The sequence below is a fragment of the Metopolophium dirhodum genome, chromosome 3 (assembly GCF_019925205.1).
Source record: "Metopolophium dirhodum isolate CAU chromosome 3, ASM1992520v1, whole genome shotgun sequence".
Taxonomy (NCBI): Eukaryota; Metazoa; Arthropoda; class Insecta; order Hemiptera; family Aphididae; genus Metopolophium; species Metopolophium dirhodum.
The window spans coordinates 25,400,454-25,472,542 of record NC_083562.1 but is presented as its reverse complement, the minus strand read 5'-3'; the positions used below and the strand labels follow the sequence as shown (position 1 = coordinate 25,472,542).

General features: G+C 31.8%; 1 protein-coding gene across 1 annotated transcript; it reads right to left on the bottom strand.

Moving 5' to 3' along the window:
* Window positions 1-45,868: 45,868 nt before the first annotated feature.
* LOC132940727 (uncharacterized) lies at window positions 45,869-47,524 on the bottom strand. Its single transcript, XM_061008441.1, has 5 exons — window positions 47,450-47,524; window positions 47,040-47,114; window positions 46,495-46,583; window positions 46,300-46,349; window positions 45,869-46,005 (listed from the first exon to the last, which is right to left on the bottom strand). The coding sequence occupies exons 1-5, from the start codon at window positions 47,522-47,524 to the stop codon at window positions 45,869-45,871; spliced, it is 426 nt and encodes a 141-aa protein (XP_060864424.1).
* Between the last annotated feature and the right edge of the window lie 24,565 nt (window positions 47,525-72,089).

The following is a 72,089-nucleotide window of genomic DNA, read 5'->3' as shown; positions in this document are numbered from 1 at the left end:
GCGGAGATGATCATCATCGGCAGTCGCGACGATGATTTCAGACACTACGACGACGACAGTTATTCCTTCCAGCCGTGACGCGACCACCAAACAAAATTAGAATAATAATTATTGTTAGTGTTGTTATTATTATTTTCGACACGTCGCCATCAACGAGTGTTTGGACAGCAGAGCATATTATTGCATTTTTAATCGATTTGAGCGCGTGAAAAACGACAACTGTTACGTAAACCGAAAGCAGAATAATAATATATAAAAATATTATAACGCAAAGGATAAAACTCTATTAAAATAAATAGATAATAAATAATATCTATGCATTAACTATCGATAAGGCATAATTATTACGCTGTTTTATACACAAATTATGTTTGTTCACACAGCGTGCACTGTGGACGTCTGAAAATCTCTCTGTAAAAATAAAATTTTGTTATACCATACCAAGAATTAAACAGTTAACCTTTAAATTACGTAGGTGATCATTTTTTTAATCATATTTGTTCTTCTGAGTATAAGGTCAAATTGCAATTATTTTTGTATAATTACACAAGGGACAGTCGACAGAAAAAGGTAATGTTCGAATTGCACTCGTCCCGATTATTAAATAAAACCTATTTACGAATGAATATCTGCAGTCAATAATCGGAAGAATAATTTGTATTTTAATATTTAAAGTTTATTGTGTTTATTTTAATAATTACATATAAGTTGGGCTACAATTTAAAATAATAAAATAAATGTATACGTTAATTAATTAAATTAGCTAAATTAGCTACGCCACGTCGTTGTAAAATCAAACACATTATACATTGTCAACAAAAATTAATTTATAGAAGATCTATCGAACTACCAGATTGAGTGTAATTCAAACATTATCTGTTTTAAATCCTAATGCAATTATTCGAACATTATCTGTTTTTAATCCTAATGCAATTATTCGAACATTATCTGTTTTTAATCCGAATGCAATTATTCGAACATTATCTTTTTGTTTAACCCTTGTGAAATTCTAACATTTTTGTTTAGTTATAATGAGTGCAGTTAGACAATCCCCGTTCCACTAGGATTTCATTGATTCCACCACAACTTTTTTTTAGGCGTTTGTAATGTGCGCAAATAAAAAGAAAAAATATTATTTGATTCACATTTAGAAATTAATTTTGAAAATTCATGCTACTTTCTAAGGTTGTAATTTTGCAACCACATAAAACTGCTCGTAGATAAAAGTCAATGAAATGAATTATGTGAACAGTACCTAACTATGAACCTAATCTAACCTAACCTTGTACCTACAAAAATTGTAATTTTCGCAGCTTTCAAATAATTAATAATCATTTTTTATTTTAACTTCTTCATCAATCAAGTTAATTTTTATAGATACGTTCCAAGAAAAATATTAAAACTTACATAAATTAAAATAAAAAATGTATGCTAATATTGTAATTGTATGTACCTTATGTATGAATGAGTAATATTTCAGTTAATAATAAAATATGTAAAAATCGGGAATATTAAAATAATGAATTGTTTAATGTTTCGTGTTATTAATAGTCCATATTATTTATTTACGTTTTATGTGCTACTACTGAAGTGAATTCGGTAAATTTATCAGGTAAATTGATGTATGCAATTAAAATTCCGTCGTGGCGAAGATTACCAAAATTAACTTTTTAGAGGACATAGTGTTTTTTATATTTTTTGCGCAGGTTACATACGCACTTAATTGTACCAAATACCAATATTGATAGTGTAAATACTAAATAACAAGTACTAAAATTCGCATAAAATACCGGATCTCCTTTTTTACTATGGGAAAAGTACATTTTACATCGATTCTACCAGTATCTATGGATAGGTTTAAAACAACCTATAGAATTCACCAATTTAAGTTTATCGAAACTAAGAAAGTATGGAAAATATAAACTTCTCGCGAAGAAAAATGTATTACAAGCCGTAAATTCATCAACCGTTTTTAAATTAAAGAGATTCTTCAACCAGGATGACTTGACGATTGAGAACGTTATACCTTTTTGGCCGATTGAGATATGTGTAACGTTGCCATATAATTTATTTGGCTATTGAAAGATTCAGTAATATGTAACTATACATAAAATTATTTTCTTGAAAAAAGCCATAAATTAATAATAATTATTATACAAAGGGGACGGAGTGGCCGAGTGGACTAAGGCGTCGGTTGTGACACACACCGGCGCTGGTTCAAACCTCGGTTCACGGGCGGCATTTTTCTTTGGGCAAGTCGAGGATGTCCGAAGAGAAGTGCCGCCATCCCTCACCCGGGCATGGCAGATGCCCACGGGTGCCCACTTAAAAATCTGCCAAAACTACACACATGTGTTACACCTACAGTTCCCTCCCCTATAAACAAAAACAAACAGCTAATGGCCATAGTTCCCGGGCTTCACGATCAATAAAAATATATATATATATATATTTGAATAAAACATGTAAAATAATATGTTTAAAATATTTAATATACAGAATGATTTTTTAAACATGCTCAATTCAATTTTATTTACCCCAAATTCTGATTTTTTAGAATTTTTACGTATACCTGAAGACCATAATATTTTCAAATCCCTAATATTTTTGTACAATTCAAGGAGCGTTCTGTGGCGATACAAACTTCAATTTTTCAAACGAAAATCCCCCCTTTTTACTGTCAATTATTTAGTGGGCGATTCTCATGAAAATGTTGATACTAAGGATAATAATCCTTAAATATGGTTTTACAAAAATATAAGCTATATATTATGTAATATTAGATGTAGTATTCATTATACTTAAATTATTTTTACAAATTATTTATAATGATAGATCAATAGGAATTACTAACATTTTCAAATCAACTAAGCCCCAAATCTACTTAACCTATTACCACAGGGCATAGACATATTATCCTTAGTACATTAACCCTGTTCTATGGTAGCTATACTTTCAATATTGATTTTGCTTGTGTTTCAATTAAAATTGTAATAACAACATAATGCTGGATGATTTCAATATCAATAGATTATCGTGCTCAAATTATCGTTCGATTGAATTTGGCAACGTTGGAAAAAAATAAAATTTCGAGCGTTCTTAAATAATATTTTAGAACAGTCTTGGTCACATATATTATATTTTCCTGAGTGAGCTTCGATGTCTTATATTATTTGTCTAAATAACAATAAGCAAATTATCAACAACATGTTGGATACTTGGATCTGATCCAAAACTTTTATCGATCGATGGCAGCCACGAGTTCACCATACATTCAACTGTTGTAGTACCAGTTGAATACCACCTACTGTAGAACTGCAGTGTGAATAGGTTCATGGTACAAAGTATAATCGGTAGCTTAAAATTTAAAATTAATCTAAATATTTTTAAAATTTCATTTTATAATATACCTAGTAAAGTTTTTAATTTTATAGGTCTCCACGAATAATATTCTTGAATTACAATGAAATAATATTAACAACGTTATTCTTCGTTTAAATATCTAATTTCATCCAAATTTGAACTTAAAATGTCTTTAATAAAAACAGTGTTAATATATTTTATAGACTTTTGGTTAGAATATTAGCTACTTATAAGGAACGTTGTATGACATTTTCAATTATTACTTATTAGTTAAAAAATTTAGCATTTTATACATTTTTAACTAGGTATAAAATAATTTTAAAATATTTAAGATTTTGATGAATTGTTGTCAAAAATTTACTTTAAACGCTAAAAAAAAATAATGCTTGCTTGGGTATACAGGTATGCATAATAATTTTAAATTTATATTAAAATAACTTATCACGAACCTTTTTTTACATTTTTAAGCTGTTTGACACGAGGAAACATTTATATTGATATTTAAAGATTTGATCAATTGATTTCAAAATTTCAAATGTCTATAAATAGCTCAATAAAAAAGTACAAATATTTGTAAGATCCCGTTAACTATCTAGCTTAGTTTTAAAGTTCACTCGAAAATCCTTCCACCACCAAATTAAAAAAAAAGGTGGACTCTGCCACTCTGCCGTACAGTGGGTCACTGTAAATTGTAATGGGTTGTGTTAAATTTGAATTCAATGATATAATATCTTTATATAAGAAAAACGATTCTGAGCGAAGATGGTCAGTCAGCCTATATTATATTACTTAGTATATTTGATGATATTATTGTGAATAAAGTAATGTATATATAACCTATTTAGTATTTACGTGGAACTTTGTTTTAAATTTTAAATCTTTAGCTATAAAAGTTGAAAATTTTATAAATCTTTAACTACTAAATAGTTTGTACATTTTCAATTTGATAAATTTGGTCAAAATTTGAACTTAAAAATGATTATAAAATTTAATTTTCACGCTTTTTTGCCAAAGAAATAAAATTTTATTGATGTTTATAGAAAAAAAAACTAAAAATTTGAAATTTTCCGTAAACATCGCAAAACGAGTCAAAATATTTTCAAAACTATATGGTGTATAGAAAATGAGAATATAAACATTCAGTGAAATTTGCATGTATCTACAGTTATTTGTTCGTGAATATTATAACAAAATAAGAAAATCACTACCTGAAAAATTGAGTGAATCCAATCTTGAAAAATTATGAACTTCAAATGCTCATAAAAATCTATAGACAAACCTATGAGGAATCTTATATTACATTTTCAAATTTTAGATTTAAAAAGAAAAAAATGTATGAATATCTAACTCAAAATAATATTCACTTTTTCGTGATTTTTACGTGTTTTGTCAAGATTTTAACTTTAAATGCTTATGAAAAAAAATTGTGACTATGGATTTTTAATATTTTTAAAATGTCATTGTAACAATATATTAAGAGCCTTGTATTCAATTTTCAAGATTTTTTACCCAACAAATAAAATTTTATTGACTGCCTAAGTTCGAAAAAAGGTTATATTTTCCAAATTTTTTTTATCAACGTATAGATTACCATTTCAATAAATTATAAAGCCCAACTTGAGGCGTCAGAATTTTTATCGATATTAATAGAAAAACTACAACATTTCAAAATTTTAAATATCTATATAAATAGCTCAATAAGAGTGGAGTATTGTTTTAATTTTTCCACTGTACGATATAATAATCGATTTTTTTTTTGAATCTTAACATAATATTTATAACAGGCAATTTTCAATTTTAGCTTTTGAATTTTGGAGGTTCCCCAGAGCTGGAGGACCGCGTGCATCGCACACCCAAATGTTGCGGCACTGTCTGGCTGTATACCGTATACGCAATAACATGATAATATTATATGTCTACGTATCGTCACGTGGTGTCCACATTACGTGCATAAGTCATTTTCAAAAAGAACAAAACGCAAACGTATTAGGTATGATAAATTATTGTATTTCGTTGACGTATGCCGTGTTGGTATTGCCATAATAATAATATTATGACCGTGTCAATAGTATGGCGAATACACATGGCTATTGTGCGTTTGTTTCGAATGCGCGCGTCACTGCAGTCGGCGTATCAAAACTCACTGGCGATTTATGCACCATACGGATTATGCATTTTCATGTATTGTACACACACATGATAATACGATAATATTTTACGTTTTAATCGTATATTGTCACGCGACGTTCGAATGGGACAGTGCCTACCGATATGTATTTGGTTCGCGGGTAACTATACTATATATTAGTATTCTTATGTGCATCCATCTCGTAGTCGTTGGCCAAACCGTCGTAGCGGTACGCGAATTCAAAGTCGAGAGTATTACTGCACTCAGTGGCGTAGCCAGGTTTATGCAATGGTTAGGGGGGGGGGGATTAAGTTTAAATTAAACCAAGTATTTTACAGTTTTCGTATACAAATAATACATTTTTTAGTGGACAAATATCAATGAGGGGGGGGGGGCAGTTAACACCCAAAAACCCTAAAGGCTACGCCACTGATTGTACTCATCATATTATTATAAATAGTAATATGCGTATACTGCCCTCCTGGTGCAGATGATCGCAACCAGAGACTGGAACCATACTGAAAACAACCGTAAGTCCGGAAGCCTATAGAAATATTAAAATTGGAACCCTTAATTAGATATATCTCAATATCTCAGAAACGAGCACTGATATTTCGATAATACCTACCTAAAGGGATTTTTTCATGTTTGATTGTTTTGTTTTTGTTTTTGAGTCATGTACTCATGTATAAATAATTATAATATTGAAATATATACTGGACATTATTGTCGCTATTAAGTTGTTGAATAATGGAATATATTTTTAATTTATTGGTTGAAATCGGTATTAACCGGTTCCGACATTATTGTTTTTTTTTTTTTTAAGAACATTGTCGAAACCGAAACAGAAAAAAAATCATACAAATATAACTAGTTCTTGATTGCAGTAGCTATATTAATTATTACATGAATGCACATTTCACATGCACATATCTATGATTATACCCTTAAATATGCAAATTGAGGAACAAACTTAGTTACCCCAAGATCACGTATTGACTAATGACAATATGATGCGGTTGGTATACTTAAAATTGAATGGTCTCTGACTAGTCTGACTACGAGTAAAATGTCATAGACAATTTGTCTGCTGTTATTTGTTAATGGGTATGTATGGACGATGTTGACTATATTCAAAGTTAGACACTATAGGAAATTATATTGGCTATTAGCACTCATATAATATGTTAGTATGTTACTATAGTTATTACCAAAACTACATCATTGTAGCAAGCACAATAATAATATAATGTACAATTACGGAAATTACGCGATTATCGATAAATATAAGATATAGCTGGTAATATGCATTGAATAGATTTCACCCGGTCGCGCGTAAATCCTGTGCATACATTTTCTATGCGCACTCTTATATTACCTACTATAATCGTTTAATAGCCGTTGCGAGGATCGCGAAAGTCGTGTTCGTTAGCGGCGGTGGAATTCGATTTTTCGAATTACGAGAAAACAAACGAATAAAATATAATACAAACGCCAACGGAATCACGATAACGGCGTGCGGCTTGCGTATACACAACAATATAAATAGGTATACATACGCATCCGCGTACACCTGCCGACGACGACGACGGTACAATATAATAATGTATAGACACTGTTTTATTATTACCGTTCGCACGGTCGTAACCACACGCGGGACGCGGTTAAGACCACAAATCCCGTGGCGCGCACAGAAGTCACATAATAATACTGTGTGATTATGCGCGCGAGGTTGGCGGTGGGCCAGCCATAAAGGCATCGGCGGTGGACGGATGGTTGCGGGGGAGGGTGGTAAAGGGGTAAAGCGCGCAGTGTTATATTATGTACCTGTAGATCTTACCTCAATCGATAAATTAGGCGTCGGATCTACACTCGCGCGTGCGTGTGTGCGTATGTGTGTATGTACTTGAAAACGTTTTACTGCCGTTTTAATTACGTTTGCCCCTACTCGCCCCGTCCCGTATACACGTGTATGTACAATAATATTATCTGCGTCGTCTTTTTCTCGGTTCTCGGTTTCCTCTCTTTTTCACATAGGTATAGGAGGCATACTATCTCATTCTGACCAGTCCGTCCGTATTCCTGTATACACATACTGCGTCCATAATATACACGTCCTGTACACACATTATTTTATAGGAATGCTTAACCATACGTTGGCCGCGGCCGAAAGTCTCTCGGAACTGGTTTATGAGCTCACTCACGGAGACTTTTTAATTTACCCGTATTAATAGAATATAATATTATAATGTAAAAGATTTCGATTCTTATCGCGTGCTCTCGCGCGCGCGCCGTTACGATTCCTACCCCGGGGCGGGTTAGGTGTCGACGTTTATTAATGGACCCGGAATTCAAATGAGACGTATGTATAATACTATTACGGTGCGGGCGGCGGGAGACACGTCCAGCTCCGTAGGTACGTACATTATAGGTCCCATAGAGCGACTGGACGGTGTCGAAGAGGACAGCGCGCGGCGTGTATTTCGTGGGAGCGGACGAGTCGTCCCGAATTGAATATGCTTATCCGACAAATTTCTCTGTAACATTTTCTAGCGTAATAATATCGTCGCACCCGCTTATACTTACTACAAAAATCAAAACAGGAAAAATACCACATCAAAATCTATATGGTGTTGTTCTTCATCCGATCTGTACTCACATGAACACGCGCACATATATATATATATTATATTATATAGATGCAACCCGTTCTTCAAAAGACTGTTAACTATGGCATATTTACTCTGTCAGACGACATAAATATACAGCAAACGACCTCGGAATACTTTAAAATCATATTTGCGAAACACATGGGTACCTTTCATAGGCATATCAACTACTATTTTATACCTATTGTATATGATGTCTATGGTAAATACAGAGAAAAAAAAATAGGGTTAATCAAAGCTTAAATCGTAAACTCAAGCAAATATATTATGTCATATTCATAATATTATAAGCGAGTAAGCGACGACTATGATACAATATCGCATATTTTCACGATGAACAAGAGGACTATTTCTTCAACAGCAACCGTATTGTTTAGTTTTATAATAATGATGTTATAATAATATTATATAGTTGTTTAGGTATGCATTTGCGAAACACACCGTTCGCAAATTCGTGATAGTTATATCATATTTAAATATTTTGCATGAAACGAATTGTTTGTCAGTAGTCGATCAACATTTTCTTACATTAAGCATCATTATTTCACGATGTAGAATTTGTTATATCATATATATATATAATTAATATTATATAGTTATTATAATAAAATGTGCAAGAATAACAAAAAAATATATATACATAATATGTTTATCGTGAATCTAAGACAAACGGTTTTAATAGACTCGTTTCGTCGGTCAAGACAACACGATGATATAATATACATATACCTAGGTAATTAAAGAAATGCCATAAATTGACATAGTGGTGGTGTGTGTGTGTGTGTGTGTGTGTGTGTGTGTGTGTGTGTGTATAGGTATATGTGACCGGAGGCCGTGCCGCCGAAGATATAGAAGAGATTAATGTTTACATTGTGATGAAGTTTTTCTGGTGCGTTTAAAAACACATTTATCGCTAATGCTTACGAATCGATTTTCGTATATATATTATAACTTTTAAAAATTAATTCCACACAACAACACTATTATAATACAGGTATTGCATATAAGTATTAATAGTATAGGTATGTATAATAATACGAGGAGAGGTCGGCCGTAATATACAAGTCCGAATGTGAAACACTGTCTGTTTGCGGTCGTATTCCACTGTATATCATATTATACATATATATATATATAATACATTGACGTACGCGTTTACAATAACATAGCCGGGCCGTATTTAATTTTGCCTGAGGCCCCTCCGGCACATAATATTTCCGCCGTATACGTATGAACCGAGCCGGTATATTCGCCGGGGCCCTGGCTAGAAGTCGACGACGAGGAGGCATAAAAACAAGTTTTTTCGGGGGGGATCGAGTATTATATTATATTTTTCGAGTCGGCATTTATATAATGTGCTCACGGCCGGCCCCGCCGACTGACACTTAAGCAATACGACCGTGTTGCTTTAGGCAACATATTTACCTCTCGTGTGTTATTTTATTATGGGTACACACTGATGTGTGTGTGTGTGTATAAAACGAAACGAATAAAATAAAATACGAAAACGAAACAGAAAAAAAAACGTTGTTCCAATAATTTCCGAAACGTTTGACAGCCGGACACCGTTTTCTCCGTCGACGATATATATATATATATATATATTATTATATATATTATATTTGTACACACACGTATGCGTTATACAAACGCGTAGAAAAAATATAAAAATCTCCGGCGCTCGAGAACGACCATCTGGATTTTTCAACACAATTTTACGGTCCGCGTCTATATCCTTCTGCGGGAGGCTAGCGCGCGCGTGCTTGAATAATAAAATGCAAATTCCATCGCCATTGTTCCATTATTGTATCGGTGTGCGACGACGACGACGGTGTGCGTAAAAAGTGTTGTTATAATATATATGTGTGTGTGTGTGTGTGCTTACGTCCAGCTGAGCGCGGTCGTAGTATGGTCGCCGAGGTATACCTATATAAGTATAATATGTATGCGTACATAATATAATATAGCTGGTACCTATCTGATACTCATATTTTTCCGACCATATTGTTCCTACCGGCTCAGTCCGGGCACTTCATCACGTGGCGCGCACGCCAGTCGTATACGTGTAATTTTGCATAAATATCGTTTTATTATCATATATATATATATGTATATTATATACATACCCGAGCCATTTGCACACACAAACGGGCGACGGAAACATTATTTACGAGACATATACGACGCAGATCGAGGGGACACGGGGACGACCGGTAAACCTATGTAGTGTGTGTGTGTGTGTGTGTGTGTGTGTGTGTGTGTGTGTGTGTGTGTTCGATCGCTGCTGATGCTGGTCCATCGATTATTCGACGATGATGTATATACCATACTGTGCCACGTTTATTACGCGCAGAGAAAGTGTACAGAATCGTATATAGGTATAATATGTGACATATAATATAACATCAAGTAGGTATAGGTACCTAGAAGCCGCAGTTGCGCGTGTATGTCGGTGGAAAATCGACTACCTGTCGATGGATAATGTATAGATTGATACAGGTTCGATGATATCGTGGAAAAATACGAACCCGAACGGTTGTAATACGGTAAAGTGGGGCCCCTTCATCTTTACAACGCCAGGAATTTGAAAATGTTCGAACGGAACTGCTTTAAAATGAAATGAGATGAAACGCACTCAATAGTAATAATATTGTTTGTAAGTAATTTGTAACCTATTTGAATCTTATCCTCTAAATCAATATGTTTTATATATTCAGGGTACAAAAAGAACTATTAATTTTTTTTGAAGAGGGGTGGTGGAAATACTACTGAAAATAGTTGAAATTATTTTTACTAATCCAAAACATGTATAGCAACATGCGGGCCAGCGTTATCCTACGATTTTGTAAACTCACCCTGCACGCGGCTATTTAATATTATTATTAATTATTTTACACTACCCGACTACCGCATTCGTATAATGTGTTAAAAATGATTTAACGTCTGACGCACGGTCGTGGAATTACTAGGAAGCCGCATCTACATCACGATACAATTTTATAGGATTGTAAATTTATGAGCAATAATAATAATAATAATAATATGCGAACAAAAGCACTAATAACTGTCATCGCGACCGTCCCGCAATACAGCTGCGGCGTTGCTCGAACAATACAAATACGATATTATTATTTGTCTCAGCCATAGGCCGTTTTTGCAAAGGCCGCGAACGAGGAAACGTGCAACTTACGTATAGGTATATGGCCGGACAAACGCATAATAATATACAATCATATTATACACAGTATTTGCGCGGGAAACACGTTGGAATTCCACACCGACGACCTCGTGCCACCGCTATCATAATATTATCCTACTGCCGGCGCCACGGATATTATTATTATGGTATTACGATTTAAATACAGCAGTGCCGACCTCAAACAACTTACGTGGGAGGAGTGTTATAATAATATTATATTATATTGTATTGAAATATTGTAGTGATTGAGGTATGTATATTATTGTGTCACAGACGACGCCGCCGTGGAACGCGTTTGTGAAAAGAGTCGCTGACTAATGTCAATGAGAAATTATCACGAAATTTAAAAAAAAAAAAACTGTTTTGCAAAATATATGACATGGATAAAAATAGAGACACGGCTGAGATCACGATGACCCCGATAAATATAATATACAATTATGTATGCATACAGGGACACAGGGTCATGGCGGTGATATTATTTTAATGTGAGACTATCACTGATGATTTTATTGTTTGCGATTATAATGGTATACAGTTTTGCAAAAAAATTTATTTTGTTCAATTTGAATTTTAAATGAAAGAAGATAATATTAACGTTAGTTCATGACACGCTACTACTATTATTTAAATATTTATAAAGCATTTACATTTTGGTTCGATACCTAATTTATAATATTTCCACAAACAAAGAAAAGTCCACAAAAGTTAAAAATATAAGTTGATATTATTTATTTATGTAACAAACGTAAGACCAATAATAACCAAACCTAAATATTAAATTTTTTCAAAACAAAAACTGATCCACATAAAATTTAAGAATATATTTTATGCTTAATAAAAAACCACCGCATACCACATAATTTATATATTATTATATTATATTGTATAATATTAACATGAAGGACACAGTGTGTACCTTTTTTCGTATGAAGTTTTATCGGCTTACACGTACGTTAACGTTATAATAGTATACAAGATGCGCGCCCGTGACATATTATGAGTATTTATATTATATTGGCCGTCGCCGTTTTTTTTTTTTTTTTTTTAACGACAGCAGCAAATGGCAATTATATTTTAATATTATCGTCGAGCCACACGCGAGGCTGAAACGAGCATATTATAATGGAGTTGTAATTGACCGTAAACAATTGCAACAATAACTCTACGCCACTATTCGTATATATATATATATATATATGCACAATAATAATAACATACGCAATACGCATATACCAACTGTATTATATGTATACGTATATAGTGTATGCGCATTTGACCGCGTACGGGGGGGCCTATACCGCGAACATGTTATATTGACCAATTTATATCGAGAGGAGCGTCGAGGTTAATAACGATGTAATATATAGGAGGTACCTGCGTGTAGTTTTATACCTATACATCGTACGAGATATATATTATTATAGCGTACATAAACGTATCTATATTAATATAATATTATACACACTCCGCGCTGCAACACATATTATTATTATGTGCGCCAATGACATTGGACTGGACGTGTTTAATTCTTATTTAATACCGAATCGTTATAAATCCGCTCGGACTTAATTAATTTTTAACAGCCATTTGAATAAAAAATACATTTATTCCTCCGGCGTCGCGGTCGTCGTCGAGGCACGGGTACTATAACATATTATAACAACAACATCGACTAGAAGACGCATCCGCCGCCGCCACCGCGTCCACGATGTATATGAATCATCAAACCTATAAACATTGATAAATGATAATCATTATTTTTTACATCTTTTTTTCTTCATAATATCACTATATTGTATATTATTATTATTATTATTATTACACGCGTGCTAGTATATAATATAATAATGTATAATATATTATATATGAATATAATGCCACCAACGTTGCTTGGCCACAGACGTTTTATTTTATTTTCGTATTCGCTATATTATAGATATCGGACAGACAGTTAAAATTGTTTTTTCGTCGGAATGAAAAAAAAATGTCGCATGTACCTATGTCCGTTACTGGTTACTCCGTTAGTAAGTTATCGATTTCGGTTGTCCCGATGCGTCTATAATAATATTATTCGTATTATACGCGGAGAGCTGACAATTATTATTCCACTGCGCAGACTGCAATATATATATATATAATAATACTCGACGGGGTCGTCTAAATAATAATTGTCGTGCACCTCTTCTGAGTATCGTTCTCGTTAAATCCCGCGATAGCAAATTGAGAATTTGCCACGCTAAATTTACGAATATGTACACACGCGAACGGTTCAAAATTTAAATCTGCGAGCTTTTCGAACGCTCACAGATGATAATAATGTTGCTATATGCATATACGATACGTATAAGTGTATGTGACTATAATACGTGTATATATTGTATATAGGTGCAGTTTATACTCAATATATCATATATTATTATACCTAAGACGCCGTGTGCACGAGGTATATGCACGTTGTCGAGTTAAAATACGTTCAACTGGTTTCTTTTTTATGCGAATTATTACACGGTGCCATAGTGACGATGACCCTAATCTCTGCTGCAGCGGTGCAATTTGCATATGCATTCCTTATCGCGATTAAACACATATATAAAATGGCTACACCGTACGCGAAATATTTACGAACACACATAATGTAATATACCTCGCATATAATTGTATAGATATATTCGTAGTGCGGTAAATCATCGCAATTCGCAATAATATAATATTATATTATTATACCCGTTCGGTTATCATATACTATACCTACCGAATCAATAATTGCACGCGCGCTATATAATATTATGTTTTTTTTACAGTACAGACGTCGAATATACGCTTAATATAACATTTTCTAAATGTGAAAAAAAAACTGAACACTGATCATAATAATATTATATTATACGTTATAAGACATAAATGTTAGAGTGCGCTGCACGTTGTGTATCGATATGACAAATTCCCGCGGCGACACGATTAATGCTTTTTTTTCGACAAAACAATACAATTGATTCTTTTCTCGATAAGACCAACCAGACAACTAATAAAGAAGATATTTCTCTGTGACGTATTATATATTGTAATATTTTTATGGCAATAATATTGTAAAAATATTAAGTATATATTGACACAATTAACTAAATAATAATAACATTTTTCAAGTGCGATCGATTTTACGGACAAACACTATACACCACCTACATAGTTATATTGTTTTCTTTTTTTTTTATTGGTTTCGACAATTCGAAACCTTATGTTAAGTGTATTAAAGCTCATGCTTGTTACAGCTCTTCACTTATTTCGAACTAACTTCTACAATAGACTTGCAAGTGAGACTATATTTGTATACGAATTTTCTATTATACAAATTATGGATATATTACATATTATGTCCAATACGTTATTCATTATGTATTTGTGATATTTATGACGTATTGTATGATATTATTCTGCATCGCCACCATTACGGTATTGATCTTTGATATATATATACGTATTACGTCCCTATATATAGGTCCCTAACGTGTGGTATAAATATAACACTTTTCGTAGAAATCGCAAACCGTTTTAAACATTATGTAGAACTATGAAAATACCCGCGATTGTATGGATATAATATATTAATATGCCATGTTTTTAAACACAATTCACAACTATTAACAATAATATACGAAATAAATGAGGCCAGTTCGGCGCTTGATTTATGGATATTTTATACATTGCAGGGATTGACTAATGTTTCCACAATATGTAACATTATGATATATTTTTTCAATTACGTGTATAGAACGCCGACATCTGAAATATTGCTTTTTTCGAAAAACTCATTTTTGACGATAGACGTGTTTACGACTCAGGTGTATATGTTATTCGAGTACGGAGTAGGCATCAATATGGTATTATACGCACACACATTATGCACTACCGTCGATGCTTAAGGAGGGATGATATTATGCTCAGGCGACGAGAAAGTAAAAATTGAGTTTATAGTTTCAAATTTCAAATTTCATGTTAAAATTCCGGAACAATCTCGACAAACGCTTCTCGCGAATATTTGGTGCTGAAGTTGCAGTACGCAGTATTGTATATGATTATGGTGAAAAATAGAAATAGAAATCGAATCACCATATTATTATATATATCGAATATTATTGATATACACCATACAATATCTTTCAATATTAATTATGTTTTAAGTGTGTCATATTTTTTGTTTTTATAACATAATATTATACCTGTATTGATAAAAGTACAAATATACACTTATTTACTATCATATACATATATTAATATAATATGTAGTGCTACATTTTTAATGTTTCAATAATAATTGTTGTGTTCGGCTCCGTGCTTAATAATATGCCATAAAACTTATATGTACAGTGTACATGAACTTATAATAGGATTTTTTTCTGTTATATTATATTAAAATGCGTGCATCAACGCGTATCGTGTCTTCAGAGTATGTTGACCACTGGGCACTGACCATTTAATTAATTTTGTGGCTCTATGTACACTGTACACACGTGGTAGGCGATGGTGGTGACACACGTTCCCGCCAATTCGCTGTGTTTTGGCGCCAAAAACCGGTCACGTACTCCCTTCACCCTGATATACCTATGCATATTATAAGTCACTCTCTCCGTGCTTTCTGGTTCTTATTCACCGCGATCTGTCGTTGATCCACTAAAACCCACTCAGACTTTCATAATAATTCACCGCACCCGCATAGATGACTAATCGTTGGAATGAATGTTCCACTCGATTTCCGCAGTACCATAATGATAAAATATTAAGTGCCAGCACACAAGAATTTTTTTTTCAACGGAGTGATTTATGACCATATATTTTTTACAACGGCTAATCGATAAGTTTAAAAAATACTATAAGCCCACCACTTCGCGCTTGAATAACCATATCTACCACCGGTGCAACATGCCAAAAGATAGATGTGATCCAGTTATGTCCATAAAATTAACCAAAGAATCCCACGCGGTAGTCGGGTAACTGGTACAATGATGGAGTGAAATAAGTGTGTTCTGGACGATGGTGGCAGGTTTAACCACCAAGAGTTTTAGGAGCTTACGAGACTTAGATCTTGCAAATTCGGTAATGTATGGACATGGTAGAATGTTTTTCACATGTCTGAATAATATCATACTATAGCCAAAGACTGCGCAAATGACAAAAATTAATTTAAAAAACGCTTTTCACCACCAAATGACGATATAATATAATATATACGGACGAGTCAGCGGTATTAATGTATTATAATATGTAGGTACCTATTTCACTGTACCTCGTATTGTCTAACTGTGGACATAAACAAATTTAAAAACCGCATAAACTTGTCGTTACGGAAAGTTCAAAATATGTATTATAAATGGTATGATATTAAGTGGTACCTATACGTTATACAGTATAATATCTAAAATTGGTACAATCAATCATAATGGATCTTTGTAGTTAAAACTACGTACAGCGGTCGTGTTTTTTTTTAAATTACGTAGGTACTTATATAATATATTCATCGAACATCTTGGTCTGACTATTCAAACAGTAAATTATAATGATGGTTAAAGATTTCGTACGACGGAAATTGGAATTGGAAATCGTCAAAAATTACCTCCTGTAAGGTTATGCATGTGCGTTGGACTTGAGGCTACATAATTTATCTATTACAATTTATAATCAATTGGAAACGATTATTTTAATGAAACTGTACGTATGTGTAATGTGTATATAGGTACCTATATTATACAAGTAAGTACACGATGCCCGTATATTGTATACAATTTACCTAAATATTAGAAACGTGAAATTTAAAAAATAATACTATTTACAGATTGGTAGGTACTAGGAATATAATATCAAAACAAAGTTACATCACTGACCATGCCAAATTGAATTTATCACATAATTTCAATTATAACACAATATAATCATGATGAGGTAAATATTGATAAAATGTAAAAACAATATTATTTAAATTAAAGGTTCAGTACAATGTGTGATTCACACGTGTAGTAGGAACGCTTTAATTATTTCTACACAATCATTGACATTATTTCGACACAATCCTAAAAATAAAATATCTTTAACTTCATTAAAAATATTAGCTTAAAGTGGGGTTCACACTTACACTGTGTCGTATCGTATTGTGTTTTTAATGATCGTGTGCCTTCATGCCATGTTATTTTTTATCTGTATACCAATATCATATGACTAAAATGCAATACCAATGGCATAATTTTTTTTGTACCTTGATAACATTTTATCATTTTTTTTTAGTTATCATTTTTCTACACATATCTGTAACCACATGGCCAAAAGTTGAATATATTCGACTATGCGGTATCTTTAGGTTACTTTTGGTGTCGTAAGATAAAATAATAATGTACCATATGGTATACCTTAATATTGAACCACGCTGTCCAGCCAATCAGAGAATTTACATGACTCAACACGACACAATGTAGAGTGAACCCCCCTTAATACATTACTTCATCTGTTGCAAACATAAACAAGGTCTAGGACCTAGGTATAATGAGCAATCATATTGTAATCACAAAAAGATTGTTAGTCAGATGACTGAAATTTGATCCTCAGTATAGTCAAGTATCTATTCTTTAAAGTTTCAAGAAATTGAATAAATTTATTATTAAAGGAAAAATGACCCTCATGGCTCATGATCATACTTTGTGAATAATCCTGAATATAAAAGTGGAAAATAGCCGACCCATCATTGGAAGTCTATCTCTATTATATAAAGAAAGCAATTAATTTACAATTCATTTGAATATACATGCGAGAATTAACATATTTTACCTCGCATCACAGCATATTATGTATATTTCCACGCCGGTTAAATGCAATGATTAATTATAACTTATTATTAAGTATATAAGTATATATATATATATACACACACACACACTCACACACACTATTTATACATATTATTATATTATTACATTAAAATGTGTAATGTGTTATGTAAACTGTATTTAAATTTATGGTGTTATCAAATGGAAATCACAGAAGAAGGTTAAACCAAACGAACAGAGTTTAAATAAAACTATAATATGTATATCGATAGGAGAAATTAAATAATGCAACACGTTTTAAAAAAAACTTAAAAAATAAACTCTATAATATTATTATTTTGTTTGTTGTAATATTAAATTTATATTACATTTTATTTATAGAAGCTTTTGTGCTATGATTAAGCCACACTTGACGTTTACCATATACTTAAGTTACAAGTTAAACAATAGGTACGGCAAATATGCCAAGCGACAAGTACTAAACATACTATATAATGTATGAATTGTAAGAAATTGCTATAAGTATTCCCCTTTTCACCATTAATAGCATCACATATATAATAGGCATATAATATATGTCTATATTGAAAGCATGAATAGTATTTGAATTTTTAATATTTATTAGAGTTAACTCCTACCAAAAATTGATTTGAAAACAGTTGCCTGCTATTGAAACTGTTTTTTTTTTTAATTAAAATATTTTTAATTTATTGTGAGAAAGTTTTTTTTTAAATATACCTTATCTAAATCATTTTTTTTTATTATTTTTGGGCATATTTAAAAACGTTTCAACTAACCTAACTTTAAGTTTAGATATTAGATAAATTATTTAACGGTTACCTGTTTTCTACATTTTAAGTTGCCAACGATGGAATGATTTCCGTATCCATCTACTATCGCGGTGAAAATTCACTTTTCCATAGTATGTGACGTACTGACGTGTTTGATCCCAAATGACGCGTTTGATCGGTAAGATTGAATTTATATGTAGTTTGTTGCACGTATGAACAATTATTATTTTATAAATCAATAAATTAAATAAGTGACTTCCTTCATATATTACTTATAAAAGTATAACTCTTATAACTGATTTTAATAATTTTTCAATGACATATTTTACGGTGGTACTAAATTTTCAAATATTCTAAATATTTTTTGCTGTTTACAAACAAAAGTTTTCCAGGGATCTATCTATCATACACATCTTGGCCACTTGGATACGTCTCCGCAAGTATATGTTATTAATAATAATAATAATAATAATATAATTTATGAATGTTGGATATTATATTGACATCTGCAACCGACTTCGATAGGATATAATATGATAACATATTTTGCAGACTATAACGTTATTATATTATACAATTTTAAAAGGAATAATATATCCGAGTGTCGCCAGTTTGTATTCGATTAACTTATACTAATATTAAGATACGTATATAATATTATGTATATATACCAACATATTTTTTTATTTAATCAAGATTAACCGATCCGTTCTCCGTCGCCGATTAGATATCGCTATGTTCTGATGTAATTACACATATTTACAATTTCCTTTTACGATTGATATACATATATATATATATATACATGTGATGTATAATAATATACACGTACGCGTATAATATATATAATAAAATATATGCATAGCGCCGAAGCTCATTAATAACCGGTGAGTGAGACATTGAAGTGTTTTAAGCAACAGATAAACGCGTATGATATTTTTTTCAACATTCTCGATGCATATTATACATAATATATTATTTATAATTACAAATGCACTGCACGCTGCAATACGCACAAAGAAACAAAAAGAACAACTTTTACCTTGTAATTTTTTAATAATATACAATATTTGCTGTGGAAAAAAGCATACAAATAAACGTTTTGACTTAAAAAAGAAAAATAAAAATAAAATGTGAAGATTTTTTTATACCATCATATACATGTATAATGTATATTTTGTATTGTTATAATAAATTATCAATTGAATGATTTAAATGTGTTTAACATATTATTCCTATATTTACGAATTATAAAATATTATGTTGGTTAGTTTTAGTTTTTAACCACAGACAAATGATTCCTTATACACAATAATAATATATAAAATATATTTCCTTTATTATTTCGTACATATAAAGTAAGCATAGACAAAATAGACATAATAGTTCGGCATTGTATATTTAAACATTATGATGTACCTAATACCTATTTAAACTGAAAAACATAAAAAATAAATAAATACCTATGTTCCGTGTTCATAATTCAATAAAAATGGATGTATTATAAATAGTTTTCGAACGTATAACAGTTAACGCATAATATATAACTTTGAGTGTATTCTAATTCTATAGTACCTACAAAAATAAAACTTATGTTTACTTTATATTATTTATACAATATTTTCACGTGCAGTTACACACACACAAAACCATTATTTGAACGAATTGGCAGATCAAATAGTTATAATTCATATAAATACTGAATTTGTTGGAGCATTTCAGTTTTTTCACCAAGTACTAACTCAATCGTCTATAATTATTACATATAACATATAAAGGTAAGGTATGTCTACAATACTCTGTAGGTACTACGTAATACTTTATATTTTATATGTATATATTTTTAAATTAGATCATTGTCCAAGGTTAAACACACCAGCCGACCGATTAATTAAACGACAATATGAATAATGCATGTTTCTGTGAGTGAAATAATGATTACCTATTGATCTAATATGATATATAATAATAACAATTTATTATGACATAGCAGTCCACCTAAAGATCAACGACCTTCGTGTAGTGCGACCATTAAGATATAGAATATATAATAATGAAAAATACAAATTGATAGATATCATTAGTCAAATGTACGAGCCAGTGATAGGTTAAGTGGTAATGTATCAACCTATATAATAATATACCCAATCGAGATTATCTATATTTATTCGAATTGCCTCCCACCGCATCACAATCATTGTATATTATTATTATATATACATATTTTTTTTTGTTTGTACTTGTGTAAGTAAAGCACCTATTGCTCAGAACATCTGCAACTGCCGTTATAATAATAATATATTGTATGGTCGGTGTTGAAAATATAATCATAAAGACATGAATCGTTAAAGTTTCAATTTGTAAATCGTAAGTCACACATGCACTTGGTACCTACAACGGTTTCGGATAGGTAAATTATATACTATATTGCAGCGTATCACCCTTTTAATCTGACAAAAAGTAAACTTAATTTAAACAATATTCTCATTCACGGGATTACGGGATAACGCGGTTGCAGATCATATGTATACTTGTCTTGCAATAGCCTAATATAGACATTAGGCAACATTACATTGGACATTTGACAATAATGATAATATATTTATTCTTGTTGACATGATTGGCTCGATATTCAGTCTTTGCAATAGTTATATAAGACACTCATGCTCACTAAAATAATTACGTTTTTATTTCCTCCCTATTGTTACGTTATCCACTAGAGTGTTTTTGTAAAGTACCTTTCTAGAAAAATGTGAATTTTTTGTTGTATTTTCTATTAGGGTGTTTTATTTCGAACACATCGTACTGTATTAGACAAATTCAATTTATTTTTCCACTGATCAGCAGAAGGTAAAACCTATGCGTACTGCCCGATATAACTCCTGACTCCCGAGTTACCTGCAACAGTAAAAAAATAATATAAACACTCGATAATATCGGCCGGATTATTATTCAACATATATTATGCTTTTGTTCGTATATATATTATATTGATACGACGGTAATCCGGATTAGGATTAAGTTCATGGAATATTGATAGTAATAATAATAATATATGAAACGCACGCAGACCTACCCGACGGCAAACGCGTTTATTCGAAGTTTTGATTCGATTATCGAGACTAATGCGTGCTCCCGTTCAACTACTTGGGAGGCAGCGCGCTGCGGCAGATTTATATTTTTATATATTCACACTTTTCGTACTCGGTCAGTCTGAAACGGTCGTAATGTTTTATATCATTATCGTTATGTTAATTTGACACTTCAAATATTTAGATACGAGCCCGCAGACCACGCTGCAGCTTCTGCTATGTATGCAACGGATTAGGTATATATACAATATACTAACATATTATATGCCTACCGTATACACACCTATATACATTATATTATAGTAACCGCTACTGCGGCGGAGGAAACTGTTAATGAAGATAACCGAAAATGCATAACATCGTTATAATATATGCACCCGTATAATAATAATAAATGTGAGTATAAAACACGTATATATATATATTATTATTATTATTGTGAACTCCTCGATGGAATACCATCTGTCGACTCGGAACCGTGGAAAAATTCAAAGTGTTTAAGCGTCTTGCACATAATAGTATGTCTATTCGGTACGCACGGGTACGAGTTTACAACGTAGCATCATCAACGCGAGAAGAGATTTTAATTTTAATGTCTAAAATCATTATGTTCATAAACCACAAATATTATATGGTTAATTACAAAATACTCAATGCTATCATACACACGCCATAACCTACATCATAACCTATATATTATATGATACCGTCGGTGTGTCATTATTATTATTTTTATGGGATTTATTCGATAAATGTACTGTCATTAATACAATTAAAATAGGTATATAATATTATATTAAATGTCCGTTGAACTAATTTAACATGTACATAATCGTGGTAAAATATTATTATAAATCGGAGTAATAAGGCGCTCGCCTTGCACTATATAATATATATGTATTGTATTTAATTTATATTTATATAATTTATATAAAATCTGAATTAGATATACTTCATTTATTGATACCACATACGACTGGTACATAACATGGAATTGTATATATTACGTTGTTTGAGTATACATAATATCAATATACAGCTCCGCCATGGTCGGATTAATATCCTATATCGAGTGAAGTTTCCATAAGCTTTTTAATTGCATCCTATTTATGATATGTATAATATTATATACACGCATGTGTCCTATTTTTATATGTAACAACTTTATATTTCAGAGTTTTGGACGGTATAGTTGGTCGGTTTGTTCATCAAATGGGTATAGCTGGTGCAAATGTACGATGATAGTTTGCGGGATAATCGTGGCCAAGACATAATGTTATAATCACTTACTATTTTTGCATCGCTTTACAAGACGATTATTTTAACAGTAACACTCATAATTATCTCGGTTGACACGTTTTTATTTTGTTAAACACTTAAACTGTACTCAGAGTTTAGATGAGGTGGGAATGAAATGAAAAAAATTAAATTAAAAACACAAAAAACAAATTATACGAACGTTAATAACAACAAAATTACAGCTTATGTATAACATGTTTATATAATATGCAACCGTTAATTTGCATTAGACTATTAGAGTTAGTTTAATTTCATAAATCGTATTAAATAATTTATTTGCATTAGCCTAATTATTCAAATTAAAAAGAAGTGTATATGCTCTTAATGAATAGTTAAAGACTTAAATTAACGTTTAAATGTGGTAGGAAATAGTAACAATAACTCATGCCTGCTTCATCGATTAAATTTTCAACAGTTCTGTTGTAGTTCTGAATTTTCCATTGAAATTCGTCGTCAGATGTGCTTGATCTAACAGTTGACGAGTTCGCGATTACCAACAATAGGGTTTTCATTCCACAATTAACAACGATTGTATACTATGTTGACCAATTATAATATAATGTTCATTCGTACTTTAATAGCAACCAGACAAGCGTATAATTAATCAAATTGTTTGTTATTTTCTGAGCCCACGGACGTCTCACGAATTGCATCTGAATACTCAAAGAATTTGAAAAATTATTATAAATTGTAATTATTATTTTCAAATTTTCATTCTAGGTACATAAAAAAAGTTACGACAATCTAACAATAGGCGGAAAGAGGGAAAAATACTCGTAACTCATTAAGCTTTTCCACATAGTTAAGTTGCTAATCAGTGTTCGTAGATAGATATAGGCATTTATTACTGTATACTAATATAATTTGCAACATTACATTTTAAGAAATCCCTAATTAATTATAATTTTAATTCATATTCAAAAGCACAGTCATTTTAAAAACTATTGATGAAATCCAACAATACTTTTTTTTTTTTAATAAACATTTCTAAGACTACCACTTTAAACTAAACAAAAATATTTTTTTCGATAATCTCAAAAGTCGGCCGAGGCGATGAGTGTGCGCGGTTAACAAAAAATCACACTCTAGTATATGCATATCAGCTACAAACAGTTGATAAGTAATAAATAATATTTAATATAAAAAAGGTAGGCAGCTGATAGCAAATAGGCATACGAAACCGGAAATGCGCTATATAGCTGCAGTTGTTTAATATTTTTGTGACTCCGCACTATAATAGTTGTAATGAAAAACGGGAAAACGGTTTCGTAGCGTGCTAAATACGCGTTATGGCCTATGGGAATAATATTGATTTACCGGCTCTGTCCGGACGTATATGTACTTCGATCGTTATTACTTATTTTACACACGATAAATTGCACGTAATCACTGCTTGCACACGCGCGTGCCGGACGATGTAAATCACTGCAAAGAATCGGACGGAAACACGTCCCTCGGGCGCACATAATATAATATTATCATATAGGTTTTGATCGAAATAAGGAATATTTTTTTACACATTATCTTATGAACTATATACTTTTGCAGTTTCGCGTTAAACGTTCTCGCGGTGACGACGACACGAAAGTTGACTTAACGTTATTATACGACGTAAGTCCCCCGGCATGGAAGTTTGGTGGATGTGATACTGACTGTATGTAACATGTGGAATGTACCTCACATAAACGCATCATGAATGATAAATATCATAATACCTATTATATATTATTATTATACAATAATCATATAAATCCGATACTTTAGAAAATCGATTAATACATAATGTTCGAAACTAATAATATTATAATAAATCATAGGCTCAGGCAATCACGATTTAATAGAAAAACGAGAAAACACACGTATGTTGATGGTTCCTTCGCAGCTTCCGGGCATTTTGAAATCAAATGATTTCACTTCAAACTGAAACGGAGCATGTTAGGGTTGTAACCTAAATACCTATTACATTATTGAATCGCATAACCAACAACTAATAACTTAACTTATGTAATTACATATGTACAGGTCGAATTTCAGTTGTGAATACTGAGGTACTTAATATTATGTACGAGATATACCTAGCATTAAAAATGTACTTTTAAATGTCCAGTTGGCATTTTGAATAAATCATAATAGGTTATAATGTCGAAAGGAGTTTTTGAATTAATATTAAAATACGAATATACTCGTATGTTTGAACGTCATTATACCGCTACTTCGGTAGTTTCTAAATATTTTTACTAAACCCGTAGGGATAATAGTTGAAGTCCGATCATAAAAAATAGCAAACAAAGTATTAAACGCATTTTAGATTTTCATTTGAAAATAAAATGCTTTAGACTTTAGAGTGTAAATAAAATACTAATATTGGTGCGGATTTGTTAGATTAATTTTAATTTCAACGTTTGAAAGGCATTATTTTATTACTATTATTGTTAAAGTTTATGAAGCTATTGTATATCAGTTTTCTTGTGTTTTAACTCTATACCAATCGAGACTTAACAGCATGTCAACACTATATAAGAGATGATCCGCACACGGGATCTCGGTTTATCGTATCTATAATATTATACACGCGTGATTTACCGACGTCCCGTGACCTCTTTACCGATAATAAATCGGCAAAGTTCGATTTATTATTTTTCAATCGCCATTCGCCACAAACAAACATTATGAATGGTTTCGCCATATCTGGTCTAAAAAATAGTAACGGGTCGATGTCATTGCGTTGTTGTTGTTGTTATTATTATTATAAAAAATATATTCATTGCAATCGCTCTTTCCGACAACGTTCTCGCCAGGTGCATACTGCACACTGCACACATTGACAAATTATAAAATTATTTTATTAGGTATCTGCGCACGGGAAGTACTTACTTTAAATGTATACGATTAGCTCGAAAGCTAAATGATGACATCATTTAACCATGTCATTAAGGCCGTTTTTAATCACGGGTTCGCGAACAATACTCGTATATCTAAATACACCTACGTATTTATTTACCGCAAGCTCATCTTAGAAAATTACCCTTTTGGGAGTAAATTAGGCCCCTTAACCCAAAGTCCTAAATATAATCAACAAAGTAAGTACTTACCGATACACCAATCAGAACAGAATACATTCTTAAAAGATAATTCTGCAACACGGATTGAATTCCACCGGGCAATTAATAAATAATGATAACCATACAGAAACAGTGGCACATGCAATCATTAAAAGTGACCTCGAAAATAATAAACGTATAAATTATTTTATAATATACTCGCCGTCCGATTTAAGTTGAATTTTCCGAATGCCCTGCCAAACCACGCAGACATCAGCGTCGTGGAATTTACCTATATATATCGTCGATCGTATATTCGAATCGATTACGAGCTCGATCGATCAGTCTGGCTGGACGCCGCCGCCCGGTAGCTCGTTATGATCCCGAGAAAATATGTAAAAATATGATAATAATTTACAAAATATGCAAAATGTACACACGCGACCGATACGGACGCATATACGAAATACAAATTGTGTCGTCTCTTCGCACTTCCGCGGTAATTCTTCAAGACGTCCCGCCAAATCGACGGCGAACCGCTATTCCTCATCATCCTCAAAGAGCGTATAGACTGCAGCAATCATGCTGTAGGTATACGTTTAATATCCACACACACATATATATACTGTATGATGTTTTGTAGTGTATCACTATGTATCGTAATAAATCACGTAAAACATACATGTCCAACCCGTCCGACATACGCGGACGATCGGGCGCCTCTGGACAGAATTCCCGACGCATTATGCGACGGTGCAGTCGCCTGAAATAACAATAATTATGATAATAGTTAGGTACTATAATAATAAGCAATAACAAACTTCAGAGTACCGCCTGTCGGACGCGCCACGTGCAAATAGGATTATAGGAGGTATATATAAAGAAATAATATATAATAATGTCTCCATTTCCGATTGATGTGGTCCCGTGACGGAGATTATAAATGATCGTGTATACGCTTTATTACAATAATATTATTCATTATTACGCTCGTACGACGGTAATAATGAAATCTTGGTGCGACCATAATACGGTAAACGCGGGGGGGAAAAAAATATCACTCATTAGTCATTAGTCATTATGCGCGATCGTATAATGGTAAACAGAACCCGCGGGACCGGCAGCGGATAATCCGTATAATAAATACAATTTCTACATAATATTATACGTACGAACCCGTACAGGATCGGATGACCGAGTGGGTTTGAAACTGGACGAACGCGGTACGAGGTCGTTTGTTCGGCGTCGTCGTCGTGACACTGTCGCGAAGCTACAACTTACGTTTTTTATATTGTAATAATACCTATAATTCTGCAGATGACATATAGAACGCACAGTGATTAAAAGCCAGCTCCCTTGACAATAATTTTGAGGAATAAACGTAAAAAAAATTCACGAATTGCGTGCAGCACTGAATAATAATAAATTATCGCTTATACTTTTATATAGTTGATAATTGATATTACGATGTTTTGTCAACATTCATTTGTCGAGTTTTTAGATTAGATTATGGCTTGATTAGTTTAGAGCAAACAATGTTTGTATAGTTAATATAATGCGAACGATTGTAATATTACACGCCTTAATGTTACCTACTTTTTAAACGGCCAAAAGAGTCGCTATAGAAATCGCTAATATCTTTATGCGCAATATTATCATTACGATATACCTTCGTCTCATACCTAACTGATATCCAATTATATCACACCTGGATGTAAGGTGCAAGGAATATTATAATATTGCAGGTTGCAGGTGATTGGATTCGTGCAGTGTACACGGAGACACGGAGTATATTGATATAGTATCAATTTGGTACTCGCATAATGTTTTCTTTTTCGGTCTCAGCCTCTCATATAGCCACCGTCCATCTCATCGATCACAGTCACAAGTGTGCGTGTACACGCGTATCAAAACTCATACAAACGAGTTACTAGTCCCTATATAAATCTATAATACCTATACGTGAGGTGTGTATGCAGTGTATAGGCTATTTTATGCATGTATAAATACTGGCCCTGGAGCTCGTTCGCTTGTGGTGTCGCGACAACTTTGGCTTCTCATATAATAATGTTATGTATACGTGCGATATCTCTCACGAGTCATTAAATCGGTAATACCTACTCTCTCACACACACACACACACACACGAACTCCTACTTATATTTATACTTGCTTATTTACTGTACATGTTATATAGTATTTAGTGGCCTAGCGTGGAACTTGTTGGCCCTAGGGTCTGTTGGTACTGACTAGTGGAAGACTACTTTAAACATATAAATTAAACCGTGGTAGTAAATATAATTACTTTAATATAGTTTTGGTCTGACATTATAGAAACTTAATATAAAACAAATGATAGTAATAATATTCTAGGTTTTATTAATATACAAATATTAGAATAAATAACATTGTATATGGGTATTATACTGCAGTGTACTAAAAATGTGCTCTTCGAGCTTTCGTTTGAGAAAACTTGATAAGACATTTTTTTTTTTAATGATAGGTACAAGTTATGTGGCCCAGGGCCACTTAAACACACCTTGGAGGCTAAGGAGCCTTGGCTCTAATAGTCTCCGGCCTAAATACGCCACTTATAACATTCTATAGCGACTTATAGCGTACTATTTTTATTACTATCCATTCTTCTTCTTCTTCTTGCCGGGTCCAATCATAAAAATGCCTACAACAATTGTATTAATAATTCAAAGAAAAATAAAATACAGGTAAATACTTAGATAATAAAAATAAATAAATTAATAAATAAATTTGGTACATCTAATAAAATCACATTTTTTGGTAACGTTTTATATGTTGTATTGCAGCCAGTAACTAGCCACTTCTAGAGGATTTGTGTTTGTCAAAATCAGATCTTCTTTGGTGTATTGTGCTGGACTCGTGGTGCATGACAAAAGGTGTTCATCGGTCCGTCATTCTCCGCACAATCACAAGTTTCATCTTCTCCACTAAAGGCTCATTTTACCATGTTAGCTTTAGTCTTCGCCACCCCGGCTTTTAATCTGTTTAAAGTTTTCCATAACGGCCATCGGAAATGTTCACCCAACGGAAGTTGTTGGTAGGCTCGATCTGTTCTATCCATTCTAAGCACAGCAGTATATATAAGTTTTTAAAAAAATGTATGCACAAAGAGGCGTTCGAGTGGAGTTTTGCGATAAATTTGTCAGATTTATATTGTTATAGAATTAGTTACCTACCAATTACCTATATTAAATCTGTGTGCACGTGCGTAACAGATATACCGAAGACGACGCCGCGAGTAATGTGTGGCGGCGGTGGCAGCGTGCCCGTCCTTATTTTATCTGTCAGCCGTATCTACGTCGTGGTATAGCGACGACGTAAATATCGCGTTTAATCAAAGGGCTCCGGTGGCGGTGCAATTATTACAATAATAATCTCGGACTGACATAATTAAAAGTGTTACAGGCGGCGGTTGTAACGTAAACTACGCATAGATCCGAGGCAAAAAAAGAAATATATATATAACATTATGCAAACAGAAAAAAAAATAACGCAGAGGCCTGATGTCACAGGGTTGCATAACTGTCGTTTCGTTTAGACCGATGATATAGCAGGATTCAGTGATGCAACGTTTTTAAAACAATATAGATGATAAATCATATCGCACTAAAAAAACAACAACAATATAATTCTGAGGTTCTGACCTAATCTAAAAAGTCTGGCGTCAATTCAATGGATGTCTCTATCTATATATATATATATACGTTTGCTCACATTTCTTCAGTACCTATTTCCGATTTCGAACTAATATTATATGTGATTAGGAGATACCTACTCCTCTATTCGTGAAAATGCCGCGTGTCTATGTCATACTATAATAAAATGTTTATATTTTATTAAACAGTATAGGTACTGTTGATTAAAATAAAACCAATTTTACAACAAACTATATAATATAACTTTTTAATTATCATGAAGCAACCGGCTACAGGCAGTAAATATTAAATGGTATATATAGCAGTGGTCTCGAACATGTGGCTTAGTAATCCGTGTACTATACAGGTATATTATGTGGCCACACTTGAAATTACCAAACTAATGTATTTAAAAACATAAAAATAATTAAATGTTCAATCGCTCATTTAAATGGGCAGGGATTTCTAATATTGGGGGCGTTTTTACGTCTTTATGTCTTCTTATGATTTCTGAAAAGGGTTTAATATATTTTCGTCAAAACTCGCAATAAGAAAATGTGTTAACATTTTATTAAACTTTTCATACATCTATAATATTATAATATGTTCTGAAGCTGTAGTTCATTATTCATGCAATAATGTGTTATATTTGGCCAAAAATCGTGTTCAAATACCCGAGGAAGTTAAAATTTTATATTAATAAGTACGAAGTGGTGAAAATTTGAAATATATTGTAGTTAAGCCAAGTGGTTGCATATTCTTACACGGATGGGTTGAGAAACGAGAGATGATGCATGATATGAGTTATATGTCACAATTCAACACGCGGGATGCGTAGACGAATGACGAAGCTTGTCATTATAATATTTTGTACATCAAGAAGCGTGTACCTCGTCACAGTATATTATATTAAATCACAGAGTATTAAGTTATTAATATGTACCTACATGACATAAAAGACGATTTTATCATCTCTTTTTTTTATCACACTATAAGAACGAATTGGGTTTCAAAAATTATTTATTTATTGTCATGTATGTTTAGTAGGTGTTTACTAACTAATAATTTTCCCGGTAAAACCACAATACTGCCATCAGGTCCCGTTTCGTTATTATTGGGAGTAGACCGTTAGGGCGAATCGACCCAAAATGTGGTGTGTTTGGGCGAATAAGTATAAATAGGTTTATCGGCAAATTAATATATTCAATTTTAAGACACAATCAACTAAAAACTAACATCACTATTAAATCCTTTATTTCTGACATGAACTTTAGTTCGAAACAGAACAACCACAAACAAAGCAAACCAAAAATTAATTTATATATTGTATAGTAAGTAATGTACCCACATGGCCACATTGCCAATATTTAAAATAAATAATCAATAATCAATAATGCACTCTTAACTTTAAAAACATATATTGGTATAATAAATAGTAACATTGTAAATATACAGTCAACATTAATAAACATTTTGTAATAAATAAAACAAAATCATATACGATATTACACCACGATATACAATTTTTTTTTAGGTTTTTTTTTCTATAAATTTCAATACATTGTCCGTCTTTGCTCAGAATCGTTTTTCGTATACAATGATATTATTTCATTGAATTAAAATTTAACACCATCCATTACAGTGACCCACTTGTAACCCTAGTGTGCAGCAGAGTGACACCCACTTGCCTACCTTTTAAAAGAAAATTATATTTGTAAACATTTTAATAAGCACATAATGTATTTACTAATTATAATCGTCCAAAGTAATATTATAACCTGTAACTAATGGCAACCAACCATTAAAATAAATGGTTAAATAAAGGACAGCCGAAAGGATAGTGTTTCGTTTTAGGGCAGAACAACAAATACTACTCGTTTGTTATCTGTCTTTTAATAAAATCATAGTCCGTATGACCGTATCGTTTACTACAATTATTTCATTATGAGTCCACGCCTCGAGTTTGTTACATCGTGTCATTATGGCATAATTATATAATTGTTATTATTGATAACCGGTGAAGACATTTTTGTCACTTTTATAGAGCGATACTATTATAATTTACTTTAATTCGTCTTATACAGAGAATTATAGTCGTACCTATAAGTGCCTACACAAAGATTTAGAATAATATATAACCTTTATGTAACCTCCTTTCCACGTCCCGGACGAATGTCGCGAAGTCACGTGCGACGCAATCCTTAATAGTGTGCACGCTCTGTACACAATATTATGCGTAGGTTCATATTGTGGTATATTGTGTATATATATAATATATAACATACGTATTTTATAACAAATTCAGTGGACATTTATTTTTCGAGTACAAATATTACAGTATATACATACAGGCACACGTGAGTAATTGTGTGTGTACAATACTACAATATTATATATTATTTTAAACCTACGTCTGGAAAGTGCAAATCACGAGCACGAGGCCGTGCATAGTATGAATGAAAGGCAGGCGCGCACACTTTTTGAAGAATTACCACCAATATTTGTGTAACACTTACGTAAAATGTAACTATCGTTAAAATGTATGTTGACATATCGTTGAACCAGCAATCGACGGGTTTAAGTAAATCGATGACACGCGTTCATCGGGTCGTGTTCGGTCTCGATGAATGGAAATAGCGCAATTTGAAATTCGCGTGGACTCCCTCCCCTACTAACACATACACACACACACACACACACACACACACTCACACAACACTACAGTCCCACTCACCATTAAACATCTCTAAATGCTCACAAATATCAGACCATATTATCATATAAATCGTATATATATAACATATAACACTGGTGCAATGATCGACGTTTTTATCGTGAACGTTTTATCATTTTCAGACAAATATATGTTGTGCTTGAGTAAGTAGGTACCTATAATACGTATGTGTATACCTAATAATATACCTATATGGATTGACGATTTGAATGCATAATAGGGTTGCCGTTTACGCCGTTAACCATTATAAGGTCTGCCTGATAAATGTAAGTGTAAACATTGTGTGTTGGTTATATACTTATATACATTATAGCGTATTTGTACGCGTATTAGTTGCAGTGCTTATGTATACCCATTTACTTCTATGACTTTTGACTAAAATATATTGTGCGCATTACAAAAAGTAATTGCTTTTAATTTGTTCGCAAATGTATACTTGGAACATTACTCTGAGAGTGTCAGCGGTTATGCAAAAGTCACCGCGTCTCCCCGCGGCAGGCGAAGCGGAGTCGGCGAAGACTCGTGCACGCACGTACATGTATTATACAACAACGGCTGTTCGTATTTTGTAGTTGGCATTACAATAATAATATACAATCGATAGTATGCATCGCGTAGTAGTTTTACGAGAAATAAACACGATTTTAATTATTGTCCGTTAATGTTAATGTGCGACACGTCTGCCGCGCGCACGGCCACAGGTATAATATAATATTATAATAACGTACCTAAAGACGTCGTCGTACGATAATACTACGCCGTTGTACGCGATTCGTGTAAGCGCTCGCGTTAATTTATCGCCGGGAAACTATCGAGCAATAAAGATTAATCCGACTCGGCCGTTCCTCGCCCAACGATTGCGTCCAATTAGTGCGCGTATCTATGAATTGCGCGCGCATGTACACATGGCCACAATATTATATGGGTATTATAATATTATTATTATTACGTGAAATCCGTAAATATATTGTATAGGTGTATTATTACTCGGCTGTTATAGCTGAGCGTAGGTACACTCGCCGATCCAGCGTGTGGAATTATCGCGCAAAACGATAATAATTCGCGGAAGCGGTGCGCTGCAGGCTGGAAAATTAATTAACGCATTAACATCAGTACGCTTTCCGTACACGAACTCCCATTGCTCAATGATATTATACGCGCTCCAGTTCTGTATGGTTATAACATAATAATATTTACGACTATCGATAGCGACTTGTTTTCACTCAGCTTGTGACAATACTATATATATTTTGTTGAGATTGGCGCGCGCTGATTCGGAACGGAACAGGGTTATTGAAATTTTTAATCGAAACGCACAATATTGGAACAATTTGAAATCACGTCACTAAAAGTCACTAGTCGTTGGTTAATGTTGTCATTTCGTGTTATTACTTGTTCGTGTACTTCAGTGTACTACTTGAAATATAGTTTGTGTTGTAACTTTTAATGTCTTAACAACTTTAACTTTAAAGTAAATTACAAATTAGTAAATATTTTTGTTTTAATTCAATACGGCACATAAATCGTGTTTGCCTAATGCGCGATAAGCGGTACACGGTAAACAACAGAAAGTTCAACAAGAATAGAATTACACGTTTTAATCGTGTACGTACGCAGTGGAATCTGCAGAAAAACATTGTTCGGCAAACGTTGGCACAAAATTACGCGATACGTGCAAACAGGGGGCCTTTTCTTGCATCTTGCATGGGATTTGTCATTTCCCAGTAATCAAATAACGTCGGTACACCCAACTTCCGTGTCACTGGGTCAGTCATACACCGGTGCAGTATATTATAGACTAACACTGACGCACTGTACCTAGTTTTTGTTCCAATCCATAATATAGTATAGTTATGTTGGTTTCCAGGTCCGCATAAAATACAAAAAGTAGGTATACTAGTTAAAGAAATCACCGTATCAAGATTATTATAGTTTTTGTAAATAGAACATATACTATATTTTCCTATACAGTAACTACTTATATGATTATTGGCAGCTAATCAAAATATATAGACATTTTATATCAATATGCTATCATGGTCAAACACATCGATAAACCACAAAGAAACAACTAAGACATACCAGGTCCAAGTAGGTAGGTACTATCAATATTATTTTTCATTGTTTTTTATTTATTGTTAGGAAACCACCACACCCGAATTGGTTGTCTTCACCTTACAATTTACAAGTGCGTAACATGGTAAATTTAAGTTTTAATAATACAATTTAGAGTGAATTTACGTATGCATATGGTATATCAACACAAGTTATACCTAAGTAACAAATGTAAAAAATATTATATTTTGAAAATTCACAAAGATAACTTAGTTAAAAATAAAGAATATTGTTAAATTTAAGTTTAATAGTGAACTGCCAAACGTAACATTTTATGTTTCAAATAGTTTTTTTTTACTTTCTAGTATAATATTTTCTAGTGTACTATACATCTATAGTACATTACTCTCGTTATGATTTATGGTTTGAATATAGTTCAAAATATGTTAGTATACCCTAAAGCCTGTACGGGCCAACTAACTGTTGGCTAAACAATTCCCACCGGAAACCTAGTGGCTAGTACTATAATATATAGGCTATGATGCCAGGATGATAGTGGTCACAATGGTGCAAATGTAAAAGAGAGGGCCTCTTAAGCCGACTGAAGGTACTGATTATTATACAATATTTTAATAGTATCTCAGCCTAGGCGAGCACCGGTTTCATGGGACTTCCGTATTTGGATTTTCCATAACCTCGCGATGATAATGTGTCATAACCCGGGAGGAGTCTGGCAGACGGCGGAAGCGGCTAAATCTAGGTCTGCTGCGGATAATCACTAATTATACTAGATATCATATTATATCCTGTACACTTACTCAGGTTTTGGTGATGGTTTATATATTATTATTTTTATTAATATTAAGAATACGCTACGGTGTATAACACATGCATATTATTATTATCTACCTATTTTATGCAGTGAACACCACGTCACTAAAAGCGGATATATTATGGCCACAAAGACGGTGAAAAATTATTATGGTTATAAATAATTTTTATTCTTCATCAGATGGGCGTATATTTGCGCACTTTCGCCACTGGATCAACTCCATTTTAGGATACCTATACAGCGTTGCCAACGACGGATTTCTGTTTCTGAGACGTGCAGTAGGTAAATATAACAATAATATAAGTATAACGCGAAAGAAAGCATTTTTTTATTATAATTACATTAAACGTGTCTTATCGCTTAATTTTTCTTATATTTAGGTAGGTACACGGTTTTATGATATGTTTTTAGTAATTAAACGTTTTAAGGCACGTACTTACCTATACATATTACATGTATAATTAATGTATTTAACAATACACCACTGGCATTTATTGTTATTAATCTCTATTAGTCCCCCCCCCCCCCAGACACCTTATTCTCACGATTTTCAGGCGCCACAGGCATGGCCGCCGCCGTAGATTTTCCCATCGTTTTGCGAAGAACCATAAATCTCGAGCCAAGAAATCAATTTAACTGGCGAGCACGGTGGGCCCTTTGGCGATGATCTGTAAAATAATAACAAAACGCATTTCGGCGAATGCACGCCGCCGCAGAGCCGAGTCGCGAGATGGATTCGCGACGTCTCTTGAAAATGAAAAAAATAAAACGAGTACCCATTTATAGGTACCTATATACATATATTATTATAATATACGAATTAATAATTTTCAACAACACAATTTATTTAAAAGCCCATAACTCCTACGAGTCACGCGTATATAATATAATAACGTCTTATACTATAATATATAGGTGTATATTGTATTAAGAAAAAAAACTCCGATCAGTCTCTCTCCCTTTCTCCCTTTTTGTCTATCGTTCTCTTTCTTTGTCTATTTTTCTCTCTCCATTTATCTGCACTGACTTTACATCGTTTATTTATAATAAGTATAACGCAATAAGCATTTATAATATTTATTATACGTATTGTATCGTATGCTGAACGTTGTCCATAACCCGTCCTTACGATATTATTATTATCTTCAGTTCGCATGATTTTATACCTTCATATTATGTATTATGATGGGTATTTAATTTATCAAAAATTACAGTAATTACAACAAGTATAAATAATAATAATAATAACAGTAATATATTGTAATGATCATAATATAGCGAAATAGTTAAATTAACTACATTGTTGCATTGATTTATTAAAATGTCGTCCACACATGAAAATAATATTATGTTTACATTTTTTCCCAGTTATTTTTATTTATTTATCGTTTTTAGATTGAACTACTTAAATCACCAATTCGCATATAATATGCAGAGTTTAAATTATTCCAAACACTCACATAATAATTATGTATACTAGAATATCATTATTTTGTTATATTTAAAGATTAACTGTAGCCTGTAGGTATTGGTGTACCATAACTACAGATCATAACATAAAATATATTTTTGTCAAAATAACTAAACAATTTTGATAGAGAGGTTAAGTCCAGTTATTTGAAGTGGAGTATATTGATTCCTCAAATGCACTCCTGAGTGATCTCCAGTTCTTTTTTATATTATTGAATGTTGTTATGTATTCACTATAAAATAATTAATAAAAAAGGCGATGAACGGTATAATAGATTGGCGTGGTTGAATGTACATTATATAGGGACATATCAATTAAATGTGAAGAAATACTATTTTATAGAGAAAATCCCAAAAATAATATCGTATAATAATTGTATAATTACAGTAAATATATGATAATATTATTTGGGATACTGCTTATTATTATAATAAATCATATATTATACAATAATACCGTTTTTATATTAAATATCTATTATAAAAGGAATGCCGTCAACGGATGGTCTCTCTCCAGTTGTTTAGACATTTCTTGTAAATTAATTTATCATAAGCCCAATTATATAGGTATTAATGCATTTTGTTAGAGAAGCATATACAAATAAACATTGATTATAAGTTAATAAATGATTTAAAATATAATAAATATATTTAAATCATAATGTTTGATCTTAAAAAAAGTATGTTTATTAATTTATGCTTTACTTTTGAAACATATCTTTTTTTTCTGTGTATGCCACCGACATGTTTACGACTTATTGTAACATGTATTTTGGTTAGTAAAATGTGTGGCAACACAATTAAATATAACTTATAAGGAACACGCTGTCTGCATGAGAATGTATACTATATCTCTGAAAGGTCCACCAACCTGTAGAATATTATTGGGATGTTAATTTAAATACATATTTCGTAATTTAGTTATTTTTCCCACAAAAAATTAATTTATGTTTGCCCTTAAAGATTTAGTATAATTATTATATTTGAAATTCAACGATATTTTATTACATTTTATTCATACTATACCTATTAATATTATTATTGTTATTATTATTTATTTGTACTCGGTGAACGTCACACCGACATAATATGTTCGTTATCTAAGTCTCTCTGCGGCTCTGCGTAACACACACACGTACAACGAAGCAAATACAAGTCCATGCTGATAATAGTCATAAATTTAAAACAGAGATAACAGACATCTGCAGTGTATAATAATATAACCCTATCTTAAAAAAAAAATATTTAATATTTATTTTGTGAAAATTCCTACTTTGCTCGGCTAAAACTGTAGAACTGTGAACCGGACAACTACGTTGAAACGTTAAAATATAATGGAATGAAAAAAGATTCCATAAACTTTTAGTCCCACGCATTGATAACGATAATACTTTTAAAAAGTTTTGTAAAAAAAAATACACTCTTGAATAATTGGTAAAAAAAAATCCAAGCAATTAAAAATATGGTTCTTAAGTATACTAAAAAACTTTCAAACATTACAAATTAAATAAATGCATTATTAAAGGGGATGAAATTGGGGGGAGGGGGAGTTGAGTATGGTTGCTGAATACACAGCCAATTTTATTTTTTTTTTCTCCAAAAAAAATAAAATTGGCTGTGTATTCAGCAACCATACTCAACTCCCCTCCCCCAATTTCATCCCTTTAATAATGCATTTATTTAATTTGTAATGTTTGAAAGTTTTTAGTATACTTAAGAACCATATTTTTAATTGCTTGGATTTTTTTTACCAATTATTCAAGAGTGTAAACAGTGACGATAGGTAGGTACAAAGTCTTATTCTTAAATAAGAACCAACTTTTTTTACAGTACCTAAGTTCTTAATCAATTTCTTTTTTCGGAAATGTTGAACGTCGATGTGTATCTAATATTATAAATTAGAGCGATGAATAGTTCCAACCTATTAAAATGTATATATTTCGACTGAGAATAATATTATTAACAATTGTTTTACATAGTGTGTAAAAATTTTATGTAATATTCATCCCACCTGTTATAGTACCTGCCTACCTTCTTGTTAAACTCAGACGTTTTTTACACATCATAAAATGTTGAAAGATTAATAATTAATATTGATGAATAAAACTATCATAAATTTAAATAACTCGAAAACTACTCATTAAAGTCTCAATACAGATACATTCATATTTAAAAAAAAAAATCATCTGCTTAACAATTTACAGTCAAAAAGTGTGGTTCTCAAATGAAAAATAAAAGTATAAATCGCTACAGAACACAATACCAGTGGTAAAATAAATCCAAGTATTTGAAAATATTATGGTCCTTCATTTATAAATTTCAAAAGTTATAATTTTCATAATGTATGCATAACTAAAGGCTATTGTGAAGATAAGCACAATCTATTTATTCTATAAATATAAATAGTATAATATCGTGTTTGCGGCGCAGTAAATTGTACGAATTAAAAGATATTTGTATATTATGGAAATTACTTGACAATTTAACTATTGTTAGACCTTATATTATTATTAAACTGCAAAAAGTCAAGTGAAAATGTGAAATAGACGAATTGTTGTAAGTTCACGTTTACCATCTCGAACCTTAAATTCAGTCGACTATTCATACAATAATTGTATTAGCTGTATATAAAAAATATAATACAAAAGTATATAAAATTATAATATTATAATCTATGATTTTCAACGAGTGTTTCTCAACATTTGGTGCGTTAGGATTTCATTGTTCGTTATAATTGTATACATTTGTATTAAAACGATGGATACCAGAAGTTAGACTATTATAGAATTAAGTAGGTACGCAGTTATTAGTTATTAGTTATTACCGACTTCTGCATATCGTGCACACACCAATGAAGTACGGTTTTAATATGCATTCATACTACCTAACACCGACTTTTAATATTGACGCGAAACACGTCGAGTAAATAGTGAATAATGTATATGCGTGCCCAGAGCATAACATAACAGTGTAGTTTTTTTGTATATTTTTTCATATGCTTAATATTTTAATATTTATCTAATCCTCCAATGGCGATAAAAGCATCACGCTGGACAATAATAATAATAAAAAAAACGTGCGCAACAGCCACCGGGGACAGGTCCGGTAACAGATAATAATATGGCACAGGAAATTTAAAAATCGTAATAATAAATCCGGACAATAATTATTGTTATTATTATTTTAATTCCTCTCCCGTTCACGCTTGTCTGCACGCCGTTCAAAACTGATGGAAAAACATTATGTAAATTTCTGCCGTTGAAATATTTGGTATTTAATCTCTCAACACGTCGTCTGCCGTGTCGAGTCTCGGCCCATTTTGTGTTATTATAATATTTTTCGATTACCGTTTTCCATGTGCCACAATATTACTACCTATTATTGTTAATAAACGTTTTACGGCTTTCTATATCAAAATATGATGTGATTTCATCACTACACAATTACACATAAATGCTTAAATGTGCCAATTCGTTTTTCAAAATTGTATCTACAAACGCTTTTGCGTAACAATTATTAATTTCTCGGAACCAGTTGGTAAGAAATCTGCAAGAAATATTTTGAATAATGGTGTCTTACACTATTTACGTTGATTATTATTTATTTTTATTTTCACCACCCAATAAACCGCGTACGGCTTCTGGAAAACGCATCCTGATACATATCACAACGATTCATAATATTAAAAATATATTTTCATAATACCAGTCCCGCCGAGAGTTTTCGTTTCGCCCAGTTCCCAGGAAATCCTTATTTTTCATTAAAATATTGTATTACAGAAATATTGTTCCTCGAAAACCGTGTGCCCGGAAATTCGACCGGTGATTTCGCCGGAATTTCATCTACACGTGCAATAATAATAAATAATATAAAAATAAAATTTAAATAAAGGATTTTGGAGTTCAAGAGTCAAGACTGCCCCGCCACTGTCGACGTCGTATGTGAAATGTATAATATTATTATGACGATTGACGATGTAATAATATCGCGCAATTCGTACGGCTCTGTCAAAATAGGAATAGTTTATAACACATGGTGTGATATTGCGGACGCTCACATGGACGAAACTAGTTGGGTCTGGGAGGGGGGCTAAGGTGGTAGTAATACACCCCCCCCCCCCTCCCCAATAATTTGTTTTATTCATTTTTCAGTTGGCCATTTATGAAAATCTAAAAAACTGTGGATAACGGCAAATTGATTTTAAAAAAAACCTGTGATGGCGATGTTTATTAAAAGTTGAGGGTGAGGGGGATTATAAATTTCAATGTTAGTATAGGTACCTACTAGCCAACCAAACGTAGTTGTCTTGATGTATCTATGTAAATTAAATTATTATGTACAGATATTTCATATTGGCTAGCAGACAAAAGAAAAATTAAGAAAAAAACTGGAATTATTAGGCAAAACCTGTTATAGACATATGTTGTTTTTTTTAGTAAATTAAAAACGAATGATTTTAGATACTTGATACTTTATTACTTTAACCGTTTTTTTCCCCTGCCCTTTCAGTTATGGCAATTTTTTGGCAGAGACAATATTGATGGATTGTACTTCAGATCCAAAAAGGTATATAACGGTCATACTCGTATTTATTACACGCCGTACGATCCGAGATACAGACAATTTTCGGAATTATTATCGGGCTGATTTGTGAATGGTAGGTTTAGGACTTTAGAGGCATATCACACAAATTCGTTTTAAAATTGTTTATATCTAGTATACTAATATCTAAATTATCACGATATGTGATATATGAGCTGATGAACATCGTAATAGTACCAGCACAAGGCTATATTATATATTACCATCACCAGTTTGACGAGTGATTTTCAAATATGAAATTGTAAAAAAGTAAGAAGAGTATGAAAAATGCAATACCCACGATGTAGCATGGAGGATGCGATGACTAGGTAAACCAATATCTAATATTTCGATACCGACGTGTTTGTGTAAACGAGATATTTTTATAGTTTGCCGGGAGGAAGGGGTGGCACGAACGCGTGTTTACCATCGGAATTCAATTATTATTTATTTCGAATAAATATACATGCAAGACGCGCGATCGTCAAAATATTATAATATTACTCATGGGATTTGTAATAATTAATTTTATACTCGTGTAATAAATAGGCGCATTTAATATCTTTCTTTTCGGCTAACCGCGCGAGAAATATCATAAGGCTCGCTAGTCGCTATATATTATTATAATATTACTATCACGTATTATATATTATGTGAGTACCTATTTACGAATTAAAATAAATTAATAAATCAATATAGCGACTACGCGTCTCGTCGTACACATATCGCTTGATGAAAACACACACACTCACACACACACACACACACACACACACACACACACATATATTATATATATTATTATTGGATTCCTCGTCGACGACTCTACGAGTAGGTACCAACACGAGACGTATGTACACGTATAATAGTAAAGACGCAAACGCGCCTTCGGGACAAACGCGTCTCGATTAATTGTGGTTTTTCTCAGACGAATGAGACTTTCTTCTTTTTTTTTTTTTTTTAATAACCGATGACAACACGCCCCGCACACCGTATTATAATATTTTATTTCCAAGTTCCAACGACCCAGTCGTCATTTCCGCAGCATCCGTCATCCGTCGAGTCTTGGTTTTCCTGCACCCCGACGCGGTCGCGGGTGATCACGCTTGCGTGTACCTACATAGAGGTGCATATCACAGCCACAAGTGTGCGCGCGCAGTCAGTCGTAATATTATAATCAGCTCGGTTGCGATGTTATACATAATAATATATTATGTGTGGCCTATATTATATACTTAAAGCGCGGACGAAAATAATAAACTAAACGTTTGTAATAATGTAATAATTATAAGGACACAGAAACGCATCACGTATTTACATTTCGGGTGGAGGTATAGAAATAATAAAGTGGAAAAAAAAATATAGTCTTGACACGCGAATATAATATACGATGCATCTAGGTCCCGTGGAAGTACCTATATTATACTCGCGGTGTTCCAAAGGCAGCGAAATTGTACTTCCATTCACGTGCATAAATAAATAAATATTATAAAATATAGTTATCGGTACTGATCACGTGTAATTATTACATAGATATAAACTACACATTATTGACACGCATAAACTACCCTGGTCTACGGTATTTACGTGTACGCGGTGATAGGAAATTCTTGATGCGAAAACTACGAATAATTCACGTAAACTGCGTACAACACTGGCGATCAATAATAAATGTATACTATGTTACCGCGTCACCGATATAACTTATAGGTTATAACGTTTATATAATATTTTAGTGACAAATATTAATATAGACAATACCTATAATGTCATCAATGCTGATAAACACATAAACGACATTGTAGTGTCAATGTTTTTAAAAATCAAATATAATATTATTGTCATTACATTATTACAATAATAAATTAGAAGTTTGCTCGGTTATGATATATTTACATTAATTAAACATTACAAAAATTATATTTGTATATGGCATAAAGCACAAATTAGTTTTATTTATTGTAATTTATTGTTACAACCAAACTGCTATGAGCCTATGACGCTACGTTGTTTTTTTACAAGCACTTCGATTACTTTCGATTTTAGAAATTTAGAAATTTGTATGTTGTCACGTCTAGATAGCCGTTTATAAGAATAGTTAATTAAAGTTTGAGACGTCATAATACGCGTCTTTTCCTTTAAAATCTAAGTGACTTAAACGACGCTTGAAAAACATTTTTCTATCCCTTTTGCATTTTAAACTAACATTTTCGATAATTTTTTTTTAAGTAGGTATTTATTGTATTTGCAAAGTACAATATAATATTATGCTTCCTAATAAAATGTATTATATTTAACTATTAATTATTTTATTACTATAATAAGTTTATAATAAATACTTCTATACAATGAGCTGAATTTAAATATTTTTTGATATTTTTACCATCAATTCTTGTAAGTACCTATAATAATTTCCAAATAATTCAAAAGTCGAAACACACTTTTAAAAAGTGAGTAAATATAACGGAGTGGAGTAGGTCAGCGGTGGTGGAAGTTTGTCCATTGTCCCTTCGGTCCTCGGACAGGATAGTGCATTATTACAGTATTCGATTTGAATGCAATAACGATTGCATTCGATAAAAAACGATTTTAAGCGGACGAAAAAAAATGTATTAATCATAGTATATCAATGTATTAATAAGTAACTATTCATATTGTATATTATATTCCTAGTGGAAATTAGGTAATATTTAAATTGTATTCGTTTCTATGGTAATAAACAAAGCGTTAGAAATTAAAATCCCGTTATTCGTAATTTTTGAGTGACGTTAAATAACTATTGAAAAATGACCTCTTTAAAGTACCATCTTGATCCAATTTTCTAAAGGATAACATACTATATGTTGAGATTGAAGCACACCTTCTGGTAGAAATTTTATTAAGAGGGTAAAAATAAAAATAAACATGAGATCCGCTGATAATCTAAAAATATAAATAAAAACAATTATGAGGAGTTTTCAGGTCAACCTTTTCAGTGCCCAAACACATATTGCAATTATTGTTCCAATTTGTACAATATATAATACTATGTACAACAGATTTACTAAAGCGACAGTTATGAATTATGATATTTAAACAAATAAATAGTAACCTATATATTTCTACTCCACCGACTTACTAGAATAATAATATCTTCTACGCATGCGTTTCAGCGCACAGTTTCGAATCTCGATGCTCTGCCCGTACCCAGGCCTAAGTCGCGCATTTATCTATTGTCAATGAGGTGGCGTAGAAAGTATACCGGACGTCCATTCAATGTAAACATGTGTGGGCAAAAATCTTTTATAATTCGTGGACCATGTGCATTATATAGATATATTGTGTTCGAGAATTATGTATCGTTCATACGCCCAACAAATACAATAGATTAGCACATGTGCGTTCGATAAATACAGGCACTAAGTTATAATAATAATATAGTAATCATATAACGTTTTGTTTTTACTTGAACAATGTACCTACAGGTAATCGTTAATTGAGCGGTATTTCAATACAACAATCTGATGGCTAAACATTTTGGAATTAATTGGGCCTCATTAATTTCAAAACAATTAAATTATTATTATTATTTAATTTGCACGTTTTACGTCTGAACGTCAATAATAATAATTATGATTAATCATGCCGATAGACTATATTATAATATACCTTACGACTATTCGTAACTCATTTTTACTAGAGAGCGAGTTTTCAAGTGTGCACACTGCAAGGTTAATAGGTTATAATAATAATATATAAATTACTTAATTCACAATAATTATATCATTAAATATAATTAGTAACATCATAGGCTGACTGATATGCGTATCTAGATTAGTTCATAACCGAATTCAAATAAATATTAAATCATCTCATTTCATTATTTACAACTGTCCATTTTCGATGGACAATAATCAAAATAATACTTTGGAATGCCAACGGTCTATAACAATAATAATAACAATTACCATGTTAAATTCTATCACCGGATGGCCTCCCTACGAATGAAAGTTATACACATAAATTCAGCTAATAATATTTATCTATATTACTTATAAGTGACTAATATGACTACTGGTTCGACGATCGACACTGCACTACACTTCACTCGGTTATAACATGTCATATGCTGATTCACTTTTGTATGTATACTTAATTTTTGAAAAATATGGAAAATGCTTGCCCCAATTTATGTTGAACCCATATTTTTTCCGGTTGTTTTTGCATTTCTTCGGTATACTTCCAGTAGCATTGCAACGACAATATAGTCACAATCTCGAATGCGATACCTATAATAAGAAATTAAATAATTTTAAATAATTTCGAAAATCGACTAACTAATAATAATTGTAATTTATATCATATCATCATACATATTTTAGTAAGCTCGTTAAAATAAGTGCTGCTAATAATTTTTAATTTCTTGTTTTTTTTTTTTAATTTTGGAATAATTAAAATTCTGTTTTCATTAAGAAGTGTATATTTGTGTATAAGTTTAATAGTATATACTATTTTAGCTCTATTACTATTATACTAAATTATGTTTACAATATGCATATGCAACTTAGGTACTTAGTACTTACCGAGAAGACGTATAGTAAATTGAATGACTTTGACAAAAACCCAACTCGATCTAAACGTTTATATGATCGTGTTAAAACAACTATATGAATATATTACGATGTAAGTATAAATTTTAGATTTTATTCTACCAATTGGCAATGATTATGCCTATATATTATAATATTATATACGTTATCAACTTAAACTAAACTTACTTAGATCTATGAAAAATAAGATGAAATATATCAATAATGCATCCGAATCCCGTTATGAATATTGCTCTTTGAATATGACTTGTTCTATTCTAAATAATGTAGGTATATTCATATTATTAACTAATTTTTTTTATTATTAAACGGTATCAAACATTGATAAAAGCGTTATTTTATATATTATTATTATTTATTTATTTTTACACAATATTAGTTATTTTTATTTAAGATATAACTATACATTTATATTTATTAGATGATAACTAATTTATCACTAGATATATCGGTAAAAATCATAATATTATAATATTTTGATGATACCACTGCCGGAAACTGCAACCTTAGAATGTTGCATAATATTTCAAATATTGGAGTATATTACTGTGTGGAGGGGGGAAAGGTATATGAGAGTAATTCCACTTCAAACAGTCTACATATTAATTGAAATTTGTATGTTATAAATTTATAATCATAAAAATATCTTTGAAATAAAATACAACCGATAGAAAATGTGTTATTACGTAAAGCGAGAGACAAATAATTATTACTGTTATTATTGCTCCGATGGCGTAAATGGATCCAATGTAGTTCATCTGATTAATACATTGAAACATCGTCAACACCTGGTGTAAAATTATCAAAAATACGTCTGTTCAGTGTGGTATATCATAATATGCGTACTGAGTACGAGAACTTAAAATGTAATGTTTAACAAAAAAGAAATTATTAATAATATATTACTATACTTATAGGTGTATGTCTGTGAAGCTGCCCCCTCCCTGTTTTCAAAAATGCTCACTTTTGGAGTAGAAGTTTGCGAATTTTAAAAACTATTTATTTGCAAAATATCAATTGGTGGTGACCGGTGGGGGGGGGGGGGGTAACTTTGCAGACAGTCGAGGAAACGATAATATATTATGTATAGACCAAAATAGTAAGATTATATATACAGTTATACCAGGTATCCGGCTGCTATCATGAGCGTATACTTTGTGATCAAATCTGTTCGAAGTTTTAACTCATAACTTATCATTATTTTTTTGTTCATAAAATTAACATATTTAAAAAGTAATATGTCTTGCTATAATTTTTGATTCAACTCTAATTAATGACTAATATTTGGGAGATGTGTACAAAAACGTTGTATTCCTTATCGACGTAGCTATGCATTTTAATCTAATGCGAATTACTGTTATAGTTACGGTCAATCGTAACTAATATATTAATTTAAAAAACACAATACTTGTTTCTGGTATATTCGAAATATAATAGGTATGCATTAACCCTAAGCGCATAACGTCTACCGAAGACGCAGGTCACGTAGGCCATCAAACATTTATTCCTCATTTAAAACAATAAATAAACAAACAGTTGATTAGTAGTATACCTATTATCTTGTATTTACTTTTGCGCGGGTTCGTAACGTTTTACTTGTCAACCTGTTTACACAATATCAAACGAACGACGGACACAATAATAACACGTTTATAAATTGTATAGCGCGATCGGGGACGCATATCAACGGGGCAGCCTACCCTTTGGCAACAGTCAAAACGAGTATAATAATATAATAACAATTTCTACCAATCTACCGTCGTATTATATATACCTACCTACACGATCCACGATCCTATACGATCCACCACCAGGGTAATACTATTAAAATATTAATTCACTCCACGCGAGAGACATCGAGGCGATCGCCTTCGGGTCCCGCACCTAGGTGTATGATAATAATATTATGTATTATAATAATATAACATTATATTATACTCGTGTGCGCGCGGCGCCATCGCAAAACGCCGACAATCATGACGACGGTGATGTTGATGATAGTAAAAACTACCAATAATAAAAATATATCAACGGTATATGTTGCAGTGCACTGCGTCCTACCGGAAAATCTGTCGACACCTGTCGGACGCGATCCGATTATAATAAGCGGTTGCCTTACGACGACTCACGGAATCCGATCTGAACGCTAATGTAGTAAGACCGCTACCATTTGGGCTCGAGTTTTCTACGATCATATTATAATATAATATGAATGTTGTGATAATTTTTGTTATTTTATATTTTTATGATAATATTATATGTACACATAATTTGCATGCATAGAACGGTGATCACGACACGGCCAAACTTCCGTAGACCATTATCATATTATATACTCTAATACCACAGGTGAGAGGACATGGGCCCCATTATATACGGTTTTAAAGGAAATGCACGCCTAAGATATGTTTTAGTCTTCGCGATAAAATTGTGTAAACGATGATATTTAAGTATAACCATATATAGGTAGGTACAAAATAATATTTTACAGACGCCCGCTGCATACTTGACGCTATACTAACTTTCGCCATATACTGTGCTAATAAATTGTTTTACCGAACTGTTAGGTTTGTGCTTTAGAGTTTTTATTTTGTTTTACTACACCTGTAATCCCATCCAAATTGTATTAAGAAGACGTCACACCCGCATGTCCGTCTTACACATGTACGACATAACAAAATTGTTTACGCAGTCTGAGTAGAACTCGCTGAGTTTTAGTTCTAGAGTAAAAATACTTATTATAAAATTGAATTGTGACAATATTTCTGAGGGAAATTCGTTGTGTTTTTTCCATTATACCCAATATAACGTTCATTATAATATCGTTTAAGAATAGCAAAAATTTCAACATTTTATAAATACCTTTAACTTTTTAAAATTTAAATTTTTGAAAAAAAAACAACGATTTGCCCTCAGAAATATTGTCACAATTCAATCAAAAATTCGTTTTAACTCTAAGTTGGGCTGAAGATAGATTAGGCCTATAGACCTGGTTTATAAATAATCATCAGGACTTTGACTAAAATACAGTGTTATGAGAAGCGACATCCAATAGAGATACTGCAGCCCTTATGGGTATCAATTAAATTAGATAGTTGTTTTCCCAAATAACGCCCTCACTCGTAGAACGTACCCTTGAAAATGAATCAAAGGGATGCATTTGCAGCATCCTTTTAGTCTCTAGAAACGTAAATCGTTATTGGAGAACACTCAATGGAAATTCGTAAAATACTCAATACACAAGCGGCCTCGATGAACGAAAACTGTATTATTACCAAAGCACACCTGCTACATGTATACCATTTATTAGCTGTTATAATTTAATAATAACAACAATACATATTTTGACGGATTTTGGGGCCGAACCAGTTGCACGCGGTTTATACCTAATAAGTACCTAAAGGCACGACTATACCAATAATGATATGCTATTATAACGACGGACGCACGTTCGCCCGATAAAAATCGAAGGACCGGAGTGGATGAGGCGTGTGTAATGTGTATACCGTGTATATATAGATCATACACGGACACAACTATAATATTATGAATATCATCATCATTATCGTTGTATAACATTATATCGCTTTATTCATTACAATACGTGCGTGTAATATTAAAATTAATATAGGTAATGGATATAATTCACACATCAATAATATAGGTATGTAATATTATAATAAAATTATGTACCTAAAATGCATGCCTGTAACCTATATAATACGTATAATTATAATGTTATATACATATTACATGCATATAGGTAACGTGCACGTATGACTTGCAGTTCAGTTTTCGTCGATAAACTGTTTTGCAAGTCTTATACCAGTTTTAGTAAAAAAATGTTCTCTGTTATTCTGACGAATATTCGTTAATAATTAAAAGCTGAATGCGGGAGCACCCTAAAACTCTGACGGGTGATTTTAGAGACGGTCGCAGCATCGTTGAAAATCAATGTTCAGTGCCTACGAAATACGTATCGCGTTAACGTATGTCGCACCGCATTTGTATACCTTATGGAAATATAAGGACAATAAGGACACATCGTTCGAAAATATTGTAGGTAAGTATACTGGAAACTCCGCATCACGAGCGGCGTTTGTTCTCATATAATATTATTATGCGATGCTCTTGCCTTTGCCAGTGCCGAGACATGTAGTCCATGTCATACCACAAAATGTGTTTTTTAACCGGCCTGGAAGTCGGAAAACTGAACATTGGTCGTTAAATTTGTGACAGACGGCGGTGGCAGATCGGTAATTCCGCGTTACCGCTTTGAAACCATCACGCATTGACCACGTTATATATTCTACGCGTTTGATAGACTAACTTGCGAACGATTAAATGATTGCAATCCTACATTTTCTCTCTGCGTATCATTCACAATGGGTTGTATATAATAATGATATAAACTACTATGAACATACAGGTACACTTACCTACGTCATCTGCAGCACGAACCAATCTGACCCGAATAAAATATGTTTTTCATAATAAATACTCTGCTATATATATAATCTAGTTTATTATATACACGTACATACTTACTTGTGACTGTTTACCTATAAAATTCGTAACAATAACGACTGCGATACAATATTTTTAGAACACACTATACATAATACAGATATAGTATATTTTATGTAATTATATTTTCCTTCATATTTTTCTTTATTTTTTTTTTCATTAAAGGCTATTGGACTTTTGCGAACTATTTTCGTTCGGTTCGAAGAAATTTCGTGTTCGTTTTTCCGGTCGACACACGACGTATGTAATACAGGTAATAGGTATATTATATTGTGTAACGAGCTTATTAGCCCAGTAAACCAGAATAAACTGTTGCGTCGCCTGAAATCACGTTTTCCCGATTGACGTCATAATAACGAGCACTTACGCGTGTATATATGTATCATTATACTATTATTATGTACCTACCTACTGCATCCGTGGCCCGAAAAAACGTGAGATTTTCATTGCGCACAAAACGCCAAGTTATTATAGTACCTACGTATACAACTCGCCTTTTGTACGATTCGCCGACAAAAAGAGTTATAATATTATAATATATTATAACTATAATTATAATGTTTGGTGTATGTATATTATAATTATCATGGGGGCGGAAGTACGCGTTATGTTTACATATGTTCGAATGGATTTTGTTTTACCTTACAAGTCCATATAAGCACTCCACGTTAGAGACTCCAACACATTATAATACATCTTATATGAATTTTCAATAAGATTTTTTTTCAATAATTATATGGCGTATAAAAAAAATTGAACCAAACTTCGGAGAAAAAGTTACAGTATACCATCAAACCAAAAGATAAGTGATTTATTTTTAGCATCATAGTAATATTTTCACAAAACCGGTCTGAAAGCTTATTAAACTGAAAAAGTTCAGCGACTTCAGCGTGCATTTGTTGTTTAATAAAAGATACCCATCAGGTTATCGATGTAACGCATAAACGTCGTATAAATTAAGAGTTATCGTAACTATATAAAATAAGATACATAGGTAGGTACATTCAAAGATCATGTAATAAAACTTAATACTTTTTTTAAAAAAAAGTTCAAATTTTAAAACAATAATATTGTTTCTTTTAATCTATCAATTTATTTGACATTTCAGGCGAAATATATATAACTATGTATAGTAATTTTTTTAGGTTATAACTTAAAATAAATAGTTGTTCGTTAAATATGAAACCATTTAACCATAATATATAAAAATTAAACTTTTTTTATTTATAGTATTACAAAAAGTAGAATTTAGTATTCAAAACCAGATTAATCAATAAAAATGAATTTGTATAGAATTAAGTACGTATAGGACCTATTAATATGTATAAGTCAATATTTTATAAATGTTTTTTATATCATTTATATAGGCATATAACACTAATCTTAATTCACTGAAATAGATGCTATTAAATCGAAACAATTATAACTCGACGTATTATATTTTAATGTGATGTAAACTACATTAAAATCCATTCAGAATGAACTTTTTGTAAAAATTGTTATTTGTAGGTATTATTTACTCGTGTGGGATTTTATTCATTTGGTAAGTATAATAAATGAATCATGAAAATAAACCAATACCTATACAATATACTGCAGTAATACATTCCTCGTACTTCGATCAGCGTCTGAAAAGGGTATGTAAATATAAATTTATCGACAAATCTCACTTGCAGGTGTTGACGTATATACACGTTACTGAAGCGACAGTTTTTATAATACTATATAATATCCAATACAAATGATGTACTTAAAAAACAAATTTAAATAATCTCAAAAACCAATAACGTCGTGTGGCTACGTAAATATATATATACAAGATATAATATAAATAATATAATATACCAAAGTTACCTAACAGGCGCCGGACACCCTGACTGCAATATTTATAATATTATGGTCGTGTTGATATCAAATAATAGTACAGGGAAAACATCGATACATACGCATGGTTATGCAAGATAAAAAAAATAAGGTAATATTAAAAAGAAATGAGCCGTCGTCAGCCGTTTAATATATTCTGAAAATTAAAATCAATACGCATAAATATGTTATTATGTTGAACGTTTGCCGATTAAATATAATTAATTTAAAGGTATAGAAAATAAAAAATATATATTTCCCGTTTAAAAAAATATTTATTCCTGTCTCGTACTTCGTTATAATATTCCATAATGATTTGCTTACAAGCATAGCGTAAAATATTCATATTGAGACAAAAATACTACGACGGACGGTGCAAATTTCTCATGAAATCCAACTTAATACAGTATGCATATAAAGGGGCGCTGATGATATCGCTCAATTGTATGTCTATTTTTGTATAATGTTATGAATAAATATTATATGTTAAGAGTTAAGACACGCGAGCGCAATGCTGTAGTTTTTGAGCGAAATTGACTTTGTCGACCTCAAAACTATGTGTTCTTGATATATGTATATACTATATACAGTCCAAGCACGCTCGACCACCTTATTTCTTTAAAAAAGATTTTATTAGGATTCTGATTTTTAGAATTCTTATTTCTTAAGTATATTTAACGACATTTTTCAATTACTTTCTTAGGTTTTTATATTATATTTTAAGAAACGTCCTGTGGCGATCCCAACTATTTCTTTTAAAATATGAGGATCAACCTTTTTCCTGTAAATTATTAATCAGATGTTTTTGTTAATGTGTCTTAATAGAAATTCGAACGAGGAGTTTTTGAGATATTAAACTTTTTGTATAGGTACTGTACTGAGAATATACCCAAGTCCATGGTGAAATATATTGATAAGATAATATGATGGTTTTAAAATTGTATAATAATTTTATTAATATCAGTCTATAAATATTTTATATTTTCCTAGTAATAAATAGGTACTTGATTTCATATTACATAAATTTTTCAAAAAAAAACATTTTTAAGAACTAATAATATAATATCTATAATACTTATAACATAGAACAATATAGTATATATACTGTACAATATATTATACATACTGTGTACTTATATACATTTTAATAACGCAAATACTACTATAGTTCGAATTTTTAATTGATGAGTGCGTTAAATTTTTCAAAAAAATTATCTGCTCATCAATTATTTACAGTAACAAATATTAGTTCACATTTGAAAAAGATGTTTGTATCGCTTCAAGGCAAGAATATGGTATACATAAAAAATTCTTGAAATCATTTCGTTGTTAAAGGAAAAAATGGTGGTGAGAATTTTATTCTTGTAGAAGTGCATAGGTACGTAGAAGGATATAATATAATACATATGCGTATGTAGGGCATGCATGGTTTCTATGGCCTTAATCATACTATTATTACTTAATAGTTATTAGTTTATTACTATTATCATTATTACACATATACTTAAATCGGTACCGTTGGACATTTGAGACGAGTAGTGTGTAGATGATGGATAAATTATTTATGCGCATTATCACAAAAACGTTAGATATACCTAAAGGCTAAAATACGAGTATTGTAAATTTGAAGTGCGAGCTAAATAGCGGGAAATAGCTAGAATTCAAAAGAAAAAACTGAAAACCCACAGTAGTGGCAGAGATGTAACGAGAGGTGAGGACGCGTCATGTAAGATATGCGATTATCATAATATTATATTGTGTTATTATAATGTAATATCGTGTTTACTAGTCGGATCCAGTCATTTGTTTATTGGTCCCGTATTGGATCCCGGACCATTTCGGGCGACAGTGTAGTATTTGCTAAGCGTTATTTAGAATAATGTTTTAAGTATTTATACATACTTGAAATTATCGACGGTCAAACGGCTTGACAATGTCAATATTAGATTCCTGAGAAGCAATTTAAAAATATTTAAATTATAACAACATATATTATTTTACTTCAATATTCGTCAAAATAACAAAATGTAGTAGGGACTTAAGACTTTTCTATATTATACGCATATATTTTTTTTCTATACCTACACAATACAATGTTCAAAATAGTTAGACTAACTTAAAGCCATTTATACAGTTATACCATAAACGTATTCATACCTTTTTCGGTACGTTGGAATTGACTAACAATAATACATGATTATAGTATTATATCATATTATTATATGCGATGATTTTGGAAAAAATTGCTGAATAGTAACGAGTTAAAAGGTTAAAGTTAAAACTTTAATTAGTTGCTTTTATTTCAGTTACATAACGAGTTATTGTTTTTTTTTTTTTTTTTTGATACGCAGTTACTATCAGTTAATTAATTGTATGGTCACGTTAAGTTAATTGTTTCCAGTTATAAATCCCATACATAAAAAAAAAATAAGAATCGTAAATATTATACTTGTAAACATGTTTAAATGCAAGATTTCAATAGGGATCAAAAAACCCTATACATTTATACAATTGAGGGTTTTTATTGAAAGAGCTAACCGGGATATCGACAGGATGCTTTATACTTTGATGGTCAATGGACATTGAATTTACGAAAAACAGAGCATACGTATATCACTCAGGAATAAGTCCGAACCCTAACGCAGCCATGTTTGGTTGCAAAGCCAAGTCGGGGATAAGTATTTATCCCCATCTTTTGACTCGTACAAAAGATATTGAAATTAAATTAACCCCCATCTGCACCCACTCGACAAAACTACACCGCTGCAGCGTATAATATCCCTCACCACGGTGAACACAACCCCCATGGGACGATAAACTAAAAGTATTTAGTCTACTTTGAAGCCTTTGGACACACACACACACTAGCTGTATAATCGTTTATGACAATATAGGTGTGTATATATTTTTATGTCCACGAAACTGCGCGCGTGATCTCTTCTCGCCGTCAATTATAATAATATGATACATAAACTATGTACGTCACGCGTGTTTCCGCAGCCCGACCTCATACGTCACTATTATTATTATTATTATTATAATAATTATTATCATCATTATTTACCCGGAATAACACTTAACGAACGCGTTCGCATCGGGACGTGTCGATTTGTATTAAAATATCGTTGCATATATTTACAGAAACTCCGCGCATGGAGACATCAATCGTCGCTCGTGCGAACACAACAATAATAACATTCATAATATTATACAATAAGTATATACGGTATATAATTTTATGAGCGCATATGCGGTATATACCTAGACGTCGCCGCGGGGGAGTGAGGAGGGATAATATAATTTCGCGGTCGAAATTTATTTCACCGAATCTATCATCGGGTCCGTATGTAACATATTATATGTTATTATATGGTGGTCTGTGCGCGTTTCCCACTGCCCCTCCGACCTTACGATATTATAATAATAATAATAATAATAACAATAATAATAATAATAATAATAACAATAATAATAATAATATAATATAGATGCACGCCAGCGCCTATCGATCATCGCGGTCCGGCCGGGCGTCTATCGTTCGGTGTTTTTTTTTTCGGAATATTTTCTCCTCACGTCGTTTTTCCACTGAAAACTAATTGAAAGCAATTGTGCGAGCCGCGCCTCGTTATTCGCGCTCGCGTGGCATTTATCATCGAGCAGGCGACGTCGATCGGTCGCCGCGTGTGCCTGCAGATATATACGCTATCGGTAACGCACGACCGTATAATATAATAAAGTACGATAGTCACAACGGCTGCTATAAGGCAGGTATATTATGTGAGCACGCATTATAATGCAACGTTTTACCTTTACCGTCGTATATTTTATTATATTTAAAGTTTTTTTTTTTTTTTCGTAACGCCTTGAACTCTTAACCCTTTTACGCGGTCGTCAACATCTTCGTCCATACATATCTTCGCCGCATTCGACGATCACACTGCCCAACGCAGAACGGATCCGTTTCGTATATATTATAATTGTCTTACCGCGTTTAAATGGTAAATGGTAAAATATAATATTGTATATAATATGCAGGCATACAGCTGCAGGTACAGCAGACAATATACAGAACAATATATTGTATAAATAAAAATTTTGGTAAAATTATTTGGATTTTGTAAGGAATTTCGGATATATCTATACCTACGTGTCGCCCGTGTTGATATTTGGGCATGGGGTCATACGTTTAGGTTCCTTCGTTCCTTGTTACAGTGGCAGTCAAAACGGCTGGTACAGGGTGACAGGGTGGGCGTAGGACGTTTGCGCATCGCTATTGTTATGAATGACCTTTTTTGTAGGCCGTTTGCGCATCACTATTGTTAAAAAAGGCATAGGGTATTTTCCGATCGCTATTGTTACAAAAAACCTTTATATAGGCCGTTTGCGTATAGCTATTGTTAAAAAGGCATAGGGAGTTTTCCCTAGCTATTGTTACAAATAACCTTTTTATAGGCCGATTGCGCATTCCAAATTACGTATACCAGGTTTTATTTACACTTACAAAAATAATCGTCAATATTTTTAATTCATATTTAAAAAAAAATTACAAAATTAATATTCACATTTACCAAAAAAAAAAAAAAAATATATAATATTATTTGATCATCTACTGAATAGATTTGTTGATTTGTTATAAATTGCAAAAGTATTTACATATAAATATTATCTAAATATATTATATTATCACTAATAGGTAGATAGGTAATAGGTAGTAGGTACCTTTCTATTGTTAAAATTTGCGATGCGCAAACGACCTACCAAATTTCCTACCTGTGGTACTAATGATGCGCAAACGACAAACTCCGGACAGGGTGACAGGGTGACAGGGTGATGGGGCCGTTCGCCCACCGACATTTTTTTAAATAATTTCCTTCTTAAATTTTCAATTAAAAGCAACATTATATTATTAAGCTATATAATAATATTATCTTATTTTATGGAAAAATTACATCTCAAAAGATTTTATTCGTCTACCAATAAAATGTGTTTGTTGAGTTTTTACATTCTTCATAATATTTACTACATGTCTACATGACAAACATATTTAGTAGACAATTGTGTATTCTTTTTACAAAAATGATTCAAGTTCGTTGTTATAATCATCCGCCCACTTTCAAAGTCAAAAAGTTTCCGATCACCAAGACTGTATAAATATAACCGCGTAGTATAAGATTATAACATAATATTATGTATATTGTAGGTATTGTACTTATAAGTAAAGCCAAACTGATAATTGACGATTTAAAATCATCGACAATATTGTCCAAAACAAACTTCAATGTACTAGTATCTTGTAGGTACCTATAACCAGTACAACCTAAGTATATCCAGTGGCATGGCAAACATGGCTCCAAAACGGACAAAACGTATCAAATTTTGAGTGGGGTCCCTCCCGGGTACCACTATATATTGATAACACTTAGAAAAATGGTGGAGGTCTAAAAAGATGTATTTTCCCGCAGTTAACATATCACTCACCGTGCCACTATGTGTAACCTAACCTACCTATATCTATTATCTACGAAAAATTTGATTTTTATAATCATAATAACGTAAAACTGACAAAATATTGACAAACCCTGCGGCAATAGTGAACAATTAAATAAATACACTATTGCGTGATTATCAAAATAAATTATTAAACGATGTGTTATACACAGACTTCGTAAGTACAACCAGTGGTGCCGTGGCGCCAAAGAAAATTTAAAGTGGCAGTTCAAATAACTTGAATGACCCACCTCTTCCAATATTTACCACCCCTCTATAATCGTTCACTTTTTTTGGTCGTAGTTATGGAAACATTTAGCTAAGTATGGGGTATCATGAAACTGATAGGACTCATATAAGAGAAGCGTCAAGGGTACTATTATTTATTTTTTATGAAATACAAATTATATATATATAACATATAGTACTGATAACGAACTTGATTTTTCCCAAACTCTTCGAAAAGTTTAAACTTTGAGAGTTTGATAAGTTTGAATACTAATCCCTAATAAAAATGTCATAAAAAATATGTTTGAAAAATGCATATCAACTTATTATTAGTACCTATACCAACATACGTGTTATAATATAGTTATTTATAGCTATAATATATTATATAAATACTTGTACAGGACAAATTTAAAATATTTAAATGTATTTTTTTAACGAAAAAATTATTAAATGTAAATAACAATAATATATTTAATAAATTAATAACTACAAATTACAATAAATAATAATAATCATAAAAATTGAAATTAAATTGTAAGTTTTGAACGTTTTTGTACCGACTACAATATTAGGCTGTGGGTAATACCTACCGTAGTATCACGGAAATGCGTTGACGATATTATTTTTGTATCTAATATAATAATATTCATTTTTGTAATTTGTAGTTATTAATAAATATCACGAGGTGTAATATTAGTTATTTATTGTTATGTATTTAACATGGATGGAGGGAATACGAATCTCAAACCCGTTTCATCCGCTCATTTCCGTACATTAATATGTCCACTAATGCCCAATATGTGTTATTTTCATCCGAATGATTGATTATTACTGTTATGAATAATTAATAAACGCTTATACGATAAGATATACCGAGTGAATTCGTCATAATGGTATTATATAGGTTCATAGTATTATAATATGTAACGTGTACAAGGTAGGTACCTATACAGTATACATAATATACACGGCGTTGTTGTAATCGAATACTTGCGAGGATTTCGTTTTGAAACTCGACCATATAATATAAAATTTTAATATTTGTACATATTATAATACAATAATATATTATATTGTACACGACGGAAAACGACGTTAAGTGGAACGCCCTCAAAGTCGTAGTGCTCAATATAGTAAACAATATATACTATAGAGTATAGGTACATACCATGCATTGTATTGGTAAAGCACACTTGTTTACTATAAACAAAAATAACGATACAATAGTTGTACTAGTTGGTCGCGATTTTACGGAATATTCCGTTATATATGCATTGGCGCAACTAGGGGGGCTAGGGTGGCTAGGGGGGCTAGGAGGCGTCGCCCCCTGACTAAGATTTACACACCCCACAAATACCCCTTCTTATTGATTTAGATATAAGCCCCCTATGGGTTATTTCAAATAAATAGTTTTGTTAGCCCCCTCCCAGAATTTTAACCCTAGTTGCGCCTATGTATATATGTGTATATTTTATAATAAACTATAGGTGTCCCGCTGGGCGGTGCCCGTGCTTAAGATTTGTTTTTCTTTATAAATAAAAGGTATATATGCCAAATTTCTACTAATTTACTATTATAATAGCAGTATAATATGTAATCAACGGCAACACTATAAATAAATAAAAGAAAATTTTCTTTTTTCGGGAGCTAAGAAAAATCCATGTATGTGCTGCCTTTAAGCTACCTATTGGCTCTATAGTATAGGGAATGAAAAAAAAAAACTATAAGTACACACCCTTTTCCTAGAACCTGATAGCAGCGCCACTTATACCGGGTTCTAATTGAATATTATGTTGTTTAGAACAGTCTCAATCGCGGTTAAAATTATTGCACTATATATGGATATCTGCGGAGAAGTTTACTAGGTTATTACTTATTTATCTCGAAAGAAGTTGTTATTGATATCAGGAAGACAGAAATACAGAAGACATTAGAATCAAAAAAAATCAGTAGAATTTTGTTGATGACAAATGACTATACAATTTTTTTTTCATATTTGAGGCATAGTAAAAATGATATTTATTGATATTTAATGTACCTACTTTACATTGTTACTGTGGAAGGGGTTAGCCGTGGATAACAACTTTGCAGTGAATTTTTCAATCGGCCACTCCTAAAAAATCTTGAGAACGCCAGTGGACTCCAACCTTAACCAGAAAGACATATGATACCTATACCTACAATTAAACACTTCTATAGATAATCATATCTTGATAATGCATCAAACATCATTCATCATTAGAATTTAAAACATTTAGCCAAGACCATCACTGTTCATTCATCCATCCCTAAGTAGTTTATCATCTCCTTCTTCCTCTCCCTGTCTATCACTGTCTCGAAAATATTATACTTAGATAGATAATAGCAACTCAATATCTTGTAAAATACCATAATGTACACGATCGTAGTTATATTCTTCTCTCCCACCACACCCCGGAAAATACCGCAACCCTGTGCCCGGCGATTTATGTGTCACGGTGGCGCGTCCCCCATCCATTACTATATTTTATTATATCCACGGCCGTACAACAAGTACACACATTATTATAATACATATAACACAAGTCTGCGGGCGCTTTCGGTGTACACAATCGTTTCCGTTCCGCTGCACGGCAATGGACACGACCGAAGTTTATAGATATTATAATATAGTATATGTAAAAAAAAAACCACAAACAGACGTCTGCGGAATACGATGCAATTACGTTCATTCGTATTTTCCTGTTGCCGTATTTTATAAAATTATATTATATAGTGATCTCGACCCGTCTCCGTATTATTATTATTATTATTGTTATTATTACTATTACTATTTGTATAAAATGCAGTGTAATCGCATCGGCTTGTTCGCGGCGAACGATTACACGCCGACCGGAGCCATAAACAACAGCAGCCGCCGCGGATCACTGATTTCCGTCTTGTATAATCTCATATTATACATTATATGGTACTTACGTCGTCATCCTATATTGCACTTGCACAAATCGAACCCTTCCCTCGGTTTCTCGACCATCAGCGAATGCCTCGGCCGTCTATTTAATATTATATCGATGTGAATTAACCGCGATTACTTGCTATTAGTGGGCACACATTGTAATCATACCAATTTGTCCTATTAACACAGAAATCCATGTTTAAAACATTTCACGGTGACTTTTAAAACACATTAGAATATTACACATATGTTCATATAATTAATTCATGCGTGATCCAAAAACGCAAACAAACCATTAAACCAATAATCATAATAAATACGTCTATGAGTTATACATATATATATTACGTCTTTCTTTATTTTTACAGATTTATAACAATATAATATTTAGCAATTTAAGTACATATGTGTTCTGGCATAGAGTAAAGTATAGGTGCAAGTTGGAATTTCACGGTGAGTAGGTTATGATAAGGTATATATATATTTTATTGGCCCTATGTGTCTGTATGTGACTCAATAATATTCAATCTCAGCCCCCACGGATTTAGGAATATAGAAAAAGGGTGATTTATTTATTCAAAATATGCACATGTTACTTATTTGTTATTTTTTAATTATTAATATAATAAATAAATTAAATAATCGGCATTACAACGGTTTGTAACCCACAACCACATTGCATATTTTACATACATATTTTATATATAGGTGTATAAGACATATAATGTTATCGATATCAAATGGTTGGACAATTTTGTTCTGAAAAATTGAAATTGTATATTATGTACTGCACGACAATCCGTTCTTATGATTAGAAACTCATACCCCAGTCGGAGAATTGGAATGTGCCTATCATATTATTATCATTGTTGTAAGCGTTGTAAATTGTGAAAATGTTAAAATGAGAGAGAGACAATTTGATTTCTTACTTTATCCGCCAATCTCGAGCTTGAGATGATCATAGTGTATATATCCTTGTGCAATACAAACTATACAGTATGTAATAATGTAATATAAGTATGTTTCTCGTTCACAGTTCACAGCGTCATCAGGTTCTACAACCGGTGGTGTTTGTTAGGTATATTGTGTCATATTATTATAACCAATGTGACATTTCGCCTTCAACGCGGCGCATTTCCGTAGTTTTGAACTTTAAAATTTAAGGGAATCCTTCAAATTATCGTAACAAATTTCGAAATAAGAACACCGTACTATCGTAGTCGCGTGCAACCACATGAGGACTCGGCGCGTATCGTATAACGTCGTCTTCGGACGAGAGTGCACTCGCCGACAGCGTAATTTAACATGATATACGTTACACGCGTTTTCTTGTGTTTTATTATTATTTTTTTATTTTTTTTATATCTTACGAGCAGGTACACGCCGGATGATGTATCAGGCGCCCCATTAAGTGCTTTGTTATGTTTCGATACACAATAATATAATATACTTGCAGGCGATTAATGGCGGGCCCGTTTACTTTGCTCCCCACCGTCGCCGCCGCGCAACGTTCTCGCGTATTATCTACGCACAGACACACACCAATCTATAATAGGTAGGTACATGTCAAATATACTTGTGTGTGTGTGTGTATTGGTGGTACATGCGTATATATATACGTCCAGCGTCCAGCGTCCACCGTTTCATTGCACCTTTAATAAAACAATAAAATTAAAAAATATAATATATACCACGCGAGCGTATATTACGATAAGTAATATACTTAGAGTTTACAGTGAACTCGCGCAGTGGTGCTAAGAAGTAAGAGAGTGCCGCCGCCGCGACCTCATTAAACGAATTAATATGATTTCCCTCGTAATAATAATAATCGTTTTAAACTTTAAACACTTCTGTCGGGCACACGCATAAAATCATATTATAATATTTATATATAGGTATATAAACAAAAAAAAACGGGTTTTAATGAAATCGTAATAATAATGATTGTTATTACATGCTGCCCACTGCACTGCTGTAACCTGCACATAGTGTACGTACTTTATACTACTTATTACGTGCACGCTAGGCATGTACATTATACACTGTGGCGCATAATATAATACGCACGTTTATTGTTATATTTTCGGGTAGTATTTTATTCATTTCAATAAACATATACTGAACACAATGCTTGCGCATTTCATACGCCGTCTAAACAGATTTTGCGACGCGAATCAACGAAAATATTTTGACAAGAACCACGGACTATAACATGTAAGTCGATGACAAGAACTGAGGACCATATAATATGGGTCCGTAGAACAGGACCCATGCCCAGGGCTTCACACCAGCTTCCATGTTCGATAACACACAGAAATTATTATTAATTTTGGTTAAACCAAAACATATACCAGATACCTAATACCTTATAATAGTTGCAACTTGCAATAAAATTGTAATTAAATTATCATACAATTATATGTTTAATACTGCGGGTTGAAATTTAAAACAAATTATTATTATTACGTCTCTATTACACATAATATAAGTACCTATAGGATTGTCGACTTTTGATCAATAAATAATAATATTATGCAGCCATTAGCGGGACTGTTAAATTTACTCTGTGTTTGATTAATAAAAAGTTAATAGTGTTTGGAAACACTATTATAAACATTCGTTGTTGAATTACAACAAAATAATAAAATTAATTTTAATATCTAATCAAATAACTGGTTTTGTGTAAAAATTCTCATTTTGTTTTTTGTTTTTCTCGGGTATTTTGATAAAAGTAGTACTGAAAATCGTGTAGGTATAGTAGGTATTGTCTGTAGGTAGGAACCTAAGCAAACAAAGGAAACCCATTCTAAAATCATTAATCAATACATTGCTCCGCTCATAATCTAATATTTATGTTTGAAACTTTTGGACTTTTGGACATATTAGCATAAAATAAGGTTAAGGTTCATGATGAAAAGTTTACATTATTGTAGATTTTAATAGTATATAATTTAAATGTTTAACCTTTATAAACTTTAAGCACGTTTTTAACCTTTCATCATCTCGTCAGACTTTGTGTTAATTTTAGAACCTCGAATATTGACTCGTATAATGGCATTAAATGTCTTTAACATAAATTTGCTAACAAAATATAAACATGCGTGGATTTTTCTTAGGAAATTTGATTAAAAGTTCCATAGCAGTTGTTTAATGTATCAAATAATGAGCCACGAGACCCTTGCAGGCATGAGCTAATATAATATTAATTAGTGCGCTGCGTCGTCGATGTCAACGGGTCTTGTAACACATGCGCACACGGCATATTATTATGGTTAGGTATTTTTGTTCGGTAATCGAGTATTATATTATTTTTAAGCAAACGAAACGTTTTCAAAAGCAAATAACTAAAATGAAAGAATAGAATCGAGTATAGTCAGTATAAGTATATAATATAATTTAATTATAATGAAATATGTATGTCACGCATTATTCGTCTTCGCGGTTATCTTTCCATACACATAGGTACATAATATAATAATATATATTATATAAACGGTCATAACATTGTTACGCCGAGTGAAATCCAGTGGCCGTAGACGTGTGAGATTCTTTCACACATACACACACACACTCACACATGTGTTTTATACATGCACTTTGTACAGAGACAGATGCGAGGAGAGAACACTGTTATTTGAATAGTTACTCGGTGGTGGTACATACAATATAATCGCTGTACACATACACACACACAATAACATTGTATATATTATATACCACGAGGTCCAAGTCCAAGTAGTCCGAGTATAGTATTCGTCATCGTTGCCGAGTTACCCAAATTTATTATTATTGTATTCCGGTCGTGCGTTGTACGTATATTATATTGTATATATATAATACATTAAATATAGGTATGGGTACGTATAAAGATGACGAGTGGTCGACACTTTACCGGTGGTGTGAATAGCTGCCACTTTGCGGGTTGGCGGTGGCGGTACGCGGAGTATTTATACAATAAATATATAATATAATATAACATAATGTGCGGAGAACGGGGACGTGCGGAGACTTGAACGAACACGGCGATAGGGGGGAGGGTAGCTGAGGGCTAAAGAAACGGACTAGGAAAGAGAAAAACAACGTGTGTGTGTATGTACATGCATTATGTGCGGTGTATACCTATGATTATTATTACTATGGACAAACAGACAGACAAATAGACTGCATATTGTGTTTTGACGTGAGTGAATCGGAAAAGTGGTCGATGGCTGCAACAGCGCACGCCCGTCGTGGGATAATCTTTCGCGCGGTTCGTTCGCGTCGGTGAAATTTGTGTGAACGAAAAGTCTGATTCTGAGACATGGCACACAAAAGCAACTCTAATGGCTTAAATTATTTACGCCATTTTTTTACGCCTATTATACGCGTGTTTTTCTTACGGTCTTTACATACGTTAGCGCAGTATTAGACTGCCAAATTTGGAATTTTTGAGCCAACGATCTCATTAATTTAGGATTTTTTTTTTTACCTAACCTATCACAGTCACGAATGGGGTAGAAGATCATTAATAATTTAATTGATTTGGACTACCATTTCTAGTGCCAACTTTTACATAATATTAAATTCTTTCATCCTAAAATTAATATTATTAATCTATAACACATTTTTTAACTTTCTTGAAATACAATGACTTTATTAAGAAGGTACATATAAATTATTAAAATCAAAATAGTCCCGAAAATCACTACCTAATTACAGTTCGTAACATTTACACTTGTACCCATTTATATTTATGAGTTTATGACATTCGCCTGCTGTTATATTAATAAACTGAATATTTCCGAAAACATTTTTATGTTCTGCAATATACATAATATACATATTTCATACATAATAAATGAAACACAATATATTATCTTCAATCCAGCGATTACAGGAAACATATACAACAATTGCATATATATATATAGGTATATACCTACCTTAAAAAATATTTCTAGGTAGGTACCTACTTTAAATGCATCATGTATTAAACTAGACTATATTTAATAAAAATTAAATATGCATTATTTATATATGTAAGTAATGTGTAGTACGGAAAATACTGGCGCGTGCAGTAAGCTATATATTATTATCAATGCAATTCGCGAGTGAATAATAATTCATAAAGGCATGAAGCTTACATTTAATGTGTCGACTGAGACTGTTTAATAATGATTTATATGAAAAAAATTTAAAATACCATTGCGTATGCAGCGTATTACACTGAAAGATTTGTCGCATATACTTAACTTTAATAAAATATTACCAACCACAAAAAACAATTTATAATTAAAATTATTCTGGGTCATATTATTATTACTGTTACTGATTTTAAAACGCAATACGAATTTCTAACGGTTTGGCTAAAATATTTTCAAAAACAAAACCCTTTTAAACAATGAAGTAAAAAATGTGAATAATTTTTTTTCAATAAACAACAGTACTTTCATATTATGTTATATTAATTAATAATTAACATCATATTTAATTTTTACGTCACAGGTACGATAACTAACTTTAAATTTTTTATTAGATATAATATATTATGAGGATGTAAGATTATAGCCATAGATTTAAAAAGTATATAAAACGCAAATGTTGAAATATAATAATAAAACGTAGCTATTATAATATTCGAATACGAACAATAGAGTAAAATAATAAAGCCGGATAACGACTTTCCACAAATGGAAATAGCAATTTAAACTTCAAAAGTAACAACGGGTTCTCTACTTCTCTTGACGTAAAGCACAATGAAAATGTGAGATTTACGTTGTTTTCGACGATTTATTCAAATCGATCATACCATATGGCAATACAATACGATTGAAATGTGAAAATAATTCAAATTTTTTTTCAACTGTACAACATATTTTATAACAACACATATTATACACAATTCGCCTTCAACGATATTGTAATTTATAATATAATATAATACGCATAACTTACAGATAGCTTGATAATATTGTGTATGTTTTTTTTTGTTTTTTTTTTTTATGTTGATCATACATGATGAAAAATACTTACACGTATTTTAATTTATAATAATAAGATAAACATAAATAAGCTTCATTTAAATTTTATATGGGTCATGTATTTTTTGAGACAAAAATATTACGATATAAAAATATATATATACTATATTCAAGCACATTTTATTTTTATTTTGATTTGTGGGTGGGCCGCAGGGTTGACATTTCACCAGCATATCCCTTTTATTTTTGTTATAACTCCATTCTAGTGACATGCAATAAGTTACAAAGGGTGGTCATACAAATTTTATACTGAAGGTTATAATATACTAAAAACTATACCAAATTTCGATATGGGATAGGCTGGTGCACCGAAGCACGTTCTGCATCTGCATGGGTCTCCAAACTTCGGACCGCGAGCCGCATACGGCCTGCAAACAAGTCTTAACCGGCCCTCCGAAGGACGATGAAAAATCTAAAAATATGTATAATATCCCAAATCGTTATCTCGTATAATATACACTTCATCATATTGTATTCGGTGTTTCATGTGTCAGCTGGTATATATATTATTTATCATATTTTATCACCAGCATAATAGTATAATATACATTTTACAATTATCAATTATATGGGATTATATTATAATAATTAAAAATTATTTTGGATCACTAAGAGCTTTTAATTTTTTATAAGGCCATTAAATAAAAAAATTTGGGGGTATAATATTGTACCTATATATATATAGGTACAATGTACGATATATAATAACAAAGGAAGCGTAGTTTAAAGGCCCCTACTCCCTATTTATACCTACCGGCTACCTTTTATATAGGATAACATATAAATTGTATAACATAACATACGTAACTCTATTTTTTAACCTCCGTGGCGAAAAGAGAGATCGATGAGCAAAAACGAATGACTATTAGTAATAGGTATATACGTTGATGCCGATGGTGGACGAAAATTCAATTTCGGTCGGAAATCGCACTAGAGCGAAATCAAACACAAAACCGACGGCGATGGGCGGAGTACGTCTGATCGGATTATTAGTGGCGCCAACATATACATTATACTAATAATAATAACATTAAACGCATTATACAGTGGTGTAGTTTTCTGTTTTTATATTATTATTATTATTTTTTTTTTTATTATTGCGTTCTGTCTGCCTACACGAAACGAAACGAAATCGTAAACAATAATTTATAATATATAATTGTACATAATATGCATTCGATACCATTATATTAAATTCTTATCTAAATGTTTGTTACACTAATGATTTGACTCATCGTCCAATAGAAATCGAGTTTTTGGGTCGTTAAACAAAATACCCATAATAGAAGTCCTAATAGTGTAATATAATACTTTATTATACGGTGAATTGAAGTAGCACCCAATTTTTTTTTAAGCGTACTTACTTATTGTTTTGGCACAACAATTTGCAAGTGTAAAAATCGCAATTTCACTACTTTAAAAGTTTGAATCACTTACAGTTTCTAATAAATAAAATATTTCTAATTTATCTAGAATTCGTTTGAATTATTCTAAGATTAAAATTTGTTTAAATAAATCCTAACCCTATACCTACTTAAATTAAATCATTTTCATTAACACGACTTGTGTTTAAAAAAAAAAAATAGCATACCTATACACCTAATAGTTACACATGAGATATCCTTTGTCACCCTGGATTATAGATATTATTTTTTCACTTGAAAAAAAGTAGATCTAAATCTAATACAATTTATGTAGCGCTCAACAATTAAAATAGTGCCTTCCATCTAATTAATTTATATAGGTATCGTATATTGATTAATTATTTTATCATATACAATTGCGTTATGTGCCGTATTATTGGTTTACCGCCTAATAACCGTATTATAATTATTAGAGGTTCAATACTAACCACCGTACTGGTTTTTAAGCAAATTGTCAATTTGATGTTACACCCTGCATATACATATATAATAGCTACTACATTACTAGAAAGAAATTCGTAGTCATAAAGTTCGCATGGAGCAATTATTTAGTTTTCGCTATTTGTGTTACGCACAGCTGCTGCAGTCCTACAGGTATTATAGGCTATATACCGTCATTATTATACCTATATACCACGCATCCGCCATATATAAATGTAATAATAATAATAACAATACCATCGTGCGTCTATTGAGATATAGTTCACTATAAATTATTATAATTACCACGTGATTAACAAATAACAATACATTAATAGAAGTACATAATTGCTGCAGTGCAATCGTGTGAAATCGACGTGGAGCGAGTTTTTCTCCCCACAGGTACAAGCAATGTATTAATATTTAATAATGTTGCACTCGAAAGTTTTGAGTCAAAACATAATACAATCACTCCGGCATATAATATTATACATATTAAACTATTTAATAATATTATACGATTCGTTGTTTTGAATAATAATAATGGGATGCTCCAATAAAGTGCCAGACAGTAAATTCAATATAATAATAATAATAATAATAATAATAATAATACCGAGAACTGACATCTGAAGCTTTAACCAACCCTTTCATCTGTTTGAATGGTTTGATTTGACAAAAAGTACACAGAATGTGCAAGTCAACGCAGTTGAATTTCGTTTCGTAGGTACAGAGATTTACCATAATATTATATTGTCTAAAGTTAATATTTTACACACACGCACCATTATTTTTATTAATAATCTCCGCGAGACGCATTTAAGTCATTTAAAAAAATATATTTCGATCTGTGATATATTAATATATTGTTGACACGCCCTGCACGGACATTTTTAATAGAATCAATAATTTGTCGACGATTATCGTATAGATATACTTTGAAACGGTGTCACTAATCGATCCAAAAACAGTATAATTAATCGAAGTGCATATTATATTAAACAATGTGAAATTAACATGTCCAAAGTTCAAAGTTCTGCACATCGAGTGCTGTTATAATGACATCGGAGACTATATTATTATAATTTATACATTTAAATTATAATATATATTTAAATTTAATAATTAAATTCCAATATCGATTCGAATATAATCCCCGTTTGATGTTTACGGCGCTGGATTCTCCAAAAAGGTTCTTTGACTTTGCTGTCAATCAATAATGATGAGGAAACCTAAAAACATTTTGTATAATATAATATTTAGTCCAGTCATATACTATAAAAATACACTATTCGTTTTTCTTAATGTGTTCGACGGACATTGAAACTTACCACCGATTAGTCATTACTCTTTACTCATTAGTATGTAAGTACACGATGAATGTAAATTTGTTTTGTGTCTATTGATTTAAATTTTAAATTATAAACAAATAGTTAATAATATGTTAAGTTAGGTGCCTATAATATATGTATATTACATAATATAATGGTGGTATATTATTGGTATTAAAAATGTATTTATTTCATTCGCTATTTAGGTATATTACCTAATTATTATGTAAACGAACGAAATCTCATCTTGATATAATTCCTTCAATTATTTAAATGAAATATCAATTTAAAAATCGGTCGGGGTATACAGTTAATGATCTATAATAGGTATGTATATTGTATAAATCATTGTGTGTATCATTATGTTATGAAATGGTTTACTATAGTGGTAAAATATTATTTTTTAAACATATTTATGATTTGAAATTTAAACTACGGACAAATTTAACAGCTTTTAGTTATAATTAGTTTTAACTTGAACGTATAATAATTAATTTATTTCGTGCAAAAGGTATATACTATAACTATTAACCCTACACACATATATATATATTATATATCCGTGGTAGGAACAAAAAATATCACCAAACAATTAACTTCTTCGGAAAAAAGGGTCTAGAGTATATAAATATGTTAATATTTTACATAATATATAATATTTAACATTATTTATATATATATATTGCAGTGTTGGGAAAGTTCCTTTTAAAAAGGAACTCGTTCCCGTTCCTCGTTCCTACTGTAAGGAAGGAACTCGTTCCCGTTCCTCTTTCCTGTCCCGAAAAAAGAACGCGTTCCCGTTCCTTTTTAAAAAGGAACGCGTTCCCGTTCCTTCATGTTCCTTTTTTTGCAATTTGAGTGGTGGTCAATGGTGTATTTTGCGAACAATTTTTAAGTCAGAAATAATCGAACCGAGAGAGTTAACCGATTATTTCTGACTTAAAAATTTTTCGCAAAAAACACCATTGACCACCACTGAAATCGGTTAACTCACTCCTTTCTAGGAGCACCGATTTTTAACAAAAATGATTTGTCTTAGATTTTTTTTGTTATAATTCAAAAGTTGTATAGCGTAGACTTGAAACTTTATATATATACATTCATATTGCATAATTGCATAATATTATACATGTATATTACTATAGTAGTATAGTATACAGTGTATAGTGTGTACTATACACGATACACCACACATAGAGATATGCTATAGGTTATAGGCTTATAGCCCATAGGAGTATAGGACATAGTATGATACAACAATCTGTTTTTTTTTTTTTAATTCAATTTATTTGAAAAAATATTTTTATACTGACATTTTGTTTTGTTTGAGAAGAACTAATTTGGCGCGCGGAACCGGAAACGACCCGGAACACGACACGTAGTCGACCGACGGCGTCGCGGCTCAGTTTTGGCGCGGAAACACACTATATGCGCTTCATAAAATATACTGTGGCACTCAACGTGTTAACATTTTTTCATTATTTGAGGAACGGAAATTTTCGTTCAAGTTCCTTCAAAATAGGAA

Excerpts from the sequence above, each read along its gene's own strand:
- LOC132940727 (XM_061008441.1), bottom strand. The coding sequence starts at position 47,524 with ATGATAAGTTATGAGTTAAAACTTCGAACAGATTTGATCACAAAGTAT. Across the intron at positions 47,115-47,449 it reads TGATAGCAGCCGGATACCTG|GTGTTGACGATGTTTCAATG; the intron begins GTATAACTGTAT and ends ATTTTACACCAG. Across the intron at positions 46,584-47,039 it reads CCATCGGAGCAATAATAACA|AATAGAACAAGTCATATTCA; the intron begins GTAATAATTATT and ends TACATTATTTAG.